The 71,169-nt window shown below is 42.3% G+C and overlaps 7 protein-coding genes across 7 annotated transcripts in view; 4 read left to right on the plus strand and 3 right to left on the minus strand.

The window, feature by feature from the left end:
• Positions 1 to 18,006: 18,006 nt before the first annotated feature.
• On the plus strand, positions 18,007 to 24,294 carry lcmt2 (leucine carboxyl methyltransferase 2; the record flags this gene model as incomplete). Its single annotated transcript, XM_080839698.1, is given in 11 exon segments — positions 18,007 to 18,138; positions 18,419 to 18,549; positions 18,644 to 18,763; positions 18,765 to 18,825; positions 21,560 to 21,667; positions 21,859 to 21,946; positions 22,218 to 22,439; positions 22,785 to 22,921; positions 23,547 to 23,734; positions 23,836 to 23,971; positions 24,097 to 24,294. Coding segments are annotated over 11 exon segments (1,521 nt in total).
• Positions 24,295 to 24,592: 298 nt separating this feature from the next.
• On the minus strand, positions 24,593 to 26,177 carry LOC308365202 (gamma-crystallin S-like; the record flags this gene model as incomplete). The annotated part of the gene is made up of 2 exons (XM_080838557.1): positions 24,593 to 24,865; positions 26,079 to 26,177. 2 exons carry the CDS (start codon positions 26,175 to 26,177, stop codon positions 24,593 to 24,595), a joined length of 372 nt encoding a protein of 123 aa, XP_080694683.1.
• Positions 26,178 to 28,856: 2,679 nt separating this feature from the next.
• On the minus strand, positions 28,857 to 33,258 carry tbccd1 (TBCC domain containing 1; the record flags this gene model as incomplete). The annotated part of the gene is made up of 7 exons (XM_080838528.1): positions 28,857 to 29,091; positions 29,561 to 30,064; positions 30,368 to 30,554; positions 30,871 to 31,237; positions 31,435 to 31,590; positions 31,996 to 32,327; positions 33,198 to 33,258. The coding sequence occupies 7 exons, from the start codon at positions 33,256 to 33,258 to the stop codon at positions 28,857 to 28,859; spliced, it is 1,842 nt and encodes a 613-aa protein (XP_080694654.1).
• Positions 33,259 to 33,810: 552 nt separating this feature from the next.
• Positions 33,811 to 38,760, plus strand: dnajb11 (DnaJ heat shock protein family (Hsp40) member B11). Its single transcript, XM_080838532.1, has 10 exons — positions 33,811 to 33,930; positions 34,447 to 34,603; positions 35,283 to 35,380; positions 35,774 to 35,906; positions 35,986 to 36,128; positions 36,216 to 36,298; positions 36,501 to 36,558; positions 36,688 to 36,799; positions 36,984 to 37,143; positions 37,707 to 38,760. The coding sequence occupies exons 1-10, from the start codon at positions 33,857 to 33,859 to the stop codon at positions 37,769 to 37,771; spliced, it is 1,083 nt and encodes a 360-aa protein (XP_080694658.1). The 5' UTR covers positions 33,811 to 33,856; the 3' UTR covers positions 37,772 to 38,760.
• A 1,389-nt stretch (positions 38,761 to 40,149) lies between these two features.
• mob4 (MOB family member 4, phocein) lies at positions 40,150 to 44,964 on the plus strand. Its single transcript, XM_080838536.1, has 8 exons — positions 40,150 to 40,219; positions 41,950 to 42,012; positions 42,603 to 42,703; positions 42,937 to 42,979; positions 43,135 to 43,221; positions 43,406 to 43,485; positions 43,988 to 44,099; positions 44,371 to 44,964. Exons 1-8 carry the CDS (start codon positions 40,160 to 40,162, stop codon positions 44,503 to 44,505), a joined length of 681 nt encoding a protein of 226 aa, XP_080694662.1. The 5' UTR covers positions 40,150 to 40,159; the 3' UTR covers positions 44,506 to 44,964.
• A 370-nt stretch (positions 44,965 to 45,334) lies between these two features.
• rftn2 (raftlin family member 2) lies at positions 45,335 to 58,816 on the minus strand. Its single transcript, XM_080838531.1, has 9 exons — positions 58,241 to 58,816; positions 53,763 to 53,943; positions 51,109 to 51,217; positions 50,648 to 50,822; positions 49,166 to 49,384; positions 47,877 to 47,983; positions 47,683 to 47,786; positions 47,432 to 47,510; positions 45,335 to 47,134 (listed from the first exon to the last, which is right to left on the minus strand). The coding sequence occupies exons 1-9, from the start codon at positions 58,377 to 58,379 to the stop codon at positions 46,934 to 46,936; spliced, it is 1,314 nt and encodes a 437-aa protein (XP_080694657.1). The 5' UTR covers positions 58,380 to 58,816; the 3' UTR covers positions 45,335 to 46,933.
• Positions 58,817 to 68,660: 9,844 nt separating this feature from the next.
• Positions 68,661 to 71,169, plus strand: part of plcl1 (phospholipase C like 1) — a 58,909-nt gene continuing 56,400 nt past the window's right edge. Inside the window, exon 1 of the mRNA XM_080838523.1 lies at positions 68,661 to 69,492. Coding sequence (XP_080694649.1) covers positions 69,331 to 69,492 — 162 coding nt within the window. The 5' untranslated portion in view covers positions 68,661 to 69,330. The remainder of the gene's footprint in view (positions 69,493 to 71,169) is intronic.

Below are 71,169 nucleotides of genomic sequence, written 5' to 3' on the forward strand. Positions count from 1 at the left end.
ATAAATACAAATATGCTATCAATGTAAATAACAATCACTAAATATTAATCTAAGTTATATAATGTCTAAGTTTAACCAACAATATGAAAATGGCACTAACACCATCAATGCTAAATAAGCTGGTTGGAACATCAGTGATGATGAAATTTTGCCAAGGTAACAAAAGTTTAAAGAAGGTGCTTCTTGTGGTCCCCTCTTTGACCACCATCTTATTTAGTTTAACTGGGCATGGATATTTAGAAACTAACATAAAATGTTACTTAGCAATTATCCAGCAATTCCTGGAATTTTTAAACAAATCTGTCAAGTCAAAATATCAGCTGCTAAACAGAGGAAGTTCATGGCAGACCTTCTAGAAGGCTCTCAAGGTGGAAAATGACTCCAATAAAAGACTTATGTTACGGTCTGGTTACATCTATACAAAATGATAAAGGTTGGTAAAAATCACTGAACAAGTATAAACAAAATAGTTTTGAAAGTGAGTGGCAAAACATTTCAATCTATCTCAGTCAAAATATCAGCTGCTAAACAGAGGAACAATGCAATTGCGCACTCTAGCGGGGTAATTCAAGTAGGCCTACTGCATTTTTAAATTCAACCCGTCATGAGTAACGGACTTGAGAGAACCATAGCTGACTTTTACACAAGAGACAGTGCGACAAGAAAACATTCATCATCTGAAAACTGGAACAGCCTACCATATCCTCTCCGCGTGATGATCCTACCTTATATATTTCTGTGCGTCTGGATGCAATTTACACTAATTCACACAATGTACAGAAGAGAGGTTGAAGGACCATTTAGTGCGCGACAGAAACCCCAACAAATTATTATTATGCCCGAGAGAGCATGTAACTACGCGAGAGATGGAGTGGTTGTTAGTGCTATAGTTTGAAATTATATTTCTATTTTATTCAAATACAACTTTACAATTATTCAACTGAAGGAAAAGTAGTTAATTTGTTGTTTAATTTTCATACATAACCAAAGTGTGTATTCATAAATAAATGGTTAATAATAGACCAAGGGCAAGGCCCACTATCTTGATAACCTAATATTGATTAGGTATCTAATAATGAACCTACATGTTACTATATGTTCATTAGGTAGTCAATCTTTATAACTATCTATTATTGATTAGGTATCTAATAATTAACCTGCATGTTCTACTACTATATGTTCATTAAGTAGTCGATCTTTATAACTACCTATTATTGATTAGGTATCTAATAATTAACCTACATGTTCTACTACTATATGTTCATTAAGTAGTCAATTATTAACCATTCATAATTAACTAGTTTTTTTTTAAATTTTACCTTCTATCTATTGAATACCTTCAAAGAATATAAAATGAAGACTTTAAAACCAGTCCGTTATTTAAGAGATACGTATATTTATTTCTTTATTTTGAAAAGTCTCCTCAGCATTTGTCTGATGGGGAAGCAACCGGTCGACTCTTCCTCCTCCTGCGCAGCAGGGCCATCCAGGGTGGTGGTGGGGGCCTCAGCAGGGCCATCCAGGGTGGTGGCGGGGGGACCGGCAGGGCCATCCAGGGTGGCAGCGGGGGCCGTCCGGTTCCTACGGCCAAACCTCCAGAACCGGTTCTTACGGCCAAACCTCCAGAACCTCCAGCTGGTAGCGTTGGTTCTGCTCTGGGGATTAACCAGCTGGGCAATGGAGGTCTCAGAGGGCACAGTGACGAACGCATGGTCACCGTGGTTCAGGGTTAGGTCCGGAGTGACTAGGTGGTCACTAGGTCCAGGGGCGGGTTGAAACACGGCAGCAGTCTTGACAATACCATTGAGCAACTCCTCAGGAGACACCAGAGGGGCATTCAGTCTCTTCCCCTCCATGGCCAGGGCAAGTGAGGAGATGGTGGCAAGGAGATGAGCACCAAGTGTGAGCTCAATCTGCTCATGCAGGGCTGTCAAATCAAAGGAGGTGGCGGCAGGGAGCTCAGCAGCAAGTGCAAGCTCAACCTGCTCAGCCAGGGATGTCACCTCAGCGGCGATGGCGGCAGGGAGCTCAGCACCAAGTGCGAGCTCAACCTGCTCAGAGGAGCTGGCGGCACTGACTGGGACCTCAGGAGCAAGGTCGTCCTGGACGACTGCCTGGGATGTCACCTCAGAGAAGATGGCGGCAGGGAGCTCAGCAACAAGTGCGAGCTCAACCTGCTCAGCCTCCTCTGGGCTGACCTCTTCAAGCATGAGGTTGTCATCCAGGGAATCATCAGGGTTGGTTAGGAGTGAAGTAGGGGTCATCTCATCTGGGCTGGGCTCAGGGAGGGGACTGGGTTCCTGGACCTCGTCCCAACAGAGGCGTGGGCTGGGAGACTTTCCCTCGGGAAGCGGAGACGTATCACCCGTACTGCAATCCATGTTGATCCATCTTGACAAGAAATGAGGGACAGGACGCCTCGCAGCTCTATTTATAGGCTACACGTGACGTCACGACTAAACTTTGTAAAAGCTACGTGACTATGCATTGTTGCGTCATTAACGGCCTGTAGTGCGCCCTAAAAGCATAATCATTTGGCTATGCAGATTACAAGAAATGGTTCATGTTTGAACCTCTAAGGCTAGTCTATAATCATGAATCCCAAATATAAAATGGTAATACAGCCTGTGTTTGTTAAAAATGCGTCTAAAAATCGTACAAAACACTGATTAAACAAGTAAAGCACCGATGTTGTTTTTTGCAGTTAATATGGAAGGCTGATAATAATGATCGCATAGGCCTATCATCGACAGAAATTGATGTTTTCTAAACGTCAGTTGAATATTGTTGCAGAAATAGCATAAAATAACATAAATGTGACAAGGGATACGACGGGCCTATTTCGAAACATTAAAAAGTAGGCTATTGTTTTCAACTAATCACCAGCGATTTGCGTGCGGTATCAGGAGAGCGCTGAAATGTGGCAGATTGTTCTTCACTCATGTTCATCTGACACACACCATACGAGCCAATAGCCGTTTCTAGCAATGGTACAGGCCTCGTTTATAATATTATTGATACTATTGAACTAAAGCCCATCATCCGCGGCATGCCGTCAAATGGCAGCCTTCCGTATGGTGACGAGGCCCAGACGTGTAGGCTATCTCTATGAGTGAAAGGGAGCTAATTTGCATGTATAATAGGAATACAGCTGCATTCAAGTCAATACGGACAACATCAGTAAAAAAGCCGCACTCAAATCGCCAGTAATTAGTTCAAAATAGAGTTGACTCCTTTTTTTACGTCTTGCGAAATGCTGTCAAAACACTGACTGGTCTTCATTTGATAGCCTATTATTTGATATATGCGATTAAAAAATGTATACTTATAGATACACCTATTTAACAATGGAAACGAATAGATGCCTAATTCAGAATAGAAAATAATAGTTACAATATTAACAACAGGTAGTAATAAAGATAGTGGCCATTGTTCTGTTATTAATTAATTAATTATTATTCAACACTGGGCTTACTATATGGAAATCAGAGAGTTAATTCATTAATTTGGTTAATAATTCATTTTTAATAAACTAAAAAGAACAATGATAATAATAATAACAGTACGATATCTAATAATACTAACAGTAACATATGACCTTTTTAAATTAGCCTATTATAATAATGAATAAGCCTATACACTCATAGCAGATAGCTTTAGCATAACACATTGCTTTATTTCCATTACATGACTTATTACATATTGAAGTAAACTGGTGATACATATTTTCAAAGAAGATAGCTATATTTTACTCTAATAACATCAACATTAACACCTAGACCCATGAATAACTGAAGTCTGTCATACTACCACAATCTTGAGAACTTGAGATGTCCCTCTGGTTTATCAGTGCAATCCTTTTCTTCACAGGTGTATCTGTAAGCCAGAAGACAGCAGAGGCTATGTGGACTACTACTTACAGCTCTGACAATGAAAACAAGTATGATAGTTTTGTTGCCATGGTGACCAGACTGATCACCATGAAAGGTACGAGATGGAAGACGTGCAGGTGTCACACACTAGTGCTGTGTTTTATTGAAGGTTGAACCCTGAAAGAAAAGGTCATTTATGCTCCGGTTTGTTTTTCTCCAGGGCGGTTCGATGCTAAGCTCTTGTCCGGTTTACCTTGTGACTGCAAGATAGCTGGGTTTACCTTTGACGAGGTTAGGGCCCACATTTCCATTATAGAAAGGAAACAATGCATAAGGAGAACTAAGAAGGAAAAACATGTATGAAAAAAACCTCTATCTCCTTGTCTCTTTTCAGTTCATCTTCAATTCAGTCCTGTGAGCCCTCATATTCGCAGTGGAGAGGACAAGCCGTTCTGTGGTCAGGGATCAATAATTTAGCTGCTCTCCGGGGGATCAGATCTTCAAAGTTAAGAAGACAGCATGAGTCCCTGTTTTCTTTGGCATTTGCTCTATGGACAACTACTCGAATTCTGTCTGTGAGAAGGGGTGTGGTCATCTCTACATTTCCTTCATTTCTGTCCCTGTGTGTGTGTGTGTGTGTGTGTGTGTGTGTGTGTGTGTGTGTGTGTGTGTGAGTGTGTGTGTGAGTGTGTGCGTGAGTGTGAGTGTGAGTGTGAGTGTGAGTGTGAGTGTGAGTGTGAGAGAGAATCTGGAGCGCACACGCGCGGAGGAGCAAAGGAGCAGAGAGAGAGACCTTCTACTGAAAATCACCCTAGAAATTAGCCAAGCATGCATGTTTCAAATATTCACCAAAAATCCACTTTTCATCTTACAGTCAACTTTTTTTCAGATTTGTGTACTTAACATTCTCAAGTGTCTTCACATGAACTTGTGATTGAATCAGAGTATCACTTTTTGACCTGTTGATGTGTAAAGCATTATTTTAGCGTTAACAATGTATCCAATTTGCTTTATATCAATCATTTTTCAAGATATGAAGTTGCCTTTGCACATGGGAACATGTTGTAGTGTTTTCAAGTGACATATCAAGTTTGGTGTTGATTTGTCAAAGATTTGCCAAGATATGACTTCACTTCCTGTTTGGCAACTTTTCTGCTGAATTTGAGTGGCTGTACCGAACAAACGGTTGTGAGGATCAAAATTCTAAATCGTAACTTTTGTGAGGCTAGGTCTGAAGATCACCTCTGGTGATTTTGATGAAGATTTGCCAAAAATTGTAGGAGGAGTAGGCTTTCAAAGGTTTTTGATAAAACCGGAAATAGCGGAAAATCTATATAACCGGAAATTGACGCCAAGGGGTGGGTTTAATTCGTCTTGATCCAGGGAATCCAATGGTACCTAATTTTTGAAAATCGGTCATACCAAAAGTTGCGTGTGTTACAAAAGTCCAACTTTGACCTGTTGGTGGCGCAGGAGTGGTCTAATGAGAGCCATGAAAATTGGTGTGAATGAAGAAGGGACTGAAGGGACTGTCCTTAATGAGTGTGCCAAATTTCGCAAAAAGATACCATATGGTTCTAGGGGCTGCCATTGACTCCCATGGAACAAGAATAACAGATACAATAGGTTACCTCCTACCGGAGGAAACCTAAATATGGCAGACAAAGCAGTAGCCTAGAAATGCTAAGCCCCCTAAACACTTCATCGAATGCATCATGCTGCATCATGCTACATGTTATTAAAAATTAGTTCACGAAAATGAAGAAAAAGCGCAATCTTCCTCACAATTTCCATTCATCTTGGTAATAACCTGGCAGTCCAAGGCCATTCATACTCCCATGAGTTAATCCATGTCCACCAAATCCAAAAATATTACTACAAAATGGCTTTCAGAAGATAACCTTGGTGATAGAAATTATTGCCAAAAGGTTTTAAATGAATGTCTTTGAAACAAATCTATTTACTTTGTGAACACATTTTGACAGTGACAGTTATGTAGGCTACTGACAGCTGAGTAGGCTACTTAGCTATACATTACAGCCATCAGTAGCGCTATTACATGTAATAAATACATTTCACATTGATTTACATTTGTTGCTTGCTTTTAAAGTGGAAAATGGAGAGAGAACCACAATGCCCCATTAATATAGTGCAATATTAGCCTATGATAATGTCCCTGACTATGCCCTCTGCTGCTGTGCAGACAAAAAAAACACACAGTTTGACTGTGTCTGTCTGTTCCCACTGCCATGGTCACCTATGGCCAAATCAAAATTCAGCAACCAGTATGCTTGTGAGAATGGCTAATCTTAATGGAATTTTGTAGGCTCATTAAGCAAGCACTCATAGTACTAATCCATTTGCTGGCTAAAATGTAGCTGAGGCCACATAGAGTGTCGCAGTCAAGATTGCCACATTACCTACATGATTCCTGTTGTCATTGTGGGTAAAGATGTACACCCTCATAGGGCCATATCTCTTTTGACAGGTAGTTTGTTACACTACATAGCCTACAGTATACAGACAACAGATTAGGATATGAAGTTTAGTTGTCTGACCGATCTCTAGGCATTAATCATCACACTAATGTCAGCTAGCTGGAGACACAGGCTCCTCTTTCCACTGTCATCATTACTATTATTATTGTGTCAGTGTCACTAATAGATTGAATTGTTTTTAGGCAATATGTTTTAATTGTATCTTAGAAATCAAGGGTCAGGAGACAGCAGTTTAAATGCATGAATTTACTTCAAAATATATCATTAAAATGATGTAAAGCTTGTTGACCACCTGCCTTATCAGATCTAGAGTCCTCTGTAGAAGACATGCCCTTCTCCTTTAGGCTGTATTGCAAAGTCCATCTCCATTTCCTGCCTGAAATTCATGAAAGCTCTTGAGCTTGTTGGCCTCTTTGGAATAGGTGAACAAGCTAGACTTCTCTTTCATAGAAACGGACAGCCTTATTGAGATCCTTGAGCAGAAAAATCTAGCAAAAATGCAGGCGTGTAAGTTATGCTTGATTTTTTTTATGTCAACCCATCAATGCTAAATAAGCTGGTTGGAACATCAGTGATGATGAAATTTTGCCAAGGTAACAAAAGTTTAAAGAAGGTGCTTCTTGTGGTCCCCTCTTTGACCACCATCTTATTTAGTTTAACTGGGCATGGATATTTAGAAACTAACATAAAATGTTACTTAGCAATTATCCAGCAATTCCTGGAATTTTTAAACAAATCTGTCAAGTCAAAATATCAGCTGCTAAACCAAGGAAGTTCATGGCAGACCTTCTAGAAGGCTCTCAAGGTGGAAAATGACTCCAATAAAAGACTTATGTTACGGTCTGGTTACATCTATACAAAATGATAAAGGTTGGTAAAAATCACTGAACAAGTATAAACAAAATAGTTTTGAAAGTGAGTGGCAAAACATTTCAATCTATCTAAGTCAAAATATCAGCTGCTAAACAGAGGAACAATGCAATTGCGCACTCTAGCGGGGTAATTCAAGTAGGCCTACTGCATTTTTAAATTCAACCCGTCATGAGTAACGGACTTGAGAGAACCATAGCTGACTTTTACACAAGAGACAGTGCGACAAGAAAACATTCATCATCTGAAAACTGGAACAGCCTACCATATCCTCTCCGCGTGATGATCCTACCTTATATATTTCTGTGCGTCTGGATGCAATTTACACTAATTCACACAATGTACAGAAGAGAGGTTGAAGGACCATTTAGTGCGCGACAGAAACCCCAACAAATTATTATTATGCCCGAGAGAGCATGTAACTACGCGAGAGATGGAGTGGTTGTTAGTGCTATAGTTTGAAATTATGTTTCTATTTTATTCAAATAAAACTTTACAATTATTCAACTGAAGGAAAAGTAGTTAATTTGTTGTTTAATTTTCATACATAACCAAAGTGTGTATTCATAAATAAATGGTTAATAATAGACCAAGGGCAAGGCCCACTATCTTGATAACCTAATATTGATTAGGTATCTAATAATGAACCTACATGTTACTATATGTTCATTAGGTAGTCAATCTTTATAACTATCTATTATTGATTAGGTATCTAATAATTAACCTGCATGTTCTACTACTATATGTTCATTAAGTAGTCGATCTTTATAACTACCTATTATTGATTAGGTATCTAATAATTAACCTACATGTTCTACTACTATATGTTCATTAAGTAGTCAATTATTAACCATTCATAATTAACTAGTTTTTTTTTTAATTTTACCTTCTATCTATTGAATACCTTCAAAGAATATAAAATGAAGACTTTAAAACCAGTCCGTTATTTAAGAGATACGTATATTTATTTCTTTATTTTGAAAAGTCTCCTCAGCATTTGTCTGATGGGGAAGCAACCGTCGACTCTTCCTCCTCCTGCGCAGCAGGGCCATCCAGGGTGGTGGGGGGGGCCTCAGCAGGGCCATCCAGGGTGGTGGCGGGGGGACCGGCAGGGCCATCCAGGGTGGCAGCGGGGGCCGTCCGGTTCCTACGGCCAAACCTCCAGAACCGGTTCTTACGGCCAAACCTCCAGAACCTCCAGCTGGTAGCGTTGGTTCTGCTCTGGGGATTAACCAGCTGGGCAATGGAGGTCTCAGAGGGCACAGTGACGAACGCATGGTCACCGTGGTTCAGGGTTAGGTCCGGAGTGACTAGGTGGTCACTAGGTCCAGGGGCGGGTTGAAACACGGCAGCAGTCTTGACAATACCATTGAGCAACTCCTCAGGAGACACCAGAGGGGCATTCAGTCTCTTCCCCTCCATGGCCAGGGCAAGTGAGGAGATGGTGGCAAGGAGATGAGCACCAAGTGTGAGCTCAATCTGCTCATGCAGGGCTGTCAAATCAAAGGAGGTGGCGGCAGGGAGCTCAGCAGCAAGTGCAAGCTCAACCTGCTCAGCCAGGGATGTCACCTCAGCGGCGATGGCGGCAGGGAGCTCAGCACCAAGTGCGAGCTCAACCTGCTCAGAGGAGCTGGCGGCACTGACTGGGACCTCAGGAGCAAGGTCGTCCTGGACGACTGCCTGGGATGTCACCTCAGAGAAGATGGCGGCAGGGAGCTCAGCAACAAGTGCGAGCTCAACCTGCTCAGCCTCCTCTGGGCTGACCTCTTCAAGCATGAGGTTGTCATCCAGGGAATCATCAGGGTTGGTTAGGAGTGAAGTAGGGGTCATCTCATCTGGGCTGGGCTCAGGGAGGGGACTGGGTTCCTGGACCTCGTCCCAACAGAGGCGTGGGCTGGGAGACTTTCCCTCGGGAAGCGGAGACGTATCACCCGTACTGCAATCCATGTTGATCCATCTTGACAAGAAATGAGGGACAGGACGCCTCGCAGCTCTATTTATAGGCTACACGTGACGTCACGACTAAACTTTGTAAAAGCTACGTGACTATGCATTGTTGCGTCATTAACGGCCTGTAGTGCGCCCTAAAAGCATAATCATTTGGCTATGCAGATTACAAGAAATGGTTCATGTTTGAACCTCTAAGGCTAGTCTATAATCATGAATCCCAAATATAAAATGGTAATACAGCCTGTGTTTGTTAAAAATGCGTCTAAAAATCGTACAAAACACTGATTAAACAAGTAAAGCACCGATGTTGTTTTTTGCAGTTAATATGGAAGGCTGATAATAGCCTAATGATCGCATAGGCCTATCATCGACAGAAATTGATGTTTTCTAAACGTCAGTTGAATATTGTTGCAGAAATAGCATAAAATAACATAAATGTGACAAGGGATACGACGGGCCTATTTCGAAACATTAAAAAGTAGGCTATTGTTTTCAACTAATCACCAGCGATTTGCGTGCGGTATCAGGAGAGCGCTGAAATGTGGCAGATTGTTCTTCACTCATGTTCATCTGACACACACCATACGAGCCAATAGCCGTTTCGAGCAATGGTACAGGCCTCGTTTATAATATTATTGATACTATTGAACTAAAGCCCATCATCCGCGGCATGCCGTCAAATGGCAGCCTTCCGTATGGTGACGAGGCCCAGACGTGTAGGCTATCTCTATGAGTGAAAGGGAGCTAATTTGCATGTATAATAGGAATACAGCTGCATTCAAGTCAATACGGACAACATCAGTAAAAAAGCCGCACTCAAATCGCCAGTAATTAGTTCAAAATAGAGTTGACTCCTTTTTTTACGTCTTGCGAAATGCTGTCAAAACACTGACTGGTCTTCATTTGATATTATTTGATATATGCGATTAAAAAATGTATACTTATAGATACACCTATTTAACAATGGAAACGAATAGATGCCTAATTCAGAATAGAAAATAATAGTTGCAATATTAACAACAGGTAGTAATAAAGATAGTGGCCATTGTTCTGTTATTAATTAATTCATTATTATTCAACACTGGGCTTACTATATGGAAATCAGAGAGTTAATTCATTAATTTGGTTAATAATTCATTTTTAATAAACTAAAAAGAACAATGATAATAATAATAACAGTACGATATCTAATAATACTAACAGTAACATATGACCTACATGTTACTATATGTTCATTAGGTAGTCAATCTTTATAACTATCTATTATTGATTAGGTATCTAATAATTAACCTGCATGTTCTACTACTATATGTTCATTAAGTAGTCGATCTTTATAACTACCTATTATTGATTAGGTATCTAATAATTAACCTATATGTTCTACTACTATATGTTCATTAAGTAGTCAATTATTAACCATTCATAATTAACTAGTTTTTTTTTTAATTTTACCTTCTATCTATTGAATACCTTCAAAGAATATAAAATGAAGACTTTAAAACCAGTCCGTTATTTAAGAGATACGTATATTTATTTCTTTATTTTGAAAAGTCTCCTCAGCATTTGTCTGATGGGGAAGCAACCGGTCGACTCTTCCTCCTCCTGCGCAGCAGGGCCATCCAGGGTGGTGGGGGGGGCCTCAGCAGGGCCATCCAGGGTGGTGGCGGGGGGACCGGCAGGGCCATCCAGGGTGGCAGCGGGGGCCGTCCGGTTCCTACGGCCAAACCTCCAGAACCGGTTCTTACGGCCAAACCTCCAGAACCTCCAGCTGGTAGCGTTGGTTCTGCTCTGGGGATTAACCAGCTGGGCAATGGAGGTCTCAGAGGGCACAGTGACGAACGCATGGTCACCGTGGTTCAGGGTTAGGTCCGGAGTGACTAGGTGGTCACTAGGTCCAGGGGCGGGTTGAAACACGGCAGCAGTCTTGACAATACCATTGAGCAACTCCTCAGGAGACACCAGAGGGGCATTCAGTCTCTTCCCCTCCATGGCCAGGGCAAGTGAGGAGATGGTGGCAAGGAGATGAGCACCAAGTGTGAGCTCAATCTGCTCATGCAGGGCTGTCAAATCAAAGGAGGTGGCGGCAGGGAGCTCAGCAGCAAGTGCAAGCTCAACCTGCTCAGCCAGGGATGTCACCTCAGCGGCGATGGCGGCAGGGAGCTCAGCACCAAGTGCGAGCTCAACCTGCTCAGAGGAGCTGGCGGCACTGACTGGGACCTCAGGAGCAAGGTCGTCCTGGACGACTGCCTGGGATGTCACCTCAGAGAAGATGGCGGCAGGGAGCTCAGCAACAAGTGCGAGCTCAACCTGCTCAGCCTCCTCTGGGCTGACCTCTTCAAGCATGAGGTTGTCATCCAGGGAATCATCAGGGTTGGTTAGGAGTGAAGTAGGGGTCATCTCATCTGGGCTGGGCTCAGGGAGGGGACTGGGTTCCTGGACCTCGTCCCAACAGAGGCGTGGGCTGGGAGACTTTCCCTCGGGAAGCGGAGACGTATCACCCGTACTGCAATCCATGTTGATCCATCTTGACAAGAAATGAGGGACAGGACGCCTCGCAGCTCTATTTATAGGCTACACGTGACGTCACGACTAAACTTTGTAAAAGCTACGTGACTATGCATTGTTGCGTCATTAACGGCCTGTAGTGCGCCCTAAAAGCATAATCATTTGGCTATGCAGATTACAAGAAATGGTTCATGTTTGAACCTCTAAGGCTAGTCTATAATCATGAATCCCAAATATAAAATGGTAATACAGCCTGTGTTTGTTAAAAATGCGTCTAAAAATCGTACAAAACACTGATTAAACAAGTAAAGCACCGATGTTGTTTTTTGCAGTTAATATGGAAGGCTGATAATAATGATCGCATAGGCCTATCATCGACAGAAATTGATGTTTTCTAAACGTCAGTTGAATATTGTTGCAGAAATAGCATAAAATAACATAAATGTGACAAGGGATACGACGGGCCTATTTCGAAACATTAAAAAGTAGGCTATTGTTTTCAACTAATCACCAGCGATTTGCGTGCGGTATCAGGAGAGCGCTGAAATGTGGCAGATTGTTCTTCACTCATGTTCATCTGACACACACCATACGAGCCAATAGCCGTTTCGAGCAATGGTACAGGCCTCGTTTATAATATTATTGATACTATTGAACTAAAGCCCATCATCCGCGGCATGCCGTCAAATGGCAGCCTTCCGTATGGTGACGAGGCCCAGACGTGTAGGCTATCTCTATGAGTGAAAGGGAGCTAATTTGCATGTATAATAGGAATACAGCTGCATTCAAGTCAATACGGACAACATCAGTAAAAAAGCCGCACTCAAATCGCCAGTAATTAGTTCAAAATAGAGTTGACTCCTTTTTTTACGTCTTGCGAAATGCTGTCAAAACACTGACTGGTCTTCATTTGATATTATTTGATATATGCGATTAAAAAATGTATACTTATAGATACACCTATTTAACAATGGAAACGAATAGATGCCTAATTCAGAATAGAAAATAATAGTTGCAATATTAACAACAGGTAGTAATAAAGATAGTGGCCATTGTTCTGTTATTAATTAATTCATTATTATTCAACACTGGGCTATATGGAAATCAGAGAGTTAATTCATTAATTTGGTTAATAATTCATTTTTAATAAACTAAAAAGATCAATGATAATAATAATAACAGTACGATATCTAATAATACTAACAGTAACATATGACCTTTTTAAATTAGCCTATTATAATAATGAATAAGCCTATACACTCATAGCAGATAGCTTTAGCATAACACATTGCTTTATTTCCATTACATGACTTATTACATATTGAAGTAAACTGGTGATACATATTTTCAAAGAAGATAGCTATATTTTACTCTAATAACATCAACATTAACACCTAGACCCATGAATAACTGAAGTCTGTCATACTCCCACAATCTTGAGAACTTGAGATGTCCCTCTGGTTTATCAGTGCAATCCTTTTCTTCACAGGTGTATCTGTAAGCCAGAAGACAGCAGAGGCTATGTGGACTACTACTTACAGCTCTGACAATGAAAACAAGTATGATAGTTTTGTTGCCATGGTGACCAGACTGATCACCATGAAAGGTACGAGATGGAAGACGTGCAGGTGTCACACACTAGTGCTGTGTTTTATTGAAGGTTGAACCCTGAAAGAAAAGGTCATTTATGCTCCGGTTTGTTTTTCTCCAGGGCGGTTCGATGCTAAGCTCTTGTCCGGTTTACCTTGTGACTGCAAGATAGCTGGGTTTACCTTTGACGAGGTTAGGGCCCACATTTCCATTATAGAAAGGAAACAATGCATAAGGAGAACTAAGAAGGAAAAACATGTATGAAAAAAACCTCTATCTCCTTGTCTCTTTTCAGTTCATCTTCAATTCAGTCCTGTGAGCCCTCATATTCGCAGTAGAGAGGACAAGCCGTTCTGTGGTCAGGGATCAATAATTTAGCTGCTCTCCGGGGGATCAGATCTTCAAAGTTAAGAAGACAGCATGAGTCCCTGTTTTCTTTGGCATTTGCTCTTTGGACAACTACTCGAATTCTGTCTGTGAGAAGGGGTGTGGTCATCCCTACATTTCCTTCATTTCTGTCCCTGTGTGTGTGTGTGTGTGTGTGTGTGTGTGTGTGTGTGTGTGTGTGTGTGTGTGTGAGTGTGTGTGTGAGTGTGAGTGTGAGTGTGAGTGTGAGTGTGAGTGTGAGAGAGAATCTGGAGCGCACACGCGCGGAGGAGCAAAGGAGCAGAGAGAGAGACCTTCTACTGAAAATCACCCTAGAAATTAGCCAAGCATGCATGTTTCAAATATTCACCAAAAATCCACTTTTCATCTTACAGTCAACTTTTTTTCAGATTTGTGTACTTAACATTCTCAAGTGTCTTCACATGAACTTGTGATTGAATCAGAGTATCACTTTTTGACCTGTTGATGTGTAAAGCATTATTTTAGCGTTAACAATGTATCCAATTTGCTTTATATCAATCATTTTTCAAGATATGAAGTTGCCTTTGCACATGGGAACATGTTGTAGTGTTTTCAAGTGACATATCAAGTTTGGTGTTGATTTGTCAAAGATTTGCCAAGATATGACTTCACTTCCTGTTTGGCAACTTTTCTGCTGAATTTGAGTGGCTGTACCGAACAAACGGTTGTGAGGATCAAAATTCTAAATCGTAACTTTTGTGAGGCTAGGTCTGAAGATCACCTCTGGTGATTTTGATGAAGATTTGCCAAAAATTGTAGGAGGAGTAGGCTTTCAAAGGTTTTTGATAAAACCGGAAATAGCGGAAAATCTATATAACCGGAAATTGACGCCAAGGGGTGGGTTTAATTCGTCTTGATCCAGGGAATCCAATGGTACCTAATTTTTGAAAATCGGTCATACCAAAAGTTGCGTGTGTTACAAAAGTCCAACTTTGACCTGTTGGTGGCGCAGGAGTGGTCTAATGAGAGCCATGAAAATTGGTGTGAATGAAGAAGGGACTGAAGGGACTGTCCTTAATGAGTGTGCCAAATTTCACAAAAAGATACCATATGGTTCTAGGGGCTGCCATTGACTCCCATGGAACAAGAATAACAGATACAATAGGTTACCTCCTACCGGAGGAAACCTAAATATGGCAGACAAAGCAGTAGCCTAGAAATGCTAAGCCCCCTAAACACTTCATCGAATGCATCATGCTGCATCATGCTACATGTTATTAAAAATTAGTTCACGAAAATGAAGAAAAAGCGCAATCTTCCTTGCAATTTCCATTCATCTTGGTAATAACCTGGCAGTCCAAGGCCATTCATACTCCCATGAGTTAATCCATGTCCACCAAATCCAAAAATATTACTACAAAATGGCTTTCAGAAGATAACCTTGGTGATAGAAATTATTGCCAAAAGGTTTTAAATGAATGTCTTTGAAACAAATCTATTTACTTTGTGAACACATTTTGACAGTGACAGTTATGTAGGCTACTGACAGCTGAGTAGGCTACTTAGCTATACATTACAGCCATCAGTAGCGCTATTAATAATAAATACATTTCACATTGATTTACATTTGTTGCTTGCTTTTAAAGTGGAAAATGGAGAGAGAACCACAATGCCCCATTAATATAGTGCAATATTAGCCTATGATAATGTCCCTGACTATGCCCTCTGCTGCTGTGCAGACAAAAAAAACACACAGTTTGACTGTGTCTGTCTGTTCCCACTGCCATGGTCACCTATGGCCAAATCAAAATTCAGCAACCAGTATGCTTGTGAGAACCTAGCACCTAGCACCATCCATTAGGGTAAATTCAATAACATATAATGTTCTCTATACAGCATTACCTGCTGTCTTGCCTGCCACACAAGACAAATCCCTCTTTGGAGATTCTTATCTGATTACAGCAGTCAGCTTTTCTTTGCCTTGGCCATAAACTGTATTGATAAGTTCTAATGCAACTGCATTAAGCTGGCTGAGCAGGAAATCTTAACTTACCGAGGAGGACATTGCAGTCTCAGGTGAAAGCAGAGAGACACTATGTCTGGAAATTGAAGCATTTAACTTTTTAGCATGTATCTTCCTCTCCTCAAGCCCCAGTTTTTGATGTTGTGCTGATGTTATGTTCATAGATAGTGAACGTTTGAGTTCTTTCTTCACTACTTGACTGATCTGGTCTTTAAATGATGTTGTAGTAAAATATTGAGTAACTTCATTAGCTATAGTGGGATAGAATTTGAGAAGTGACAGACTCTTTAGTGACATAATTTGGTGCCTTACTATGAGTCGCTACATGGGAGGTAGAATTCTGAAAACTGAGAAAAATGGTTAATGGAATTTTGTTTCCTTCAGTTAACCTTGTTGGCTCCATGGCTAAAGTGGGAAGTAGTAAAATCTTGCTGGCTGACCCCCAAAATTTACTTCGTAATTTGCATCCTAAAATAATCACTTTTTAAGTGGTCAGGACAGGTATAGCGTGAGAACTTTGGTGTCTGATGAAGATGCCATACAGAAAACGGATAAAAGGTAGGCCTATTACTTGCATCAGTTCTTTGGATATCAATAAAACGATTGTTTGGTATGCATATAAAAGTAAATCAGTATCTGATTACTCCTTACCTGTCCATTCAAATCAAAACCCTGCTTTGGCTGGTAGAGGAGCAAGGCATCAGATTCTTTCTGTAATGTTTAAGCTGTAAGAGATATTAAACAAATCATTTATAATTCAGTTACAATTACAGAGGCAGTTGTAGCTCAAACTGGACAGTCTTTGGGGCTGTGTGCTAATACTGACCAGTACCACTAAGGGGAGCTCCAGAGTCTGTTCCATGACCGAACAAATTAATTAAATTCCTTGATTAAACATAAGACATAGCATTAAATGATGACTCTGTAACATATTTATTTTCAGTTGAGTTGAGAAGACATTGTGAGTGCTAGCTCACTAGCTTTATTGATACAGGTCCGCGCTGGAGGAAACAGTCAGTGTCATTGAAAGTCAGATTCCCAGCATGCATTGTGCCTTAAGGAATTGTTTTAATACACCTTTTTTATACTTGCACACTGCTGTAACTTCCCACATTTTAGTTACGACTGCCTATGTATTAGAGTTAATAAACGTTTTGATAGCTCGTACATTATAATTAGTTGCAACCCTTAACGTGAACTATAGTGCTGACGGTCTCTGTCTGAACTCTCTCTTCAAGCGAGCAGAACACTCATGGTTCATTTCAGATCGCATAAATCTTTCGCCTTTTACTAAAGATTTCCGTGGAGTGGACCACTATGAGTTTATAGTAATTTTTTGACACCCTGCCTTACGGTGGGGTTCCTATTGGTGTGAAAAATAATGAGATAAGTTACGGAACTCTATGGTGGAGTATCGAGATCGGTGCTGCCGATACTAATAAGGGAGAGTGCATTGCCTGGCGTAGGTGGCCCGTGTTCACGTGTGGTTTAGTGTTCTATCTATGGAAAGTGTAATAGTACTTTGACCGTCACTCACACTGTTGGGATACCGTACTTTCCCGACTACGAAACGCACCGTCTTTATATCGCATTACAGTATTTTATGTCATTTTATAAAACATACCGTGTATTAACTGCAGTTTATTGAACGCTACATCATGTTGTCAAGTTGTGGTTCGAGCGCTACTAGCTATTTACAAGTTGTATGAAGTAGGGATGCTCATTTCAAGCAAATATAGCCAAGGATACTTACACCCCTTACCACACACACACACACACACACACACACTCGAATACTCCATTGCCACTCACTAAAAGTAATTTATGTATTAAGTGTTATGGCGTGGTGTGGGAATTGGCGCTAAACGTTGACAGTTTTTAAGACCAGCTCATATAAAAAACTGTATTGTATGTGCTACCAAAGGAACAATAAAGGTAAAAGTGGGAATACAAACCAAAATAAAAAAAAGCTTGAAATCCTTTTTTTAAATACAAAGAGCCTACTACTGTTGTTCAGCTGAAAAAGGTCATTTGAAGTCGTTTGGAAATCTGCATGAGTCATTCCACCTGCCTGAAATCAATAAATAAGTTTCGACTTTTATTATGAAAACAAATTGACACTTCCGTTATTATGGCTAGCTACATAGTGCTCAGCAGAACACGCCTTCATCACTGTCATCATGTAATTGCTGTTAATGCATGTGTTTGAATAATTCAGGTCATTGCCGTGTAATTCATGATTTGCATTGATATCTAGGATATCACACACACACACACACACACACACACACACACACACACACACACACACACACACACACACACACACACACTTTGCTCTCTATACTCAATGTCCCTTTTTCAGATGCTGTCATTGGGTGCAGGTTTTGACTCCCTGTACTTCAGACTACATGCTGAAGGAGCTTTGGAGGGAGTGATCGTGTTTGAAGTAGACTTCCCCAATGTGGCTCAGAGAAAGGCAGTCCTGAAGAGCTGATTGGAAGCCCCCCTGTCCCAGAACTCAGGTGAGCTAATCAACAGTTCTTCAGGTGATAAATCAAGATTACAAGCATAATTTGAGTGATTTAACAGATGAAAAGACGGAGAAAGGACACTGCCATTTTTAGGACACACTGTGTGGTGTACTGGTTGTACTCAGAGCTTATACTCTATATATATTGTGTTTAGAACTTCCAGAAATGAATGATTTCTCTGTGTATTTGTTAACTGTCTCAGGACCATTGTACGTATCTAATGGTCAGAACCACCTTTTGGGCATGGACATCCGTCAGGAGAAGGAGTTTGAGTTAGCCTTGTCAGAGGCAGGCTTTCAGTGGAGCTGCCCAACACTGTTACTGTCCGAGGTGGTGCTCACGTACATGGAAACGAAAGAGTAAGTGGCCAGAGTGACCGAACAGGTAATAAATGTGTGTATATATTTACATTGTCTCACAGTCACATTTAATCTTTGTGTTCTGATGTCCTAGGTCAGACAGTGTGATTGGCTGGGCAGCCAGGCTCCTCCCACAGTCGATGTTTGTTGCGTACGAGCAGATCCGCCCTCTAGACCCCTTTGGAAGAGTGATGCAGGGTCACTTCCTGAAGCTTTACTCTGCATGCACTTAAAAGCTATCCAGATTTGTCAGATAGGCAACGGTTCTTAAACAAGGTGGGACCATACATGACATTTAAAACTCAGTCTTTAGCTGTTGACGTTTCTCTTAAATTGATAGACACCTTGACAAACAGCACACCACAGAGAGCTTGTAGTAGGTTGGGATTGGATGTTTGCAACAGTTAGATAGTAGATTGATAGCAATAATAAATCTGCTAAAACGTCAATATCGTGTACGTGTGGAGAATGTTCTTCATTTTCGCTTCTTGTGTTTATGAGAGACTAAAGTCATTTTAGACTTTAAACTGTTTAGTAATGTAAAAATATGAATATTACTGGTAAAACACTTGTAACTTAAAATTCTTAACAGAAGTAGCTTGACATCCGTGTAGACACAGTCACTGTTGTTCTCTGAGTCTCACATAGCGCTTTCACAGTTTACTGCTCTTGGCTATGTTCCCATTACCAGGCTAAAGTTACTCAAATCTGAATTTTGCTTTAATGTGACACGGATCATATGTTTTCAGGGCTGTGTGGATACAGAAAGCAATCTTTTCAAATCTGATTTGAGTCACTTTTGTGTGGCCATTCGTCATGAAAGAGATTGATCAGATCAGAATTCATGTGGCTTTTTGCCTGTACGTCTCACAAATATGACATTTTTTGTTGTCGATCGACACAGATGACTCGTGCAGAAACATGTGGTGTTGGAGGACAGATGCGTTCACTTTACAGTTAGATTCAGGTTACTCGTAATTATGAATGTGAAACATCAAGATAGGAAAATCCGATCTGAGCAAAAACATTAGAATTGAGCAATGAGGCCTGTAATGTGAACGTAGCCAGAGGGACATCAGGCATTTGCCTATTATAAAAAACTGAAAGTATTTAGTACAGTATTAAACTGAATTTGCACTATTTCAAACACGCAACGGTCATGTACATCAAATACTCAAGCAATAATATAAAGACTACAAAATAGAGTACTATCCACTTCTTTACGTAATGGCAAATGCTCAGCCGCTACTTGTGTAGACAGGGGGATTGCATCAATCACTTAAATTAATCAACTCAAATTACAGTCTTTCTTAGGTCTCGCAGTCAAAGAGTCCCTGAAACATGTCACAATTACATTGCTTCCTGCAACAGGCATAACTTGGTCACAGGTCTTTCCAGGACACTCTGTCTGAATTTGGAACGCTTCTTACATTCCCTTTGTAATCTGGCGTAGTCATGATGAAACGATCGATCACCCATGAGCTTCATAGACCTGAAGGATCATCAATATCACCAACTGCAAAGTTCCTTTTCAGGTTGGACCAGCACTGCCGTTCTTGCAGCAGGGGTAAATATTTTGTAGTCAATCTGCCCCAAAAGAAATTGGACAGGTACTGAATTTGCCTCCGTCTCCTCCTATTCTCTTTCTCAAAGACACCTGGTGGTGTAGATTTAGTTTTCATCAATATAAGATGATTTGGAGTGAGCGCTTCAAGATCCTTTGGATCTTCTGACATCTTAGTCCAGGGTGTGCTGTTGAGTAAGGACTCTACTTTCACACAACACAACAAAAGTGTGTACAGGCCAATATCATCATCATCATCATCATCATCATCATCATCATTATCCAGAACTGTTAGCAGAGCACCAAGTATCTCCCTCACTGTCCGTATGGTAGGACACAACGGGTGGATTAACAATCCATTCAGTTTGTTTTTATCATCAGGTCTTTGACTTTTGAATTGACTCACATTATGTACATTATAGCTTCACCAAAAACTCTTTCTGCACCAATTAAATGTGTTCCGTGATCTGATCTGACAATATAAACCTGTCCTCTCCTACTGATGACCAGTGTTGAGAGAGTGCTGGTCCAAGCCAAAGACAAGCTCAAAGCCCCTTCACGATGGCAGTTAGTGGGAGGATGAATGAGGAGAGGGGGAATGAGTGCCACCTAGTGGGGACCAAGGTCATAGTGAGAGGCCTACACCCCTTATGTAACTGTTTAGTCCAAGGGCCTTAGTTAACAATCAGTCAGTATATATTGAGTTGTATTGATTTTTAGGATATAGTAGTATAAGGGTCATATGTTAGTTCCATCCCTCCACAATACATAATGACACAATTGTCCAATAATGATAATTCAGCACCTGAAAACTAAATATTTTTTTACTGCAGGGAGTTGAGCAAGGCACTCAACCCCAAGGCACTCTCCCGCCAGAAGTTATTTCAGTGACACATTAATTCCTACCTGGTATGGTGAAGGAAATGCCAATGAAGATCATTGAGCTAAAGAATGTGTCAGAGCTGGCCATCAAATCAGATTGGTGGACTTCACCGTTTATTAAAAGGGGTTCAACTGGCGTTTTCCATTAGTAAGCTGAAAAACTAGCATGTTCATCTTAGCATTAACAGACTGCAGAGACCGTTTCCCTGCAAATGTTCTTCTTCGTTCCATAAGTAAACACTGCCTGTGTTGATGTGGTTACCTTCTTTTCATTGTTCAATACTGTACGAAGACTTTGTTTCCTCATTGAAGCAACATGGGGTTCCATGACGAATAATATCAAACAGAATATGTGTTATTAGGCTACTAAACACGCAACACTCATGTACATCAATTACTAAAACAACAGTATAAATATAAAAAAATGACCCCCTGCTTTACATTATGGCCCTAACAGGCGTAGATACCTCCTAGATTCTAGGAGATTCTCCTAGGACCTAGAAGACCCATGTAGACCTATTACATACAAAGATAAGTAATGTCCTGTCCCTTCCACACACACAGGGCTGGGAGCAGTGTGTCTGTTTAGACATGAACCAGTTCTACCTGGGTCTGTTCCCCCAGCAGGAGAGACAGAGAGTGGAAAGATTGGAGCCATTTGATGAGTTTGAGGTCAGATGTTCCTTCACCTGTTCTTTCAGTCTTTACTACGTGACTCATTCAGCCCCTTAACTCATTCATCTCTCATCTCAACTCTCCAGAGAAGTATACCTCGTTGTTATTTTCATTTAAGAAAGTTTTAAAGATTAGTTTAGCCTTGGTGTTTCTTTATTGATTTTGTTTGTTCATCTCTCTCCCGTCAGGAATGGCACCAGAAGTGTGCTCACTATTTCATCCTCACTGCCTCCAAAGGCTCTCTTACCAGCCAGGCTCTCCTCAGCCCTCCCACAGGTACTGCAAACCTGCAAACCACACCATGAGCCCCCACATGTTTATAGGAAAGTGCTACAACACTCATCCTTTGATTTATTTCAAATCTTTATTGTCTTTATATGTAAAGCACATTGAGTTGCACATGTGTATGAAATGTGCTATATAAATAAAGTTGCCTTGCCTTTCATGTGTGCTTATCATTTCCTATCTGAAACACAGGTAACTGAGTTGCTGGAGCTGATAACAAAAATAGTATCTCTCTGAGACAACATGATTTGATCCTCCCCAGTGTCCCCTATTCCTCCTCTGAAGCCCCAGCTTGAGCCTGAGCCTCTGAGTGTTGGTCTCCTTTCGGGTGACCCTTGTGTGGAGGGCCTGGGGATGGCCTCAGCCCTGCTGGAGACTGACGTCCTCATGCTCACCGGAGGATTCGGGATGAGTGGCAGAGAGACCGCCGTCAGAGGCCAGGGTGGCTGGAGCTGGGCCAGCGTGGAGACCTCGGCAGACTGGGGTAACAAGTTCCTCTGCTACCAAATGAGCTTGGACATGGAATACATACAAAAGTTGCCCTTAATCAATTCTGTAGTTCACTCTTCAGCAGTAGTCTTGTCAGTTGTTTAACTAATCTATTTGTGTATATGTGTCATTCCATGTACATTCAACATATTTTAGAACATTTTCCTGACTGACCATCTTTAATTTGCTTCATACTGTATATTCGAAGCAAATCAAAGATAAGAGGTTCAGTCAGGAACATTTTCTAAAACCTGTTGATTACACATTGAATTCCATGGAATTATTCGATATCTACAGAGGAACTGTTTGTAGATATCATGATGGGTTTGTTGTCCACCAGGTGCTCGACTATACCACACAATGACAGCAGTCTCTGGATGGGGTGCACTGGTATTTGGGGGCAGGTCATCCCCATTGAAGCCTTTTGGTGATGTTCTCAAAGTGATCTACGGCCTCAGAGAGCACACAGAATCCACTGTGACATCTTTGTCAATGACTGTGTCAGTGAAAGAAGTGGAATGCAGTGGCTGTCATCTACAACCAAGATGGCGGCATACTGCTACTTTGCTGAAACATAATAGTAAGGGTAGTAACTTGGTACAGCAGTACTTCAGAAATTATTATTTTTTAAAGCACACATGCAAAGCGAGGGACTCTGGGTAGAGTGTTGAAGAGAGGTAAGATATTTGTTTGCATCTGGACTTGAGTGTAATTTTCGGGTTATCTTATTCTTCCAGGCCAAACTTTATTAGTTGTATGTGGAGGACGTGCAGAGGTGGAGCCAGTCTTAGGTGATGTCCACTTCCTGGATTTAGAGACCAAACACTGGACACAGGTCTGTGGCGGCAGTAACATTTTGGCTTGTAGACACTGAGCATTCGGTTGAAGTCTGACTACTTGGAAAGAACACAAATCAATTTCAACCAGCAAAGAATGTTTACATTTTCCCAATGTTTCAAAGAATTTTTAATAATAATAATAATAATAATATAACTAAGTACATATTGTGATTTTCAAAACTAATACTAGTGCCATCATTTGCAGAGTTTGCTAGCCAAAAAGGATTTCAGAGAATATTTCTAAGCTGGCTCTGTCCTTACAGATTTCAGTGGAGGGTGTCTTCCCTGAGCCTCGGCATTCGCACTCCTCTTGTGCCTATCAGGAAGGTATGGTCATATTCGGTGGTCTGGGAGGAAAAGGAATTCCTTTAGGAGATACCAATTTACTAAAAGCCACATCGAAAGGTTTCTGCTGGGAGACATTACAGGTGCAACCTGCTGTACCACCCAGGTGTGTCTAATAGGGATTATCAGTTCATGTCTCTTTTCCTCTCTCCTTTGTCTAAGACCAAAATTAAAAGTCTTACCCTCAATCCTGTCTCTGTAATTTAGGTATTCCCATTCTGCCTATGTGTTTGGTGAGAAGCTTGTTGTAGTTGGTGGAGTTTGGCTCCAGACGGAGAGTGTGCCAGGAGTGGCAGTAATCAACCTGAGCACAGGTGCCAGTATGGAGTACGACCTGGACACTGTGAGTTAGAGCTCTGTTTCTGAATATTAGACATAAACTTTCGGTAAAGTAGAGAAGAAATGTTTTTGATTGTTTTTTAAATTTTGTATTCTATCCCTTCCTTGTCTCTGTCTGTCTATCAATAGTCTTCCATTCCTTGGCCCCTCATGCTGCATTCCTTCTGCTCTGAGCTCCTTGACCCAGAGAGGTCAAAGGTCACTTTAAGTGGTGGAGGAGGGAACTGCTTTTCATTTAGGACGCACTTAAATCGCCATCCTGTGACTGTGGACCTGAGTCCAGCACTCGTAGAAATGACCACTTCACTCGTCGCAGAGCCACTATAGATCCTAGAGGAAGACATGGCAACCTTGCATTATATGTGATAGAGCCATATCTGACATCATCACCGGTGGAAGCTGCAGTAGGGAAATTCATCTTTGACAAAACCAAAAAACTGGCCAAACAAACAAACTTAAGTTGGTCTGACAATTTTAGTTTTATTCCAAATGAGCTAGGTCACAGTCTTAGGTACAGCATCCCTGAGCACACAGATATGTTGGGCACTCTGAGTGTGTTGAGCCAGTAGGTTCCCACTGCTCATAGTTTAGAGGGAAGTGCTGAGAAAGGGATGAGTGCGAATGGTCACTCGGCGAGGCGACGGAAAGACTGGACAGTGGCACAGACTGCACCCCAGTCGGCTGCCTTGCAGTATTCGCCTTTCTCCAGGAAGTACTGGCGCCCGCGGTAGTTGGGGTGCTCATAGAAGACCCAGAAACCCTCCATCACCTTGCAGGAGTGGACCTCCCGCAGGCGGAAGCGCTCAGGCACGGACGGGCAGTCTTCGGTGGCCTCGTAGGCCTGGCCGGCAAACTCGGGTTTGTCGTAGAACTGGATCTTATACTGGGCGCCGCTGGTCTGCAGGCGAGAGGTGAGGGAGGAGGAAGAAGGCAAGGATGGAGGGAGGGAGGGAGAGGAGGGATGGGTTGGAAACAGGAGGGTCTCAACAATTCTATGATTAGAGGAGGAGGAGAAGTGGTTTTAGGTGCAGTATCTAGCTGTTCTTGTTAAACAATAACACTGGTTTGAGACGCTTGTCGGGGATGAAATTATCCTGGCATATACCTGCCATTTCTGTATTATGTATACTTTTGAATGACACCAACATGAGACTTTTAAGAATGCCATTGTTGTAGTGTATAAAGACAATTTTACATGATTTTTTTGGAATACATTCCAAATACTGCACCTTCACCAAATACTGCACTATACTGTGCATACACTATATTGTATACACTATACTGTGTATGCATATGGGTGAGCCAATTTCAGCCAAAAAAATGTATGGGTGAGCCAATGTCAAGCTCATGCAAAGGACACCAAGCTTTAGCTTATGAAATTGTGTTGCCTTTTATTGTTAGTCAGGAACTATGGACCTAGAGGCCAAATACTTTTAACAAGGCAGAAACCTGTGCATTTATGTTTCCTTACAGTTGTTGTGTGAAATGTAAAAAATAAACAAGAACATTAACTATTTTACAGAATTCACATGATAAATCTGGAGGATTCTTTATTTCTCATCGTTTGTATTGGTTTACATTTGACTGTTTTCTAGTTTTTTTTCCCTGCTTTACAGCATTTCAGAATTCTATGAGGTTTTAATTTACTGTGTCGAGTTTGCCTAATGGTATTGCACCCCTAATATAACACATTCTTTTCTCAGTAAATTGTTTATTTATTACCACATTTATCTGTAGTTAGAGGTGGAAATGTTATCGAACGAAACTCAGAATTGACACTGTGTCCTTGCACTGGGCAGAACTGAGTGTTGTTATTGATGTACTGGCAGAGCCCTTGGGGTCTCTGCTGTATTGAACTTTGGCGGTTCATTCAGAGTTATTGCCCTGTTCAAATGCTCTACTTTCTCCTGCTTGCCACAACTACCTTCCTTTGTAATTAAATGCGAGCACATTGGCACCCTGGTTTAACTCTCAAAATTACATTGTTAGTAACTTAAACACAAAAGATATTAAGTGTTTGACTGACTACTATATATGACTCGGAACAGTTTCACCCAAAATATAAATTTGCAAGGTTATGCCTGTTGAGTGTCTGGGATGGAATGACTCACAAAATGGACCATCTTGCAGGAGCTTAGGCGGTCGTTGAGGCCCATCCAGCGAAGGTAGTCTGGGTACTCTCCCCGGGTCAGCACGTACTGGTAGCCCATGTAGTTGGGCCGTTCGTACACCACCCAGGCTCCACTCTCCACACGGATGGAGTTGCAGCGGTTCAGGTAGGCATGGAAGTCTGAGCAGTCACTGTCGCAATCATACCGGCGACCCTGGAAGTTCTTGTCCTCGTAAAAGATGATCTGGGAGGGACGCCAGAAATACAGTTGGCTACAACACACCACTGTGTACAGGCTTTGCCTGGATATACCTCCAAAAAGACTGCAACACTCGTTCTTGATTAGGCTGTGTATTGTGAAATTCTACTGCCTGCTGTCAATATTATAGGCTCTAAATGCTTTATTTGATTGAGGATGCACCCTTAGCATGGCACCAGCGTGCCAGCTGTCACCTGTTGAGGTTATGGGAATTAACCGTGGAATGGGCTAACACATCCATTTTCCTAAACAGACCTGCGTTGGCACATTCCTCCAGCTTTGCTGTACAGTAGTTTGCCATGTGCTGCTTTAGCCCTTTACAAATAACTGCCACCTCAGGACTACTTGCATATACTACTCCAGTATCCATGGTGTACACTGGTAAATTACCCATTTTAATATACATACAGCATACATATAATGGTACACTGAAGATGTAAACTCTTTGAAAAAAAAGCCCTGCACATTATCTGGTCCAAAGAGATGGCTTGAGAAGTTAAACACCAGTTGATTTCAGTCATACTGTGGTTAAGACTAAACTGTTAAAAATACCCATATTAACATTAACCTGATGTTCTCAAAACAAAGAAATTCTGAAATAACTCGCTTCGAATGGCATCCATGAGCCAGCTTAAACATGTCATCAACAAAAGTGTCAGTGAATCTGCTCTCCTTCTCAAGGAACTTGTGCCACAGGAAGCCCCGTCTCTCTGTACTCACCCTGCCCATTGTGGATGTTACACACTGCTTGGTGTTAGGTGGAGGTGGAGGTGTTGAAGTCTGGGTGAGTGTGTGTGGACACGCGCACCGGATCCTTTTATACGCCAGGCCACTGCGCTCCCAGAACCAAGGGCCTCGGGGAGGGCTGGCCAATCGCTTTGTCATGAAAATGAGATCCAAAAATTGAGTCAGTGATTCTAGTGCTATTCAGGTTTTCCAGAAAAGCGGAGCAGGATTACGGCATAATGGTAGCCTAGTGAGAGTTGCCCATTGACACCCCCCCCCCCCCCTTGCTGAAACACCCTACCTCTCGTAACCCCCAGCCCCCCCATGACACGCGCCAACCCTGCAACGCACCGCCACACTGTCCGCTCCCCAACCGCCGCCACAACCAACCACCCGCGTGTCCCCACCACCCAATGCCAAGAACCATGCCAACTGTAAGAGGGCAGATATACTGGTTCATTGCACTCCACCACTAGTTGGCTAAGGTGATTCCCTGGCTCAGCTATTTTCAAATGTTGTTACACCAAATAGATCAAATATTAGCAGTAAGAGAAATAATTCGTTATGTAGTCTTCGGATGCATCTCAATGACTAATCCTCCACTACATCCCATCCTGAAGCTACACGCAGACTGGCGAGACTGTTGAGCAGTTGGGGGACAGTGGTGGTGGATGATGGGAGTTCTGTGTTCAGGCTGTCTGCTGATAAGCTGTTGATACGTTTCTGTTCCTTCGTCTGAGAAAGACCCTCTTAACTGATCACAGTTAATGTTAGTATCTTAACATACAATCCACACAGATGTTGGATTTGACGAAGGATTTTTATTCTTGCATGTTCATGTACAAAAAAATAATTTAACCAAACTAAATATACAATATGTTCCTACAACCATGGTGATTGAAGAACAAGAGTCACTGCGGAGGTAATAGTGCAACTGCAAATGTAAGGCAAACATCATAGGGCTTGTCTACAGCATTAAGGACATGTACATTCAATCATGTACACACTGGCTTTGAGACATTAGAACAGAAAACTTCAAGTACACTACATCCTGAAAATAAGTGAACAAACTGCCGAACTGCTGAAAAGTGAAAAAGACAGGATGAATCTTTTGTACTTAACTACCCTTAGTCAACTTCCCCCCTAACTCAAATAGCTACCAAGTTTTCCCTTCTCTAGACCAAAATAAACAGTACCGTACCCAGAGGGATTTTTCACTATGTGAGGTGGCCATTTTGCTGTGCACATATAATAGCCAAAAAATAAAGAAAAAAGAAGAAAAGAAACAAAGTGTGAAGTACAGCAGTGATCCTAAGGACAGATGGCACATTATTATGAACACTCCCTTAAGGCCTTATATTTACCTCAATCACCTGAACTGCGTAACTGCATTGCAATCTACTTAATGCTGTCTGTGTTGTCTACTCCAGCAAAGAGAGATGGTAACCTAATCAGTGTGACTAGCAGAAACAGGGATGCTTTCAGACTTCAAGTGCTCTTTGCTGAGGGGTGGGCACTGGTTTATCTACACATGTATCTGTGCATGTGCAGATATCTGGAGAAAAGCAATGGTGGGGAGGTGCCATGGGAGGTGTGTGGAATAACAGAACGTGTGTTCATATCAAGTAGCCGAACTAGACACCTGTTCTCTTGGGGAAAAAAGAACACGGTATAGCTTGCAGGGTTCTGTTCCAGGCCACCCTGGAAACAGAGGGCTTGTTTTTAGGGTGTGCAGGGCCCTCTCTCGCCCTCTGCTCTTTGGCTGGCTCTGAGCTAGTAGTAGCAGCCGATCTCTCAGCTCACAGTTGTGGGCCGCTCGCCAGCTCCCTGCCTCAGCGGTCCATTCTGCTTGTTCTCGTTTGGCCACAGGTTTGGTCCACCGTAGTCACCATTAGCACGGCTGCCCCCAGGGGTATCGGGGGCAGCTGCCGGGGGGATGAGGCTGTCCAGCTCCTGCCGCTGACCGGTGGCCAGCAGCCACTCGTGGAACTTCTGCTCCACCAGCACCTGGAATTGACGCCGCTGCTCCCTGCAAAACACAGCAGCCAAAGGGCCATTAATGACTACATGTCCGACCCACTCTCATTCAGAGCTATAATGGTGTCAGCAGCTACTCAAAGAGACTTACTAGGCTGCCTTAGTTATAACCTTAACTAATGAAAAGCTAACACAAATGGCTAAAGGGTGGTTGACAGAATTTGAGATACAACAAATACAACAGTTTATTTTTTCCTCGGATGTAATTATCTATTAATATCAGTACACTGCGCATGAATATTTGTCACTAAGAATTACGGTGTAGCCTCCTGTAAAAGTTGGTCAGCCGCTACTCAAAGACACGTAGTAGGCTGCCTTATAACCTTAACTAATGAAAAGCTAACACAAACGCCTAAAGGGTGGTTGACAGAATTCAGAACACTGTGCATGAATATTTGTCACTAAGTTTTAAGGTGTAGCCTCCTGTAAAAGTGGGTCAGTGGGGTTAATGGCTGGCTCACTTGTTGAGGTGGGCCTCCTTCACCGTCCTCTGCCAGTCCTGTACCCGCTGCTCCCTGCCATCCACAGCCTTCTGGTAGGCGGGCGGCAGACCACCCGGCACCTCGCAGGTATCCCCCTCCATCTGGAAGGGCACTACCAAAGGGCAGAAGTCCGCCGGTGGCAGAATGCGGTAGCAGGCCTCGTCCAGGGTGCTCCCTTCGGCACCCAGCAGCAGAGGCTGGTCCCAGACGTTGGGCACCACGGCCAGGCCCACACTGGCCATGTGGTCCTCCAGGGAGGGGTAGTGGATGTGGAAGGGCCCCAGGGTGAGGCCCACGTTGCCGGGCAAAAGCACGGGCCGGGTCGGTGTAAGGACGTGGATGGTGCACTGCGAGGAGGAGCCAACCGCCAGACGGCCCGCCACACACACCAGACGCACATTCTCGCATCCCTGCATATGCACACTGCACTCAACTGGGCCCAGAACCACCGTGCTGTTCCGACACTTATCCAGACAAACAGACCTGTGGCACAGGACAGACATTGAAGGGTTAATAAAGACAAACCATCCCCATGCACGCCGTTGATGTTCACACATGCCAACAAATTTCCTTGTCATGTACACTCACACACTGATATATATGTAGAGAAGAAACACTCTTTTGGTGACAGAACTGAATCTTACCCAGAAAGGTTGTCACACTGGTGCTGAAACAACCTCTCATTACTCTACCATAATACCAATAGTACTTCCTCTCATCCAGAATAATAACCAAGTGTTTCACTGCATACACCAGTTTGAGTGCCATCAGATGCCGCTCCCTCACCTGAGAGGGGACAGCAGGTAGATGAAGGCTTCGCTGCAGCGGTGCAGCTTGACGTTTGACCCTGCCAACTTTTCGGAGTCCTTGGCCAGCGTCTGCTTGAAGACCTGAGACATCAGGACCACCCTGCTGCCAGGCGGTGCCATGTGTGTGTTTCTTGCCACCTTGGCCCTCTTGATGGCTCCCTCCACTGAAAAACAACCCACACACATATGCAGTTCTGTACAGTAAACACACAAGTTGGCATCTCCATTTCCTATTCACTAACATTCAGAAACATTTTCATGTTTTTTGCTCCAACCATGAAAGCATATTTGATCACTTTTATTTAATGACTTCACTCTTACAAACAGGGATGAATCTCCCCAAATATGTGCTGTGCTCTAACCCTTGTTAAAAAATACACTCACTTTGAAAACTCCCTCAGTGGTCGCACTACAACATGGGACATGGAGCCAAGTATGCATGTAAAACCCTTGTATCAAATAACCCCTCAAGGCCTGTACCTTGCTGTGCCCATGCCAGCTTCTTGCCGGAGCGCAGGCAGGCGGAGATACCGAACGGGTTGAGGGTGAGCGTCTGGCGCAGCCACTGCTGCAGATGCTGCAGGCCGAAGGAGCGGCTGAGCTTGGAGTAGCCGGCCAGGGCCTGCAGCGGGGGGCGCGAGAGCAGCCGGTGGAGTGGGTGGACGGAGCGGCCGCGGCTCATGGAGCCCTCCAGCAGCAGGCTGAGGCCGTGCAGCACCTCCAGGGAGAGCTGGCTGTCCCGCAGCACCTGTCCTGAGCTGCTCAGCTGCCCAGGCTCCAAAAGCAGCTCCAGCAGCTCCGACAGGTGCGACTGCACAAAGGTCAGGTGCGCCTGATCGTCCCAGTTCTGCAGGAAGGACAAGAGGACACATGAAGGAAGGAGAGATAAAGAGAGGGAATAAGAGAAAGGAAGAAAGAGGTATTGAGAAACTAGCATTATATAATCCTGACTGATTTATACCACTTTGTTGAAAAAACGTGAAACCTCCTAAGATGGAGCAGAATTGTACAGGCAAATGAAAAAAAAAACGGTTGTTTCTCCACCTTATTCTGGGAGCTGATCTTGGACTCTCGGTCTGAAGAGGGAGAGCGCGAGCGGTGGCTTGGCCACTCCTCACCAATCAGAGAAGTCCGCAGGGAAACACGGTTCATCTGCTGCATGTAGAGGAAGAGCAGGAACTGCAGGGTGTCCACAGACATCTTGAAGAGGAGGCGCACAATGTCAAAGAAAGGCAAAATGTTCAATAACAACACAAAGTCCAAAGATAAAGCCTTTGTCCAAAAGGAGACTACAGTAGGTTGTGGAGATACGTCTAGCAAAGTATCCTCAAATATGTTTATGATGACAGTTGAATTGATTTAAAAAAAAAAAATCCCTTAAAATTATACCTGCCTGATTTTGTAGAGAGATTGAATATAATGCTTAAATATAATGCTTTTGTTTGGCCAAAATGCAAAACCTGCACAATAGCCAACTTCAAAGACCTAAACATGCATTCTTCTACTGTAGGCTGTATGAGACTTCTGAGAATCTTTTTACAGACTGAACCTCTCTTTGCCCTGAGCATTTCTCTGCCCCTGTATTTCATCTTGACAGCAGCTCACCTTACTCCTCTGCCTGTCCAGTTCCTTGGGGGAGGAGCACTGGGACATAGCCTCCGCCCACTCCAGCCTCTCCTCAGGCGTGTGCAGTGCCAGGAGGTCAAAGGTCTCAAAGTAGAGCCAGGCCAGGTCCTCGGAGAGCTGCAGCTTGCCGCAGGCAATGTGCTTCCACATGAGCCAGCCCAGCCTGGGATAGCAGCCATCACGCGAGCGAACGTAGGATGCCATCTTGCGCAGGTAGTGCATGCTTAGCTTGTTAGAGGGAGCCACCTGGAGCGCTCCCAGGAGGAAGGGCTCCAGCCGCGGCCAGACACTGACATTTCCCAGCTCCATATCTGAGGATGTAAAAATGCTTCTGGTTAGCAGTGTTGTTAAGGTAGTGAAATCACGAGCAACCACCAGGTGACAGGTGGTTCTGTGTCCTTTTACGTCTTTTCTACCTGTTACTTAAAACAAATGATTGAGAATGCAGTACATGTTTACCCTGCAGATAGGCGTAACATTAGATTGGGGCAGCAAACTGGGTCATTCGCTAAGCTAATTAATTTATTACTTTTACACTCCTGACTAATAGAAGGAATGATACACACATACAAATAACATATGAACGATGCATACAAACAGATTCCTGGGGGGTTTATTTGAATCTGCATTCGCTGGTAGCACAATGTAACTTATCCATATTGAAGAACCCGTCTCAGAGATTGGAATAACATAATTTCGGCACCGAAAAATATTCACATCTGGAATCATTAACCCAATCAACTTTTAGTGACAGCAAGAATTGACAGGAAGTTGCTTGAATTACAAACTGGGGGCTGCCGACGAGGTAGGTCAGCTCGCTAGCTAACTAGTTAGTAACTCGAAAATGAGCCACCAACGTCGGTCCAGCCCTAAAACAATGTGATGGCAGGCACGCTATCTGACTACACCTAACGTTTAAGTTTACTACTGTCTAGCATATGTTACTAAACCTACTGTCAATCTGACAGCTAAGTTAGCCTGTTAGCACAGTCCCCTAACAATGGCAAAACTAACCTAAGCTCTGTTTCTCACGGGAAATGCAACGTCTAAATTCAGCCTGCGATGTATATTGATTGCATATCAAGTTATGGAAAGACAGATTGGCGACTCTAAACGAGAAAGCTAGCTCGCTAGCTAGAAAAAATTAGGACGCCATTGAATTCCCATGGCAACTTACAAACCTTCTAGAGATGGATCGCCCTGTGGATGGATGGAGCTGATAACGTTTTCATGGTTAGCCATCTTGCTAGCTATGGTACCTGCAACTTAACATTTAATGCGAATATTACCTCAATTTCAAGAAGTCGGCCCTTACCAGATCCACTGATGGCGTTACATCAACATTCTTGAGGTAGAGAGTGCTCATCACTCGGTCACGTCACAACTTGTTCAACAACGCCGACGGTATCAACGTTCACTGTTGACAAACTTTCTTCCCTTCCCAGTTGGCGCGCTGTTACTCAGATTCATCAAAAGATAACGTGCACGGGCACCTCCTTCGGGAACGCGCACCCAGTTGATTTGTATACCACTTAGACCATTTATTTTAATAGTTATAGAACCGTCAGTATAACCACCAATAATAGTAAAATGCCACTGACCTTCAATTACTTATATATGCGCATGTGTTTTTATTATACAAATTGACCACCAAAGTCCATTTTACTAGTTGATCGGCAAGCTGGTGTGCCGTTCTCTTTAAGAACTTTAAGGCGGTTCTTCCGGACACAAAGAAGGCGGTACTTTACCACAGAACAGGAAGAGGATACTGACAGACAAGAAGATTTGACATAGAAAGCCGGTCATTTCTGAGGAATTATTTTAGCGAAGCAGCGTATCCATGGAGGTCAGAGGAATGAAACTTTCAAGTGTGTGCTGTCTACTTTTGTATTTAACTGCTGCAGTCTTGGCAGGGTAAGTGGTCATTCCATTATTTCGTCTGGAGAACAGGTCTGATATGTATAAACTCGATCACCGGCTGGTACACATGTTCCATTGTGATTGGTCTACGTCGCCTAGACCCTTCTCCATGTGTTTTCATAAGACTACATTTAAATTCGTTCCATTTATAAATGTTAAGCTCTTTATTGGTGGATTCAATCTCACTAAAATACAGTAACGAATGTAACTTACATCGGAGTTTACACAATTGCTTTCAAAGATGGAACGCCACATTTCTTAATCACTATGTGTGGCTAGCTAACGTTACGTTACGTGGTGTTATGTGTCGCCAGTTGATTACCTTGTGACTGGTGCCATCGTATTATTATTTTAAAAAAAGGTATGTCGCTTTTGATATTTGTAGGCTGTGTTTTCCGAGGTACATAATCCAAAATGTCCCACAATTGTATAATGTAACAATGAATAGTTACGTTTAGACCCTTGAGGTACATGATGATTATGTTGTATTTCTTTCCCTATCTTTTATAGACGAGATTTTTACAAAATATTGGGTGTCACCAAGGCTGCATCTGTCAAAGACGTGAAAAAAGCCTATAGAAAACTGGCTTTACAGCTTCATCCAGACAGAAATCCTGATGATCCCGGTGCCGCAGACAAATTTGCAGATCTGGGTGCTGCTTATGAGGTATCGTTCTGATTATTCCTCTCTTTCTTTGGTACTTTATTTCGATTTATTGTATATTTAACGAGATAAGTTGTAGTCAGTTCTCATGTCCACTGACAGCTGTGCTGCATCATACATGTCATTTGCGTTTTACTGTATGGCGCTAATGGTGTGTAGCTTGCATAGTTTTGAATTGTAGTCAAAATGTGTTTGCTTTATTATTTATTAATGAGGACGGTTTATTGCTGAGTAACAATATTAAAGGGTAAGAGAGTGTCCATAGCTGTTAGAAGTGACTTACGCGTTTGATTGGAACAGAAGACAGTGTGGCTGATCCTGATTGGTTAGTTGCTTGACGCGCATGACCGCACGGCCTGGAGTACTCTTTGTTGATTGGCCTTCTCTATAACCTTAGATTGTTTTAAACCCATGTTGAAGGTACTAATAGTGTAACTTGAGTTACTAAAAGTGTAACTCAAGAACAAACTTCAAGAGCTTTGTGTTAAAAAGTTGAATTTACCTTCTGTTGGTTGCAAAACAATAACGTCTGTACCATTTGAACTTACAACAACTTTCTATTCATTGTGATGCTTAGGCTTTTTTGTTCTACTTCTTCTTCATAGTCGTTTTTTTTTACATGCACCATGAAAGGAGGAAGACAATTGGTAGAGATGACCAAATGTGTGTCTGCTGATTCCAGGTTCTGTCAGATGAAGAAAAGAGGAAACAGTATGATGCGTATGGAGAAGAGGGGCTGAAAGAGGGCCATCAAGGTTCCCATGGAGATATCTTCTCTAGGTCAGAAGGAAACCCTTTGTATAGCAGGCATTGTATGAATGCTTCACGCCAGGTGTACAATAGAAAGAAAACCTATCACTGCTGCTCAGTGGCACTCTCTCATAAATACCACAGATCTCTAACTTGCTTACTCTAAAGGTCAATTTGATGTGTCTTCTAAACAGTAACCAGTAATTTTCACATATGTTTTAGTTATGTTGAATAGATTTTGATGGAAGACCAATAAACATGATATCTTAATTACTTACATTATTCTTTCTTTTGTTGATGTTTACTTTCTCAAAATAAGTCATGTATTAGTGTTGTGTTTTACATATAACAAAATATTACTTTAGTAAATGATATAACATTAATATCTCTATTTGCTTTCATTCCATGATGCTATTTTTTCAGTTTCTTTGGTGATTTCGGGTTTATGTTTGGAGGACAAAGATCACAACAGGACCGGAATATTCCAAGGGGTAACGACATTATTCTAGACCTTGAGGTTACCCTTGAAGAAGTGTATTCTGGAAACTTTGTGGAGGTAAGAACAGTCGAAAACTTGGATACTCTTCAATGTGAGAGTGCACAGCTGTTACAAATGTCTGTAACTTTGTCCTTAGGTTGTGCGAAATAAACCAGTAGCCAAAGAGGCACCAGGGAAAAGAAAATGTAACTGTCGACAGGAAATGAGAACCACTCAACTGGGTCCAGGAAGGTTTCAGATGACTCAGGAAGTTGTTTGTGATGAGTGCCCCAATATTAAGTAGGTGTTCCTCTTGTTTTATTATTACTCTATGAATGACACTGGTAAAAAAGATGAGGTTGGTGATCTCTTCATTAATGTTCTCAGGCTTATAAATGAGGAAAGGACGTTGGAGGTAGAGATTGAACAAGGTGTAAGGGATGAAATGGAGTACCCTTTCATTGGTGAAGGTAAGACATTCATTCAGTTGTTTGTTCAACAGCTTTAATGCACATAGCAACCACCAGCTTTTTTTTTAAACTGAGCTGATAATCTGTAGACTACCACATTTGTATTTTGTGTGGAATTTTAGCAGTTGCCTTACACAAGTAAAGTTACATTTGAAATAAAAAGTGCAATAGTGTGAATGACTCACTTTCTGTTATGATGTAGGTGAACCCCACATTGATGGAGAACCAGGGGATCTACGTTTTCGAATCAAAGTTCTGAAGTAAGGACACTAGTCTGCATAAAGACAGGGACCTGACCGTGATGCAGAACCATAGTATAACCGCACTATTCTGTGATAAGCAGTATCTCTGAATGTATAATGTTTTCTAATATTGTTCTTCCCATATAGGCATTCAATGTTCGAGCGCAGAGGTGATGACTTGTACACCAATGTAACCATCTCTCTTGTGGAAGCGCTAGTTGGATTTGAGATGGAAATCACACACTTGGATGGCCATAAGGTATGCATGATATCTGGAGGACCATATTTTCTTTCTTTTTTTGGCTCAGTCTCCCTCAGATATGTAACATAAGGCACCTATGTAGTATACCTATGTATTTTTAGTCTCTCATAAAATGTTTTAAAGTGCGTATGAGTTTATGTGTTTTCATGGTGTTTAACACTGGGACCTCTGGTATTTCAAGGTCCACATTGTGAGAGACAAGATCACCAAGCCTGGGGCTCGAATCTGGAAGAAAGGAGAGGGACTGCCCAACTATGACAACAGCATCATTCGCGGCTCACTCATTGTGACCTTTGACGTAGAGTTTCCACGGGATCAGCTTGATGACAATCAGAAAGAAGGTGAGAAGGCAGTAAGATGCCATAGTTGTGTGTCTGTGTGAGAACCTCAGAATTGCACATACATTGGAAAAGACATAACATGTAAAAAAGTTAGCAGCCAGGCACAAATACAAACTTCAGGTTGTGAGTATATGTATATATACTCTAGCTAAGCTATGATCTTATGTATGCATTCATCCATGCAAGTTAATAAATACAATCCCATGCAAGTTCATTAATAAAATCCCATTAAAGTTAATACATACAATCCCATAAAAGTTAATAAATACAATCCAATTAAAGTGGATTACTGCTATTGCTCACTGTTTTGCATGGGATGGAAAACCACCATATATGCTTTTAGGATGTGGAAGATTGTCTTGGTGTCAGTCTGATAAAATATAATATTACACGTTTTAGTCACAGGAGTGACCACTGTATATGATTCACCGTGTCTGTTTGATCACCTATGCCTATTCAAACAAAGAAGAAGTGAAAGGACTAAGATTAGCCAGATTCTCATGGCTCAAACATTTCTAGTATTGCTTACATTACATTTGTGTTTTACTTTTCTCTTCCTACAGGAGTGCGGCATATTTTAAAACAAGCACCTGTTCAGAAGGTTTACAATGGACTACAAGGATACTAAAACCTTAGCAGACAGCATCTGGACTGATTGTCTTGCTCTCTCCTCCAAACACACACACCGAAACGCACACACACAGTGAAACACACGCACACACACACACACACCGAAACACACACCGAGGATAAAGTGTCGGGAGTGTATTTATTATTTGGGTCTCAGGATGGATGAACTTAATGTGTCTTTTTAATTTTTTACTTTGAAAGATTTTTTGTTTTGTTTTCATACCACATGTAATAAGAATATTTTTTTTCTTCTTTCTTTTATATTTCCCATTTTATTTTGTGATGTTCAAATCATCTGTTCTTTGCATCTCGCAATGTCAACATCAATACACAAAGTCCATTTGTAAATAATGTATGCAAGTCCCTCTGTAGATATTGAGACTTTTCATCTCAAAGATGTATACTTGTCATATTGTTTCTTTAAAGCCTTCAGTCCTTGCACTCTGTCTGGGAATTTTATGCAGGTGTGTTTTCTTGGGACTGAACATTTTGTATGAGGACCTTATGGACTTTTCTCCTCTTCCATTTTTTGAATGTAAAGTTATTTAGAAGGATTGGACCTCCACACAGTAAATTGTTGCTGGTGTATTTCCACTTATTTCACATTCACAGTTTTTGTTAGAGTTGACTGGCCATGTTTTTTTGAGTTCTTGAGTTTTGACCCATCAAAGACCTCTTTTGATCCATTTGCTGCTGTCAGTGGTAGGTGACTTCAGGCCCTGTAACAACCCTTATAGACTGAATAAGGATCATCGCTCTGTTTTGAAAGCTGCCATCTTGTGCACCTGTACTAGTTGTGGCTCGTCATGACTGAATAAGGATCCTCACTCTGTTTTGAAAACTGCAATCTTGTGCACCTGTACTAGTTGTGGCTGGTCATGACTGAATAAGGATCATCACTCTGTTTTGAAAACGCCATCTTGTGCACCTGTACTAGTTGTGGCTGGTTATCCCTCTCCCTGGTCCGTAGAAAAAGGGACTCCTTCACCAGGGATCAACACACCAACATTTTTTTTAAAGAATATTTTAGTGGGAAGGGGGAAGGTGATTTTCAAATGAGAAATTCAATTAAAGGTTTTTAGTAACGTTTGACTGGATAGTGCTGGTGATCACTTGTTTTTCTGGTTTTGAACAACACAAGCACAGTGTTCTATTGTTTTTTGTGTATTGCTGTTTTGCACCGTAATCTGCAGTATACAGTTGCTACTGTATCTTTAAAACATTTCTCTGCACTACAAAATAACAGAATACCCATGCCTCAGAGCACTTGTATACTTACAGTTGAGGTTAACAGGACAAGATGTAGCACCACAAATACAATGTTGCGAATACATGGCTTTATACCTGTTTTGAAGTTGCAAGCTTCACACTGTCTTGCCTGTCTTCAGATATCTCAGGTATATTACATTGTCTTCACAAAGGTGGTCATTGATGGTGTTCATCACTTTTAAGGGTAATTGTGTTTTGTTGTAGCTTGCAGTGAGGATTTCTGGTTCCCAGTACACAATGTTGTGAAAACTTCAACCAGGCAATTTCAAATGTAGGAATGGAGACAGAGATATACTTGTTCAAAGGTTCTTAGGTTCTAAATTGAGTGGCATTTAAGTTAAAGTGTGTATGTCCATTACTCATACCGGAGTGTGTAGGATCACTATAGTATCACAGGAGATGAACTCAGTTCGTTAGGAGGCACTGGCATTGATATAGTCTAATTTAGGCATAATGTATCGTATAGTTTGGAATAACTAATGAGACTCTAATGGAAGAGGCAGAGTAATGTAAATATATGACTACATCCTAGTGGTGGGTTCTGCACATAACCTTCAAGCTATGCTTCATGAGACCCTTGCAAAGTATCTTCACAGTGACAGTTGCAGTGCTCACATTCGTGTCAACTACTATTAGACAAGGAAGAGTTGGATAACAGACCCTTGGGCATATGTGTCTTATGATATATATATATATATATAAAATACAGTAGCCTACTGTGCAAAAGTTTTCTTCGATATTAGTGTGTGTATCTATTTTGAACGAAGTTTCAAACGTGCCTACACACTGTGCCATGGACAGTATTTTGATAATTACTATTAGCGTATTTATTACAACTCAATTCATTTGTTCTGGTTTAATGTAGGCCTATTTAACAGTGTGCATTTCCGATTGCCACATGACTTTGCCACTGTGACACATGACCTGAACAACGTAATGTCGGTATGTGCCCCGTGAGCTTTATGAATTTCAGTGATGTCTCCGAGTGTCCTTTCTACTCAAAACTTTGCATGGCACTAGTAGAGGAGTGGAATGAACTCATCTTTGGCTACTCCATCAGTACCATCGCCGCTTGTAGAAAGCGTCATCGACAGTCGCATCCGGGAATTCTGTCGAGATGGTCATGGCGGAGGGTACTGCTGTTCTGAGGAGGAATCGGCCAGGCACTAAGGCGAAGGTATTTTATCATTGTCTGAATTCAATAAAGACCCAGAACAAACTATCCAATGCTGTTAGTTGAACCCCAGGTCTGGTTTAAGAAAATTGTGACAGCGGCCAACCAACATTAGCACCCAGTAGAAGTCGCTTACAGCCAGCTAGCGCTAGCCCTTTGACGTTAACGACAGCTAAGTTAAGTTAGCTTGCAAAAGCAGGAAATGTCGAAATTTTGACTGGACTGTGTATGTTAAATAATATGTCGATAGTTTTCAGTCAGCCTGCGTACAAGCTAATTTGGGAACATTGTTTACATGACTGAGTTTAGGAACATCAACCAACCTAGTGTAAATCTGACTGCTTGCTAACCAGTGCCAGCCTAGCCAGCTTTCTGGTCAACAGTGGAAATAGCAAACATTGGCTCGCTGGCTGAGTTATATTGCTCGTTTTGAAAAGCAAGGACTAAATAGTCCAACGCTGGTTCTGTCTTAAGGGTTAACGTTAACTACTACTTGGGTCATCTTCTAACACTAACTTTAGTTTATTCGAGGAACAAATACCGTTATGCTAACAGTGGAGCATTGGTTAGACACAAGTTGACAACAATGTGGCGCAGTGCATTCAGGGAGTGAACCTTGTGAAGTCTGACATCTACTCAGTCAGATGACTTCATCGATGGAATAGCGGTTTTCTGCTTTATATGGGTATGTCTTTGATGTTGCAAAGCATTCGATGTGGTTTGTCGAAATCCACAATGCTGGTTAAGATTAGTTAACTGAAGAAAGACAGTCACTCGAGCTAGCTAAATCATAACTGATACACCGACTACGGTACCGATTCACGTACGTTTCACGTAAGCTTCGTTCCCAGTGAGATTAAGGTAAAGTTTAGGTGTGAATCCATTTGTAATGCATGGGTTTGAGTGTACACATTCACTACCTCTCAGTGTGAATAACTCTTGATGGAAGGGTGTTCTCTAGTAGATTATCACTGTGATCTGATTTACAATGCTGCTGCTACCAAATGTTGTATGTACATAGTCATGTCTGTCAAAGTGGCCTAGAGATATATGGTTTTGAGGGTCAATTGGCGCCTATATGTCTGGCTAGAGCTTCTTACTAAGAAAGGGTCCAGATATAGTGGAGAGAGTCGTTGCACCTAGTGTGACCTTCGGTGTAAGAATATGTCGCAACTGTTGGGTGTGTTATTTACGCCTGCTTTAGTGGTATAATTTAGGGGCTTCTTGAACATTCTGTGCAGAGACACCACAAAAACATTTCAGGGCCATCATAAAGACATCTTGAGATGATGGGAAGAGAAGACTCTTGAGATCTATCTTAGAAGCTCTGCTTTATTTTAAATCATTACATGTCTTCCTACTCTAGTGTCATCTGATGTGAAGTCTTCTTTTGAGATCTATCTTAGAAGCTCTGTTTTATTTTAAATCATTTAACGTCTTCCTACTCTAGTCTCATCTGATGTGAAGTCTTCTTTTGAGATCTATCTTAGTAGCTCTGTTTTATTTTAAATCATTAAATGTCTTCCTACTCTAGTGTCTTCTGATGTGAAGTCTTCTTTTGAGATCTATCTTAGTAGCTCTGTTTTATTTTAAATCATTAAATGTCTTCCTACTCTAGTGTCTTCTGATGTCAAGTCTTCTTTTCAGGGAAACGGTTATCTTTTATTCAGTTTAGAAAAACAATGCCATCGAAAAAAACTCCAAATCCATCACTCGTTTCCTTCCTTTGGCAGGATTTTTACAACTGGCCCGATGAGTCCTTTGAGGAGATGGACAGCACGTTAGCTGTCCAGCAGGTAACAAAAGCCATGTTCTCAGTCTTAAAGCTTCTCATGTAAAGATGAAAGACGATCCTCACAGCATGAGGATAGAAACTGTAAGAGCAAGTTACACATGTCTGATGGATTACTCATTCATAATAGCAGTGTTTCTTTAAGCAGCTACATGCCATCACAGCAGATACCACAACATGTATGATTCATGGGAAGCAGAACTTGATAGAACATGAAGCTGTATGTGTACCTGACCGATAAACCCATGTCCATCACCTGTATCTATTGTCACTAGTTCTGATACTGGAAATTAAACCACAAACCTTCAGTCAGTCTGCTCCATTTTTTTTACCTTTGGTAGAGTCTCAACAGCCTTTACCGCATGACTAACCAGTTTATGGCAATGGCAAAAGCTGTCTATGCATCGAATCAAAGCAAGGCCACTGATTATCATCAGAGCAGGTCCTAAGTGGCTTTTATATTCAATGCATCTGCAGACTGCAGGTAATTGGTAGTTTGAAGAAGGAAATGGTTTTGGGAGTATTGCTGTGTTGTGATGTCCTGTGCAGGTCTGTGTATTTCATTTGTTTTTGTTGATTTGTTTTTGCACTCAGTACATCCAGCAGAACATCCGCTCTGACTGCTCCAATATTGACAAGATCCTAGAGCCACCGGAAGGCCAAGATGAGGGTGTTTGGAAATATGAGCACTTAAGGTAAGAGCTGACTACAGCCACTCTGTGTGAAGGCCAGGGCTTACTCAACTGAATTGAATGGGTTTGGGCTCATTCACAAACTCACAAAAATGTGTGTTCTATTTTATTTTTTTAAGGCAAGGCAGGGTTTAAACTAAATATTCCTCGTTCCATATTATCATAAATGTGTTTTTGTAGTACATCGTGCTTGTTATGGAAGCAATTAATAAGTACTTCCTGTATTTTATTTACAGGCAGTTTTGTTTGGAGCTAAATGGACTGGCTGTCAAACTACAGGTATCTGTCCTCATTTTGATGTTTAGCATCCTTGCTCTTGTCTCAGCTGGGTTTGTTTTCGATGCTAGTGCTAAGGTTTTGAGACTTTCTTTGAAACGTTTAAGGGTGTATGTATATAATGACTTCACTCTGAGGTTATCATCTTGCCTGAACAGGGTGAGTGTCACCCAGACACATGTACCCAGATGACCGCAACAGAGCAGTGGATCTTCCTCTGTGCAGCACACAAGACACCAAAAGAGGTGAGCAGCCAGACCAGTCCACCTCCATGGAACGCCTGGGTCCCCGTGCTGTGTGCACTCTTTATTACACCGTAACAATTCAAGTGAAATTGTCTGAGAAAAATATGAGGTCTGTCAAGTTCCTTTGCCTCCTTGTCTGTTTGGGCGCAATCTCGCCGTTAACATGTTCCTTTGCTCCTTACAGTGTCCAGCCATCGACTACACAAGGCACACCCTGGATGGAGCAGCCTGCCTTCTGAACAGCAACAAGTATTTCCCTAGCCGGTGAGTAAGTAAACTCTGCAGTTAGTTGACTAGACTCGCAGATCAGAAGGGCTCAATGGTGAATGTGGCAGTTTGTAATTTCACGAATGGACTGGATTAATAGTTAAATGTTTTATAAAAAGCAGCAGATGTATATCTCTGAGCTCTGTGTACAACAGCGTAAATGTTCCCCCTGAGCATTGGTACTAATTGGACTTAGCTGCAAAAGGATTAAAATAAAAATATTATTCACTTCATGAAACCATTCATCTACCCTGAAATACTAAAAATAACCAGCCAAACAAAAATTATTTAAATGTAGTTGTGTTCTGGTGTCAGAGTGGGGAGGTATAGGGTTCTACTTTGGTATCATACTGTGTGCCACGAGAGCACTCTGTGCTTATTCACAAGAAACCAGTAGTTAATTTGGAACTTATTTTCCAATTTTGAGTTTTTTTTTTTTACAAGCACAAAGCAGACATGTTTTGATGTAAACCTGGGTTGTGTCTGCTTCTCTCCACAGTGTCAGCATTAAAGAGTCGTCCGTAGCCAAACTGGGATCAGTCTGCCGTCGCATCTACAGGATTTTCTCCCACGCCTACTTCCACCATCGGCAGATATTTGACAAATACGAGGTAAAAGCCATTTCCAATGCATAGAGGCAATGCTCTTTTGTTTGTCAGGAGCAGTTTCCCATTCAGACAGAAGGTGGCAGTGTTGAGCCAACTCTGGTCTAGACAGATCCAGTGCTGACAGCTGTGGGAGTACTCCTTGCAACCTCACAAATGATCACCACTTATGTAACGTCTATTAATAAACCTACGTTTCTGATGTGTGTACTGCGAGTGTGTAGGAGCCAGTGGCACCACCTGAACCTCACAACTTCCTTCTCCTCCCCCCCGCCAGAACGAGACCTTCCTGTGCCACCGCTTCACGCGCTTCGTCATGAAGTACAACCTGATGTCCAAGGACAACCTGATCGTGCCCATCCTGGAGGAGGAGGTGCAGAACTCTGCCGCCACAGGGGAGAGCGAGGCCTGAGACGGAGGACACGGCGGCGATGGTGGCAGCTGCAGCAGTGTGTTCTGCAGCTATGCCCAGTGCCCCTCCCTCCCATCCCAACCCATCCTCCCAACGCCCATCCATCCTCAAAAAAGGAATAATCTTTTTTGATTTGTTGTTTTCTGAGCAGCTTAGACTTGACACATGCATACTCTGGTGTGCCCCTTGTATATATGACCACCCCCGTCCCCTCCACCCTCTTGGCTTTTATTCTAACAATCATGTCTGTCGTGGGTGTTTCAGCTTTAAGGTTCTCTCTCTCTCTCTCTTACGTTTGAGCGTGGTTGTATCCCACCCCCCGTACCCCCTGCACCGTCATTATTAAGTTATTTAATGGGGAAAGGCACATGGCCTTATCCACAATTTTTGTTTTTATTTTTCTTAAATGATGAACTAAAGTTTGATATTTTCATGTCTTAATTAAAAAAAAAAACTTGTACCCAGAAATTGGGTTGTGTTATCATTACCGTATAAGTACACACAAAAGCGTGTAAAAATACACACTCTTTGAATAGCTTAACTGAATAAGCACTTACTGATCAATCCATGTTTTATCACAGGATTTTAGTGCTGCAGAAGATGCATCCGGGTGCTCTTGCATAAAGGCGTAGATTTACTTTCATCAAGGCTGTCCATCGTTAGGCTTTCCTTACTATGATGTCTGTATTAACGAAGAATCACTGACTTATTCCATCATGACAAAAGCAAAACATGTTTTCTTATAAAGGACACTGGAACTCCAATGGGAAATCGCTATTTTAATGATATAAACACCAACAGAATTTACAATGTTGAAATTGAAATACTGCAGCAGGTTGGTAATACTGTCATTAATGGCATTCACCATCTTAAAAAATCTGTCAATTATAAAATAAGACAATATTTTCATGGGTTACTTTTAATATACAGCAGCATGAGGTTCTGGTATAAGCATTTGAAAAAAAAAAAAGGTCACAAGCAACACTTAGAGAACTTAGATTTGTCTGAATGTCCAGAACTATACTCAACTAAAGGTAAAGGTGATTTAAAATAGTTTAAACCATCGACATAGCCCTCTTTTATCATTTAGATCTTTAAAGTGTAAAAGGACAAAAAAAAACAATGCACACAAATGGATAACTCATAAGAGCTATTCTGTACATCTTATGTGTCATTTGTGATAAGTAAAGAACTCTTAGCATGGTCTGATATGTCAAATCTCCTGAAAATAAACTGAAATGAAAAAATCAGCAGCTGCTGTCACTATTAAAATGAACAGTTTATACTGGTACCTTCCATTTTCAAGATGATTGTCAGAACAAACATGAAACGAAGCTGACAGAGACAACCTGTTGGAAAAGGAGCACCATTTATTTTATCTGGCAAGTGTGGGTTTGCCAGTGCAAACGTTTAAGGGTTTGCGACAGTTACAGCAGTTCTAGTCCTGGTCACACCAGCCATTTACACATCCGAGTATGAAAAGATAACAAACGCACACACACACCTACTTGCAGGAAGTGTGAACTGTGAACCCCCGGTCGAAACTCAAGTGTTTCCAAAAGAAGATAGTGGTGTTCAGTGTTATAACTGAGGTCTGGACAATCTCAGTACGGTCAGAAGCACCTTAGGATTTACACACCTGATAAATGTTTACATCCTGCCGATGACCGCTAACAGGATATGAAAAAAGTTAGTTTTTCCTTTGTTTTGCTCTGTGTGTGTGAGTGAGTGAGTGAGTGCCAGAGCAAGGTTGTGTTGTGACCTTAAGTTATATTGTTGAACAGAACAAATCAAAGTTTTGGTGGAAAATGTAAATTAAAAGACACAGGTGACAAGAACAAGAAGTTTGTGGGGGTGAGATTATGAAGTTAGGGGGAACGGTTTGAAATATTTAGATCCATCCCATCCCAAGTTGAGTCTGTGTCTAATATTTCCCTGTGTCTTTCCCCTAGGCTTCCAGTGGACACCTGGTGCTTGGTTACGGTGTGAGTGAGAAAATGTGAGAATTTAGACTGGGTGAAGCTGTCAAAATAAACAGTTGGGTACTTTTGTATTTTTTCCCTTTCCTTTTCAGTTAAGCCGGCCTGTCCTACAAAAATAAAATAAAAACACTGAGATGACCATGATGATGTATAAATACTTCTACTGGTAAGTATGGCTTCATAATAAAAAGTGCTAGAAGTGATTCTAAAATATGCTCTTTGTTAGGAAGGGTTAGGGGCCCTCATATTTTACAAATCCCAATTTCTTTTCTTTTTTTCGACTGCACATTGGCTTGCAAAACATGGCCAAAATGAGCAGCCTACAAGTGTCCTCCTTCCTCCACCCAGTCAGTCTTTAAGGTCAGAGGTCATCGAACAAGCAACAATGTGGGTAAAAATCAGCCCGTAAGGGCCAGGAGACTGGGTTTTGACGAATGGGGGGTTTGTTACATGCATGTGACCTCAGCCGCTCCGTCGTCCTGTTCGAAGCCGCCCTCCTCCAGGTGGGAGAGGGCGCTGGAGTAGCCGCCCCCAAACACAGGAAACCCCCCGATGCCCCCTGAACATGGCGACAGCTCTTCAGTCTGAGGGCTACCCACACCGCGACTCACAGACCGATTGGACACCTCACTCCGTGAGGATGCAGCCTGAGAGAGACCAAGGAAGAGTAGCAGAGATAGAGGAAGAGCAGGAGGAGGAAGGAAGGAAAGACGGGGGGGCGGGAGAGATAGCGATAGATTCATAAGATATGAGCATCCTCTTCTGGTACTAGTGCCAAGTTCAGTTTGGGGATGTTTATGTCAAAACAGCGTAATTTCCTTCACAAAGATAGCTGGTGATTATAATGGCAGCCAACCTGAGGCTCATAAGTTATGGATGTTTTGTAGATGAAATCACATGCTGTGGATAAGCACCTATTCAGCCATCAGTGTAAAGACTCTTACCTGGTTCTGTTGCTGTACCGAAGGATTCCTAACTGGTCTTTGAAGGAACACAACTTGCTTTGTGGCCAAATTCCCATCGCTATAGCAACACAGAGGAGTTGATGAAAATATCAGATAGGTAGTTTTCCTAACACTCAACGGGAATATGTAAAGACTATTATGTTAGTGGTGTTTTGATTTGAACAGATTAAGACTAGGGTCCAGTATCTATGTATTTGTGTGTGCCTTTGGTAGGTGTGTGTGTCACCTACCTGTCATGGCGGATAATAGGTGTAGGCAGCACACATGTGAGCAGCCAGCCAAACTCTGACAGTGTGTGAAGCAGTGGCCCATAGTCGGTTTTCACATTCGAGGCCTGGTTGGACCAGAGGAAAGACTTCTAACACATATCTATCACATTCAAAGCATTAGACAAAACCCGAGGCACCAATTCAGGTCAGCTCACCTCAATCACAGTCCACTGCTCCACCACAATGGTGTCATTGGCAGGAGGGGCCATGCTGCGTTCCTCATACACGAACAGCCCTTCTAAAGACCTGGGAACAGGCTCACCTATGGGGTGAAACACAGCAGATAACTCTACATGCTTGGTGATGACAACAGAAATGATCCCGTACTTCAATGTGTAAAGCAACAATACGTAGGTTTAAACCCAGGTCCTGACAGAATTGTGTGTGTGTGAGTGTGTGTGTGTGTGTGTGTGTGTGAGTGTGTGTGTGAGTATGTGTGTGTGTGTGTTAGTGAGAGAGAGTGGAAGATTCAGGAATTCAATCAAGCAGCCGCCAGAATTTCTCTTCCTGACCTAATAAAGCTGACAATGAACTACTTTCTGACAGTTAGACAAATGTGTGTGTGTGTGTGTGTGTGTGTGTGTGTGTGTGTGTGTGTGTGTGTGTGAACGCGTACGCATGTGACGGGAGCTGTTTTTTTAGGGTGGAAAGTGTTAGAGCATGTTCTTCCATGTTCTACATTTACAGGCCCCAGATGTCTGTGAGTGTGTCTGATTTAGCTCCTGCCATGCTGTGGTGAAACAGGAAGTGAGGTCGCAAGGTTGGGAGGCAAGCTCTAAATATAGCCCTGTGAGGGAAGATGAGGAGGGAGAGAGGAAGTCAACCATCGGGAGAGAAGGATTGGAGGGTTAAAAAAAAAAGAGCGAGAAAATGGAGGGAGGTGAAGAAGGAGTGCAAAATATGGAGCGATTTCAGTGATCTTTGATAACAATGTGGAGATCAGGGGAGGACAAAAAAGATAAAGAGGCAGATGTGGATCCACAAGAGATGTACTAGGACAAAGTGCTCTTAATCCCTTTCTCTCTTATTTCTGTTAAGCTCATCCTTTGCTTTGAAAGATGAGAGGAAGCTAGCCTTCTGTTTACAAAAGTGTTTGAAGCATACCTGTTCCAGAGCAAAAAACAGGGCTAGTAGAAGTCCATGTATGTGGCTAAACACTGCCCTACTGATCTGCTTAAATTGGGTTTGTGGTGAATCAACCAGTGAGAGACAATAAAGAACATGGGTTTGCAATGTATGTTTTGAGGGGATAGAGATATATGACATAGAGTATATGACTCATTAGGGTAACAAACCAAGAATAAAAAACAGATTGACGGCATATGTTGAGTGCTAACTTTGAGCCACTGAAAATATGATATTAAACATTAATTCACAAATACTCTCTTACTTCTGTGTTTAGACAAAACACAGACTGGATTTCCAGTTTCGGAGATTTAATCACCTTTGGGCGTGTCCCAATACACAAACGAGTCGACCAATGACCAGCCCTTGCGATAGTAGGCGGCAGTCAGCTCCAGCCAATCAGCTTCCAAGGCGCTGACCACCTGTCCCTTCCTGGCTACACGCATGGAGAGTGCCCCCTGGTGGTAAACGCACCCCTGGGCATCCAGGGGGGTACATCCAGCAGCCCAGGAGTGGAACAGCACCATAAGCCTCAAATCTGGATTGGAGAAAAACAGTTAGAGGGATGCAAATAAACCTCAAACCTCAAACATCTCAGAGAATCAACAATGAATCTGACCTCTAAAACTAAGGCTTTTGAAACACCTTCTTAAACATTGACTCTTTTTACTTCCTGTCAGCTATCAAGTAAGTACATGCCCTGAGAAGCACCACTGCCAGAGTTCCAAAATGTTTTATGGTTCTCCCTTGCTATCAACCATTATCAGCGCAGCCTGTTGGAAGAATTTGTATATGTTTGTGTGTCAGTCTTCGAGCGTACACCACAGCCGGAAGTGTGTATTCAGGGCAGAGGTAATTGCCTTTAGACTGAGAAGAGACACTGGTGATCTCTTAGCCATTTGTTTTCAGCTTCCCCTAACTGCTGCCAGGATCCCATACTGCAACAGATTTCTCCAGTAGCACCATGACTAATGAACATAATGTACCGTCAAAGCGCTCCATCACGAGCAGACACATTTCTTTGCTTGTGTATTATTGAACCTCTACGCAGACACGTACACACACAGGCCAACAACTCTCCACAGCAGAGCAGTTACTGGGGTTGGTTATACCTCTGGTTCACTAGGGCACTACATGTCCTTCAAGGGCTCCAGTGAACTGAGAGAGAGCCCAGAGGCAACAGCTACTGACTACAGCTCACATTAGTAGCACACAAATCAAGGGTTAAATTGAGCTAACCTGACACTTTGGGAGGGGGGGCAGGAAGAGATTATGGGGGAGATAAAGAGGACAAGGAAAAGAGAGACAGAGCCTAGAGACCCTGTTGTTGCTGCTGCTGCTGTTGTTGTTATTGAATAGGGTTTAACAGCTGAAAATAGTGTCTTTGTTACCAACTCCATCAACAAATGGTTAGTGAGGAAATGACAATCCAATTTAAATGGTAGGCATGAAGGACACTGCCCTGGCGTAAAGAAGGACTTGCATTGTAAAGCACATAAGAAGAATATCATAATCATCAAAGTCAAACGTATATGATATGAATCACCATTTTCCCATGTTCCCATTTATCATGTTGCCTTTCCAAGACAGTTTCAGAATAGTCTGGTCGAGAGTGCATGATTGTGCATCTGCATGTACAGCACACGCCCTGAAAGAGCCTTGGAAAATTCTGAAAGTTTGTTTGAAAACAACCACTGCACCAACAATCTTAATAGCAAAGCTCAGACCAGTTATTAAAGGAATGTGTCTATTGTGGATGAACCAAGATATTTGAGTCATGCGCAATTGTCCACCATCTCACCTGGACTGCATCCTCCATTCTCCAGGTCCCTCTCCCCAGGTGGGGTGCGTGGAGGGGTCCTGGGCGGGGAGCGGCATCCCCTTGTGGGGCTGGACACCCGGCTACCGCTGCCCCCTCCAGCCTGCTGAATCACGGAGGCAACAAATCGCACCCCTCCTCTCGCACTACTGTTCACCTGGAGAACAGAGCATTTCGTAGCAGCTTAAAAGCAAGTCCTATGGCTGCTAAAATGGAGGAGGTATACAAACAGTCTTAACACAGGTAAATCCTTGGTACTGAACCTTTAGGTAAAACGAGATGGTAAATCTGAGTAAGATGGCTACCGTCAGTCTGAGGTGAGGAAAAAATTAAGAAAAGGCTATGGAAGCCAATAAGGCATTCCCTCCTCCACACACACAGAGAGAGACACATAAACATACATAAACACACACGTAAAAACAAGTTTGGTTTAAAGCACTAACCCGGTCGATGAGAGCTCTGACGGTGTCACCGGTCAGGTGGTCTCCGGGCAGAGGCCACTCCTCTACCCTTAGCACGGGCACACTGTGGCACATGGGCACCGCATGCTTACTGCAGCACAGACACACACACACACACACACACACACACACACACACACACACACACACACACACACACACACACACACACACACACACACACATATGGTCAGTGTTTACACATGTACAAAACCACAAACAAAGCAAATGTCAAAACATTGTTTAAACGATGATGTATTCCTGAAAGCTGAATTGGCAGTGTGAAAACCATTGAGGGGTCATCAACAGGTAAGCAGAATTTGCGTTATGTTTCCAGCACCTGAGTACTTTATCCTCAAAAAAAAAACATTGGTGGCTACCCTCAATGTACGTGAAAAATACATGACAAGTCCACTACTACATCCAATTGGAACAAGTGACATTTGCGCTAGTCACATGGAAATCTTACATGGACCAAATAGGGCTGAACGATTTGGGAAAATAATCTAATTGCGTTTTTCCCCCAAAATATTGCGATTGCGATTCGATATGCGATTTATTTCAATGTTATCCTCTTTTTTTCTACAACAAAACGTACTGAATGATTTAAATATGACACAATATTAGATACATTTAGTGTGAAATATTCTTTCCCACATTTTACATTTGTATTTAACTGCTCATTACAGAAACAAATCGGTGGCTTTGCCACTGTGCATTTAAGTTATTTAAACAAAGTCAAGTATAAACATAAGGCATGCACTTTTTAAATTGGCGTTATGCAGTAATTGTACTTCAGGGTTAGGGTTAGGATAAGCAGTTTTACCTTAAAATAACAGCTTTGAAAATTGGGGCGCTACAATGACTTTTAATATGGAGAATCGCCTCTGTGCCATTGCCATACCAGGGTCCGTTGGCAAATGACTGCGTTATGTAGGTTTGCCTGAAGCCGCCTGGTTTTTACTGTCTACCGAACTAGTAAGTAGCTTATTTGTCGTCTTGTGTTGCACTTGCTTGATGTTTGACTGTGTTAGGACAGTTGTTGACTAACTAGTTGGTCATAGTGTCAAAGTAAGCACATTTCAAGAGATTTCGCTAGTTTGAGCCACTAGCATCTCATTATTGATTAGCAAGTGATCCGTTATGCTGCTTTAATCACTGTGTGCAAAATTTTCCATCTTAATCGCGGTTTTTATTTAAGTTGCGGTTTGAAAATCGCGTCTCATCATATCGCGATTAAACCGCAAATGCAATTAATCATTCAGCCCTAGGACGAAACTAATAAAACTAATACCTAATGAAAACATCACAGTGGACCCCCTCGAAAACGAGATGTTACATTTCAAGGGGTTAATCCAGAATCTCCCCCCAAAAAAGGCTTACATAACATCATAGCATACTTCAATATCACTCTCTTAGTGGTGTGTTAAAAAACACAAGTGATCTGAAGACATCATAATATGAATGCATGGGAAATGTAATCATATTAATCAAACTCATTATTTAGAGAAACTTCTGGTCGTAAAAAAAGGGGTCAGAAAAAATTATGTTTATATGCTGAACTTGCTTTGCGATGTTTACTTGCTGGATGGGTCACAAGTCATCTGTGGACCCTGTGGGACAAGGGCCCCCATCCAGCTGGAGAGTTCATACTCAATTTGATCTGGCAGGCCAGTCTGCAGACATTTCTCATGAAAATTTCAGATGGCTTTGCATGACAAGAGTTAAGGCTTTTTTCCCCCAAGCATAACAGGAAGTGTGTATGTGCGCACTAGCTGGGGCTGCACTCGATGTGGGAAACGCTGCCAGGAATTCCCTTGTTAATAATATAATGGTAGTAACAGCATCAGAGAGGGAATGGAAACTCCAATGAGTGGCCTGCAACATCTTTGGATTCTCAAACCTCATTGGCTCCTTTCCTGTTGTCAAGAGCGAGACTTGTCCAATCAGGACCCCTGATTTTCAGCCTCACTATCTCCCCCACCCCTCTTTTCACCAAACTGTCTAAGCCCACCATGCAGTTCCATTAAATACGCAAGACCCCCTCATGCATGATTTAATATTTACTCGAAGGTGGGCTAGTCTGGGTCCAGGGGAGTATGGTGTGTAGAGGAGGGGGGGACCCTATTTGACCCCTGTCTGCTCCATAAAGGTCCATCATCTCACACCAATTCTTGACCTACACCTTTCAGAAGTTCCAGGAATCAAGTGAATATGAAACTCAAGGCTGAATATCCTTCTTATTAATATTTAATTTTTTCAAAAGTGGGCTTCCAGGATGTAATAACCCCCACAACTAAAGAAAGACATGTCTACCATGACGGAGGAAGATGACATAAGGACAACTTAAGCAATGAAGACCTGAGGACAACATGAATGACGGTGACCTGCGGACCACGTAGCATTGATGACCCGAAAGATAATTTAACCAATGATGACCTGGAGGCAACATTGCTAGTTTTGACCTGATGACAACATTGCCAAGGATGACCTGTGGGCAATATTGAGAACAATGAGCAGAGGAAAGTACAGACTATGACCAGAGGACATTACTAACAATGATGGCCTGAAGACAGCATGATCCAAGATGACCTGAGGACAACATGGCTTAGTGGACTGTGGGGGTTTGTCCATACCTTGGTCTGGGGCGAGTCAGGATGGCTCTGTAGAGCAGGCTGAGGGGGAGAGCCCTGGTGCGGCCAACGGAGAGGATGATGGGGTGGAGGGCAGCCAGCACATAGCCCTGGGTGTAGTAGGGCAGCAGGGCCTGGGGCAGCTCACACAGGGAGGACACGTACTGCACTGTGGGTCGACTGCCTGCAAATAAGAAGAATATATTGGTTGTTGAAAGGCCTCTCTTATTCCAGAGGTGAAAGAAATGAGATTAGATTACCTTTGAAAACCTTTGGGTCTATCTATGGAAACGAGTATATTCCAAGTACTATCAGTATCGCAGAAAGTACAATTAAAATACTGTATTATGATGAAGATAACTTTAGACACCTTAAGAGAAGCTGCTGTCTCTTAGATTTGTTTTGTGTCACTACGTAGTGACCCTACAGTGGGAGTGGTGATTTTGTTTCAGTGGGATGTGTTAGTGTGGTGTGGGACTGGTTTAATGCATGTCTCACTCACGTCTTATCCCTTTTAAAAGGACCCCCCCACCCCATCCCCGTCCCCCAACAGCACTTCCTGTGGTCACAAAGAGCTGCTGTTCATACAGAGCCCCCCACCCCACCCCCAAAAAACACATACACACTAGACACAACATTCCTCAAAGCACAATAAAATCACACACGCACACTCACACAAATAGTCCCTCTCAAGCACAAATCTAGAAAACTGGACATGTTTACACACTCAGAGAAAAACCTTACACATTCCTGCGCAAGCGGCCCTCACAACCCCCCTCCCAGAAGCAAGTTCCCACAGTCTGCCACTGCTTACACATAAACAGTTTGCTGCACAGCACACTTTCATGTGAATCTGGCAGTGAGAGTGACTGGGAATTAGCGCAGGGAGAAAAAAACAGCACAAAACACATTTTGGCAAGTAGCAATCCCAGGGGTAGTCTGGGGGTGGGGTGGGGTGGTTGTCTGTAAGACATGCAAGTCATGGGTATCTGAGACGCTTGAGTCGGGAGAGCCAGGGTGTGACACCCAACAAGTGCGCAACACCACACCTGAGCCAGGGATCCGTCTCTGGGGCGGCTGCCCCACGACCCCTGGGGGAGTCTGGGAGTGAGTGACAGCCCTGGTGGCAGTGGCATTCACATTCACACAGGCTCAGACGTGACACGGGCCACTGAGAGGCCTGTGCTTTTGTCCGACACAAGCTCACCCCCCCCCCCCCCCCCTGGCACCCCTCCTCCCTCCGTTAGCTCACACACTGAGCCCTCTGTTCTCAACTACGTGTGAGAGAAAAAAGAAAGAGGGGTTAAGAGAGAGAGAGAGAGAGAGAGAGAGAAAGGAGAACTAGAGGGGTAAAGAGAGTGAAAGGAAGGAGAGAGTGCAAGGAAAGATCGCTAGCACGAGAGAAGGGAAAACGAGAAAATTGAAAGAGTGACCACAACACATTGAGCAAAAGGAAAAGAAGGAAAGGAAAGAAAGATGGAGGAGAAAGGACAGGTTCAGAATGATCTGTGGGGAGAGGTCAATAAAGGGAGACCAACAGGAGTGAGGAAGAGCATGAGGCAACTGATGGAGAGAGAGAGGGAATGTTGAAATGTGAGGACAGTAGGGAGGGGGGCAACAGGCTTCTGGGGGAGAGGGGGGAAAAAGGGGGGTATGAGGGAGAGAGTGAGCGAGGAAAATAGGGAAAGGGAAAGAATTTATGGGGTGGATTTTATGAGGCAAAGACTTTGCAGGAAAGAAACAAGATTCATTTCAAAGCTTTGGAGAGTGGAAAAGAGGAACATATGAAAGAACGCACATTTTCGTTGTTTAAGAGGGAAACCAGAGATAAAAAGAAAGAAAATCTCGACCCGCATCTCAAAGCAAGTCACATGGCTTATGACCGCGACTGTGCAAACTATGAAACTGGCATGCCATGACATAAGTTAAACAGAGCTGTGTCTTGTCTATGCACATGTCTTTTTATCCTATCTGAACTTCCTTTAAAGGTCTCAGAATTGAGTGAAATGGATTGAACATTGACCAAATCACCATGCCTAGCTGTGGTGACCTTCTATTCTCCTCCAAATTTAATATAAAAATCATCGCCTTAATCTGAGTTAATCCACCATTTCTAGGGGTCCTAGATTAACAGGGAGAGAGATTATGCTAGATTGTGAGGCTGTGAACTCGAATGCCCCCTATGTGGTCTGAGAGGATTTCTCCCTAACCAGATAGGTGGGCCACAATCACAACAGTTGACCCACTTTGAGGTAGCCAAAGCAACGATGCCATGTCGTACAACAAAAGTAAAATGGAAAAACTAGTGAGAGAGTACCGAGAGTACTTCCAATTCTTTAGTTTCTGGATTTGAGAGAATAGCTCAGATTGATCTTTTGTGTTGACGCAGTGGCTACTGACAACATTTAAGCAGTCTGGTAATCTCTGTAAAGGCTGGTGGACTACGTGAAAGAGAGGTAGTCTCTGAGGAGAAATAATACGCACCCATTCCACCTCTCCCTCTCATTCACTCCACCTTCCATATTTCAAAGTGAAGCCCAAGGCCTGGTTTCATTTCAACACTGGAGGTTTGGGGCCCAGCTAATTGGTTGTCGGAAGCATTAGCCATTAGCTTCTTTGATCTTTTACCTCTAGACTCTATTTCCTATTGATGACATCCACCAGTGCTGCATGGGTGGCTCAGGAACAGTTTGTCCGAAAAGAGGCACTCTAGCTTCAAGATGGAGATTGGTCTAAGATGCTGACCCAGGATCAAGCATCCACAGTCTGCAGCTAAGACTTTGACATTTTGGGCAAAGGGAAAGCAGAGAAACTCATCCAAGGTGGGTGATTAAGGCCAATCTGCCTATAATCTGCCATCTTGGCTGGCCAACACTCGCGAAAAAATATAGTTTTCCAGAACCAAGGCTTGAGATGTATACTATACTGCTTACTGCCTGACAGTCTTGGCCTATAAATGTCGTAACATAAGTATAAGAGTCACAACAACCTACATATCCAACTATTTTTGCTGTGCAACCTGACATACAGCAACCAAGCAGAACAAATAGAGCTAGCACTGATGATTTCACTGTCAGCATAATGGTCTTTCTATTATGAATCTATCTGTACTGAACTAGGAGCATGGCAGACTCCCCTCAGGCATCAGAGCAAGCTGATCAGACATGTGCAGCCCAGGTGCTCTTATGGAATGGGGAACAGACTACACTGGCAAGGCTGTTGATTCATGCCCTGAGAACCATGTGCTCTGGAATCTCTCTCTCTCTCTCTCTCTCTCTCTCTCTCTCTCTCTCTCTCTCTCTCACTCTCATTTGGCTTGTGTGTTCACCTTTGTTTACCACTACAAAATGACATGATGGGATGGGTCTAAGATGATTAACTGTGCAACAATCTCTTTTGTCTAAAAAGGTTGCAAAAAACATCACATTCTGCAAAATTATTGTAAATTGAATGAATTTTCCTTCTAAGCGGCATTTTGACTTTGCCCAATGATTCATCGATGCTGAACAAAGCTACTTTTATATGAGAATTAGAGTTATTGGAGATAAAGTGAGAATCTATTTTGGACATCAATCACCTCTATGGATCAATGCGGTCATCATAATACTAAAAAACATTCAATGTAAAATTAGGCTTTAATACCACCCCCAACAATGGTAGTATATTGTCAGTGACTACGAATGATCAAGACAACAGGACAGCAGAGACAGCACTAGAAAAAAAAACTTTCAACCTTTTTCAGTCTAGTTGCATAACATACATCACAAGCATCGTTCAAGAACATTAGATTTAAGTGTCACTGGAAAAGAGATGTGTGTCGTCCACCAAAATCTCAGCTAAACAAATCAACGTCATGGGGTTTACCACTGTTCCTACAGCTACTGTAAAAAAGAAGTACAGTCAAAAGGCACTACATCAGTCCGAAACTACATGAAAGTGTCATCTCACTTTATCCATAATTGTAAAAGCACGCTGAGCAACTCTAGGTGTGTATTCTGTCAATGACAGGCTCATACTGGCTGACCCAATGAGAATGAGCTGCTTTATTTCTGCATAAAAAAAAAAAATATCATAATTTATTTTCGAAATAGGTCAATCCCATTTATGACCACTACGAGTATGGTCTATTGGGTAAACGAACACTAGGTTCTGTCTTTCAAACCAAGACTAAATAAATAGAACGAGAAAGTGAGTCTGGGGTTGATGGAGCAGAAAAGACATCTCGTGTAGTACCAAGGCGTCCTCAAGTCTGCCTTTCGTTTCCATGTGGACACTCACATAAAGCAAGGAAGCGAGGGAAAAACCTCCCTGACCCATTTACAGTCTGCTGAGATAGGAAAGACTGTCAATACAAAGAGGGAACGATCCACTAAATTGTGAATGAAAATGTGTGCGTGTGTTAAGACTAACTAAAAACAGCTACTAAAAACAGTGTCAGAAACTTTGTGTGTGAGCTTAACATGTGTTTATAGGCTACATACCTTCTAAACTGAAGTCCAGCAAAACATAGTCGTAAACGGTGTCAGTTTTAGTCTCCACTTGCGGTCGTTTTAAAGTGGAGTAAATTTTCCCTGGGCTGCTATCCTCCGGATCTTCAAGTTTCCGTAAGCCGCATCCCATTGTGGCAGTAGATCCAGCTCACAGAAGGCCGAACACGGGGAAGACCCGTTCCGCCACACATTCACACACTTCACTGATGTTAGGGGCTAACGGTATAGTTTCTCCATCCCTGGCTATGGTGACTTAATCCGTGGGGGTAGTGGCACGACACCAGACAGCTGCCACAACTTTGACGGAGGCAGAAGCTGTTCCTACTAAGCATCAAACCAATTCGGAAAAACGAACGCCAATTTCTGAGCGGGTGAAAAAAGAAAGGGCGACCCACGCAAAACAGAGGACGTGTCGCTTCAAAACGTGCAAACTTACTGCTGAATTTAACAATGCATTTTTTTCTGTAGCATGTTAAGAGAACTACGAGCCCATTTCTTCCGTGAGTTGTGATGAGTAATCTACAGGAGGTTAAAAAAGAATATGAATCCTGTTTCAACAGAGGGAACCTAAACCTCCGAATGTTGAAAAGAAGCCGAATTCGGGCTGTTGTCTAGGAGGAGAAAGCGTGGCGCTCACAGTGGGAGTGAAATGGGAGGGACGTGGGAGGGCAATTTAGGGAGAAAAACATTAGTGCCCATCGCCCTTGGTCTGTTTCTGAAATGCTATATACAGTAGCTGTGGGGTGCGGAACAGGTAGATTTTCCAGGAATTTGGGAAGTGGGTCAGAAATACTGATATTTCGACGTCCAATATTCTAAATATTGTAGAATCCAATAAATCTGTAAACATAATAGAAACGGAAAAAATAGTAAGCTTCTCCAAATCTTTAATGTCAAATAAAGTATGTAATACATACATTATTTTGGTATGTATTGGTAGATTATAAGTAGACCTATGTTGTGCCATTTCCTTTAAGTGTTCTTTATCCTGAAAATGTTATTACTGGCACAGGCTATCTAAGATGTGAAGTCAGGTGGTTATAGTGCACCTGAAACAGTGTAGCTGTTACATTGTAGCAATAACAGCCTGCAGTTCAAAGTGCTTTATGAGATAGGACCTGCATTTTCCACTTTAAGACAGATCAAAGGTTGTTAGCCGATAGGTTTATTCCTTAAATGCGCTGCGTGACACATCTGTGAAATTCTGGGATTAAATGTCTTCCTTTTTAAGGAAAGACAGTTGTGTTTCTGCCGGATCCATCCTCAGGAGGATGCAGTTTTCCTAGAGTTCAGCACAGTCATGAAAAATATTTAGTATAGGCTCTGGATCTGTGGGTCCCCCAGCTCTCTGTTGTAAATGCTTCTATCTTTAAATATATATTAAAACACATAACATGCAATTTATGTATATATATTATAATATATAATATATATGTACATATAATATATATACATTAAATGCCATTTTGTTTAATACTATGGACCTTTTGTTGGATATGTTTGTTGCTGATGCAATGGTACTTTGGGGGTTGTCATTTATACCGCCAGCTTTATTAATTGTCTGGGTCTGCTGGTTTGGATACAACATCATATGGCTGCACTGCTGGTCAACTATTAAAAACATCAGATTTAAGGTAGATTGGTGTATATTTTCACCATGGGCCAAAGTAATGCCCAGTTATTAAATCAGTCTGTCTGCATGTAAAACTTCTCACAGATCATATGGTTGTCAAATTGTAGCACTCCAGGTGTTTGCGCACTGGTTCATTAGAATGTTTCATATCTGTGAATGCATGTTAGGATAGCATTTTACATCATGCTTGTTACCAAAACATAACATATCAGAAGTGAAGTCTTCAAATATAATGACTATGAAAACCAATGAAGTGTCTTGACAGGAACTGCCTTCTATTAAAGCACATTTTTGGTTCAACCTATTTGTAACAGTGCCTTTTTCCTACATCACCCAATTAACTACATGAGCTCAGTGAGTTTGTAACCACACACGCACGCACGCACGCACGCACGCAAGCACGCAAGCACACACACACACACAGGCACACACACACACACACACATACACAGTAGTGTGCAGGCAGATGCACGTGTTGAGTGAGGAATGGTGAATGCAGACCCAGAGGCAGCTGAAGTGGATTTTGAGGGCCAGCTGCAAAAGCCTAAGTAGATCTGCCAGGTGTAAACCCATTCACTCTGCCTTTCCTGCTAGACATGCATCAGCCTCTCACTCAAGCACCAGTTTAAACTAACAGAAAACCTCCCCGGTTAAGACTGCTTTCCAAATCTGGGTAGACGGGCAAAGATAGCCACTTGAGTCACCATGTTTTTTTGGCTAGCGGCGAATGGAAATAGCCTTAAACGTTATTTTAGCCACCTCAAACAGACCATCAGAGCAAAGAAAAACTCAAACATCTGTTGGGTCACCACAAAAAGCTCCAGTTTCGTTTCTGTCGTGTTAATCACTCCCGAGGGAGTCTATTGATCACAGGGTTGTGTTACGTGCAACAAAGTGAGTACTTTTCAGGTTCTGGGGGGAAATTTGGAATGTAACAGAGGTATTTGTTTGTTTTTTTGTTTGTAGTCTACGGTAAATGTTTATGGTGAGTGTAAACCTCTGGAGCTGTTAGCTGCAGGGAGTAGTGGGTGATGCAGATGGGGTGTATTGGTTGATCTGGTGTCATGTGCCCTGCAGTGTTGTGGGTGTGTAGGGCGCGTTGCCAGGCCTAGCATTGGGGCAGTAAAGAGATTGCGGTGTATGTTGAGGTTGCATTTCAATAAAGCAGGTGGCACAGTTTAGTGGATTGGTGGTTTGAGGGCAGAGGTGCAATTCTTTTGCCGATATATCCAAGTATTGGTACAATATGACATGGTCTGAGGAGCGTGGTGCAGGTGCAACTTGTTCAAAGTGTATGATATGTGGCATAGTCATGATCAATGGGCACAAACACAAAAGAAAAAGAAGGGGAAGGAAGACGGCTGTATAATGGAGGTACTGGGAGGGAAGCTTTGGGGAAAAAACTATTTCCTACACCAAAAATCTTTCAGCATGTACATGTGTTTATCTATTAATAGCCTATAGTGCACAAGAGCAGAGAAGCATGGTTACAGGCCAGAAATCTGACATGGTTGCCGGAGAGAAGGCTCCGACTGTACCACCTGTCAACCACACAAAAGGAAAACAATAGCCACCTGCTGAGCCCTTGGAAACGCGTGACAGGAACCAGCCACAAACGTAGTCTTTAAAAACATACTCAAAATATAATACTGGTCTTGGGTGTTCAAAACAATGATGTTGTTGTTTTTTTGCTAAAACATTGTGAAAATGTCACTTGTGATCCTTGGCCCCCACCGGATACACCTCTGATGAAACCGAGATAACAGCTGGCTTTTGTCAAAACCAACTGAGACACTAAGTCATAAACTTTTTTGTAAGCCTATTGTTTACTTCTGTTCTTTGCATTTGTTGTAACACCTTCGCTGGCAAGGAGGGGAGCCCACAATGTTGGACCTGAACAGGAGGGTTAAAGGATTGATTTGCAGGAGGAGAAAGACTTGGCTTGTCTCCAGAGGGATTAAAGACTAGTGCCCTTCAAATAAATCCCACCACAGGGCTGTTATGCAAGGCTGCTAGGCCTGCTGGCACATGTCTATTGCCCTCCACTAACAGTTTTACTCTATGTGACAGTGCCATTTGACCTAACTTTCACTTTCAGCTCTGGAAAAACTGAGAAAATGGCTTCAACTGTCAAATTAGAAACTTCAGGTTGTATACAATTTCAGATCTTAAGGATCCATTTCTGTTTAAGTCATGCCAACAAATATTATGGCTTTTGAGAAGTATCACCTTTCATAAAATGATCACAGTAATTCTAGAGTAATTTTGGATGATTACCAATTAAATGTGTTTCACAACCTTGAGGTCTGTGGGTGGAAGTCCAGAACTACATTACCCTATCCATGGATGTTTCTATCAGTTCAATCTCACCGCAGCTTAGTAACACCACACCTTGGTAACGTCCATCATCATTTCCTCTAATTCTGTCATTGTCCTCCATATCCTCTGAGTAGCTGTCACTTTTTTTGACCTCCCAGCCAAAATAACAGGGAGAGACTGCAGCAGTGACAGGAAACCTCTGCCCCTCCACAGCCCCACCCACAGACACTGGGAAGGAACTCAAGGCCCTCTTTAAACAGGCCTTCTGCAGAGGAAAGCAAAGCACACAGACACACAACGACACAGACACACACAGACTTTGGGCTAAAATTATGTGGGCTTAAAGCTACCAGGTGACATCATAGCCACAAAGTGTCCCACACAAACGTACTATTCGTCCCACATTTGATCTGTTTGCATCTGGTCACACACACACACACACACACACACACACACACACACACACACACACACACACACACACACACACACACACACAGATGGAGATGGACACATATGTACATCTGCACAAAGACACACATAACCTGTGACAACTTTGGATAGGCCTAAGTTCCGGCCCTGAGTTTGATTTTTGGCAGTCAGTGTTATGTCTGTATGAAACCACATAAAGCCATTTTGAAAACAATATTCCCAAACGCATATAGTGTATCGGTGCCCAACTGAGATAATCTGTGTTGTACAGATGATGATATAGCTTTTCAGAAATGATGTCTACAATGCACCACTGTTTCCCACTGGTAGCAAAAATGCTCTAGCTGTATGCCTGGGAGAGCATAAAGTTGATTTCTACACATCTTAGCAATTCTATTCACCTCCCTTCACAGAGAACCTAAAGTCACTACAGTTGTACGATAAAGTGTCCATATTCAGCTATTACAGTTTTTATCCATTGCTTTGGGCAATTTCACGAAACAGAAATTACATTCTCAAAACAACACGTGCAAACCTCCAAACCACTGGGCACAGGTTCACAACATATTGGCATTTCTCATTCCTTTAATCAAATTGCAATTGTTTTAGAAACTCCTTGCAAATGACAAGTACCACTGCCTACAGTTTGCACACATTTCAAATGATTTAGCACATCTGTGCAAATGGTTGGGTACAATTGCCTTCAGTTAGCCCAATTATCAATTGAATACATCTTGCTGGTCTAAACTGACTGTTGCTTCTCAGTCAAGTGGTTGTTCTCTGCAAAACATGTTGGCATAATTTCCTTGAGTACATCATCACCTGCAAAATAGTTCACTCTACTGTCAAAATATTTCAGGCACATAATACCATGAAAAACATCATGGTATATCCAGTAATATGGATCTCTTGGATCATCAGCTTACAGTCATTTTCAGGTGCAACTAGAACTTTACTAATCAAGGGGGAGATTCACACATCCGATCACCAATCACACAGTAAGTTTAGTTAGCTGACAGGTCCTATCCAGGAGTATAAATGCTTCCATCAAATATCTAGAGCTTGACCAAGTTCAGTACAATTTATGAACATGGAAGCACCTGGCCAGGGAAACAACCAAGGGCAACTGCCTGTTAGAGGAAGAGGAGGAAGAAAAAGAGGAGCAACGGAGGATGTCCCAGGCCAGCGCGGGGGCAACATCACCATGTGTGATGCCATTTTAGAGAATAGTGTAGTCTCCCACATTCCCAGTCTTGGCCCATACAATACCCAGAAGCTCCAGGTTGTGATGTTAGTGTAGGCTATACATCATTTTAGTTTTGATGTGCTTGTATGACAGTATATTGTGCTGTACCCATTTTCTGTTACTGTAACCACGATGTATGACAATACTGTAACTGTAACAATTTCCATGGCAGTATGAGTGCAGTATGAGTGCTACCTTGTAGGCTATGCTTGAATTATTCTTTTTTCTGTTTGATACACAAAGTATTCTGGAAAGAGAACATCTACTGCAGTAAACATTCAGTGTCAAAGGACTGAGCCAAGATTGAAATGTGCACTTGAGGGATATTTCGATGGTCCACTGCCATACTGGCAAAACATCTAAACGTTTTGACCTGCAGTGCTTAAACAATGCCAAAGGGACTTTTCATTTTGGGGGCACTGACTATTAGTATGAGAAAAGGAATTAGTTTTAATTGATGAGTTGTCTGTTTTGGGAGATATATGACTTTTGCAGGTGTGCCATAGTGTTTTGATAAACCATCTTGGTTATTTTGGCAAATATATTTAAAGCTTGGAGAATGTCCTTTTCTTTTCGGGAAAGAACTTGGGGGCATTGACTATTTTTATGAGAAAATTATTTGGTTTTGAAGCTTGACTTAACTGTTTTGGGTGAGATATGACCTTTTGAAGGTGATCTATGTAGTTGTGCTGAACCATATAGGCTATTTTGCCAAATGCACTAAGAGCTTTGAGAATGTAATTTCGGTTTTGTGAAATTGCCCAAAGCAATGGATAAAAACTGTAATCGAAAGCCCCATGTCCCTTATTCTCTTGGCCTGCCTTTGGGTAGAGTAATTTCCAGAATAATGGCACCCTCTAGTGACAAGAAAATATTAATGACATAGTTCCACTTTAATTTGGTTACATGTAATGGAGCCAAAGAAACAAATGCCAAATCCTCTCACTTCACGCTATAGCCTAACATCAAACAATAAACAGTAAAAAGCCAAATGTTATGGTTTTTTGGTAATAACACTGCTTTAAAAAAAAAAGTTGCTACAGTTAATATTGATCATAATCTAAGAAAATCAAAGCATATTATTTCTACTCCTATCTGGGCCATGTTAGACTTGGCAGCTGGATGAAAACCACAGACTGACCCTGAATTGCAGTTATGTGTGCTGTGTTGACGGCTGGAGCAGGTGTGCATTCCAGTAGGGTCATCCTTACCCCGTAAAGAAGACTAAAATAATGAAAAAGAGAATCAAATGAAAAAGCAACAAAGAGGAAAGCATGGAATGGGAGAAAAGCATGGGAGAAAGAGAAACAAACAAACAAAAAGAAAGAAAATAGAAAACAGAAACCAGAGAAAGGTTTCAAAAGCCTTTACAGTAATCAGCTGCTACGTAGCAAGAGTTGGAGGCATGTATTGAGAGTTGGGGGCACATGGCGAGAGTTGGGGGCATGAAGTGAGAGTTGGAGGCACACGGCGAGAGTTGGGGGCATGTAGTGAGAGTTGGGGGCATGTAGTGAGAGTTGGGGGCATGTAGTGAGAGTTGGGGGCATGTAGTGAGAGTTGGGGGCATGTAGTGAGAGTTGGAGGCATGTAGTGAGAGTTGGGGGCATGTAATGAGAGTTGGGGGCATGTAGTGAGAGTTGGGGGCATGTAGTGAGAGTTGGGGGCACATGGTGAGAGTTGGGGGCATGTAATGAGAGTTGGGTGCATGTATTGAGAGTTGGGGGCACATGGTGAGAGTTGGGGGCATGTAATGAGAGTTGGAGGCATGTTCTGTTGTGAGAGTGACTCCCATTTCTTCCAGGCTGCCTTTATCAGCCAAGATCTGTATTTGTCACTGCCATGTACCGTGAGATAACGCAGTTAACCCCCCATGGATAGAGAAGTCGGGCTTTGGCCGAAATCGGGGTTATGCCATCATGTAACCGCACTGAATGGTTATGGGCTGGTCCAGCTGGACAGACTACCGCTGCTTCTTGATGTCCTCTGCTACACACATGGGAGGAAGGACACCAGGACATAGAGGTGAGGTGTATCAAGGACATCCACACCACCCTTACAAACTCACACATTCAGACAGACTGTATCTTGTCAGGGCAGCCATGCCTGACCACGCCACTGTGGTGCGGTTTCTGCAAACACTAAGGCAGGAGCTGCTTTGTTTGGTGATATTCAAAAACACCAGCAGGTGGGGTGGAGCTTAACTGCAACCTAAAAGAGAAACAAAGGAGTGGATAGAGTTTTGACAATGCAAGGAAACGTGGAAGAAGAAATAAGCCTCTGCTGGAAAATCATTAACACATGCAGTGAAGTATCCAATTAGATTTGCAGTCGTGCTGTCCCTGCACTAATAAGGCATGCACAAGCTCTGCAACGCATTGAAACATAACAAAACAAACAACAAAAAAAATCAAAAAACGTTGAAAACAAAAAACTGCACAGCCAGACAATGGTCCTCAAGGCCACAGCATTGTTTTGCTACTAAACTAACTACTTAACAGAAAGGCCACAAGAGGTCACTGTTCACAATAAACACACAAGCTGATGCCTCCCCCAGTTCTTCAGTGTGACAAAAGGGGTGTCAGGTTAGAGATGAACGGAGGAATTGAGCCTCCCTTGGGTGACTGCAGAAGGAAGGAAGCCACTGGAGCATCTCAAGTGTTGTTTTCCAAACAGCATCAGGTCTCAGCCTGATGTTAGCAGCAGCTGCTAATGACTATGTTAAGTCTGTTTTCTGTTTTTTTTGCAGACCTGTCATCATTTGTTTTGTTTTGAGTAACATTTGATACTAATCATTAATAAGCCAGTCTATTTTTTAGTTTTTGTGTTTAGGCTGTAAACACTGTCTGCCGGCATCATGACCATCATTGCACAAAGGTAAAATAGGTGGCAAATGCAATACAACTGTACATTTATATAAAATAAAGGAAGGCAAAATTCATTGTGTTGTTCATTTTATTATTTATCATTGTTGTGCAATAGGCATCAAGTGTCTAATGTTCATTGTTCCTTTTTTTAAATCTGAAAAATAAAATAAGATCTGTAATAGAAAAAAATATTGTAGTCTCACTTTGATTTTGTAGCCTGATGACAGATAGTGTTTCTATGTGCATCTTGTTCATCTAGTCTGTCCTGGTTACTGTTTTTGCACCCTTTAAAAAAGGTACATTTAAAATCCCTGTCACAAAACATTGAGATGCATAGAATACAGGCAGTTGTTTTTAATCTTTTGCGTTTCTTAGTTCCTCCACAAACACATTATTATGTCTCTGCACATTTTGAAACATGTTGCACATTTATTGCTTACAGGTTTTGCTTGTTATTCTAGCTGGCCAGCTAATTCTCTCCATCTTTTTAAATGTCAAAGAGTGCATGAGAAAGAGTGCAGACGTGTTTCTACTGTTGTTGACCAATGATGTTTTCCATTTGTGCATAGGGACAGGCTTGACCCAAAACTGCTCTGGGGAATGTTGTGGACTCAAGGCCAGCTACGTCTTGGCTGGGGGACCCTGGCACACCTACACACATCTCCAAAAAACACGATCAAGAGCATTGGTGTGATTGTAACACACACACTCTCTCTCTCTCTCAACTATACACACATAGAGAGAGAGAGCGAGGGGATAGAGAGATATACACTTGAACACATTGTCTCTTTTTCTTCACATCATTATGCTATTTTGCATGAGCTCTTCATTTTTGCCAGATGCCTAGCAAAAATTGATATCGGGAGTGAAACACTTCCATTTGTCCAACAGCAATATTTTTTTTTCATCTGTGGATGGAGGTATATAGTGTTTTGCAACCCACTTCCTGAGATGACAGCATAAACTTGAACTTGAATGGCAGCTTCCGTTTACATCTAACATTAAACTTTAGTCTCTTAGGCTTAGACTTACATGTCTAAGCTTTGTGTTAACCTTATCCTATTGTCTTTTCCTGGTAGCCTAAACCTATTTGAGATTTCTCAGGAACATTTGGAGTTGCAAGTAGACATTAGGTCCTTGCTGCATACTATCAAGTGGGTGTGAGAGGTAATCTGGTGATGCTAATGACCTGGCCTACCTCTCACAAAGCACTGATCTCTGGACCTCTGGAATACTCTCAACTGACATTGGGCCCACGTCAGACTTGAACCCATTCACAAACATTTGCAAAACACTTGAAAATCAAAAAGTAATGAATCACAAATACTATGCACATAACATGCTGCAAATATGGATTATTTCATCTGCCCCCTCTCAGGTGGGTCAAATTAGGGGGGTAGTTCAATAATTTGGTTAACCACCTCACAAATTCAACTCTCAAATTTCTGATAAATCAGTCAAATAATAAGATTCGATAAGCATACTAATAACTGAGCACAAAAAGCTCCAAAAGATTATAGGCATAGTCTTTAAACTCGCAAGACAGTGTTGACGCCATGTATGTTGACAGGATCGCTACCACATTGACAAAGTGCAAGACTTCATGTGAGAAGATCATCTCCGTTTTGAACATCTGGAAATCTTCCAAGAGACTGAAACATTCCACATTCCAAACCAGAACTCCTCCCTTTCAGAGGCAGTGTTTCTGAAACAGACTGTGTCGTGATACCGAGTGGTGTGTATTATTGTCCGATTGGCCCCAACATGTGTCTGTCACGATTATGGACTAGTGGGAGGAGTTATACCAGACGATTGGAAGGCGGCGGTAGTGACACTTGTGTTCCTCATTCTTGTCAAATGCCGCTCTGTAGTGGAGTTCAGCACTGAACTTTACCATCTCGAAACTAAAGAGTCATGTTGGATGAAGTATGATGCACCGACCCCTAAAAATTAAATTACAGAGGAGAAGATGACCGCTTTTCCGTAGTCTAGACAACCTAGACTGCTCAAACAATAATTTGAGCTCAGTTTACAAAGTTTAGGCGATTTCAGCAGACGTCAACTTTTCTCATGGAAATTAGAGCTTTTTTGGACATTTGAACATTTTAAAGATATTGGTTTGACACGCGCACACCTGGAAATATCCTACTTGTTGCATGAAAAGAACTCGTGGATAGAAGAAAACATCCTGGTAAAGAAGCTATTACTATGATTTCGAACTGGCTGCATGTCAGTGCGTGTAAGTGTTGTTTTGATTAGCCAACACAAAGTGCGTTCACTGAACAGGATGAATGCTTACCATTATGCGTAAATACCCTTTGGTGAACAAGAGAGACTCCGACAGACTTTAGGCTGTTTAAGCCATATAGTTAACATAACTGTAATCACTACCAGCTACTAGGAGTGACCCACCCCAAGACAGATGTGCAATTATTTGTCTGCTGCTGGCAAGTCTCATACTTCGTGCTTATGTTTCTATTAAATGGCTCGGATAGACGGGCGCCCATTGGAAACTTACTTTGAGGCTTTTTTCATTCAGTAAAATATACGACTTTCAGCTTTCTTGTGAATTTGCACCACATTTGTCATGTCGGACTGTTATGGAGACGGGGATGGAGCCCCCGAGTTCGTACCCGCCAGGGCATCCCGTGCAGGAAGACGAAGCGGGGTTATCGTACCGAACAACGACACGGAGAGCATGCTCCTGGAAGCGGTGAAGGCAGCTCCACGGAGAAGCAGCATCATCAAGGTATGCACATTGTTGCCCACGGGCACTGAAAACAGTCTTTTGTCGGCAAGACTAAACGTTGGCTTGGAGACAAAGTTAACTCAGACGGTAATCTTGCACAAAACGACCAGAAGGTACACGCAGCTTGGTTTTGAATAAGCTGACATTAATCTCTCAAAACGCTCCCCGTCATCATACGAATGGCCTGGTCTTTGCCCCCAGCATCCCTCCGTAAACGCAACAGGCAAACTTCATTGTAAAAGAAGTGGTCCGGAAACGACACTGAATTTGTTAGGGTAATGGAAGTATGGCACTACAGTTTGTTAGACTGTAACTAAGCAAGCTGACAAGCCCCAGGTGTATGCCTGGTAAATTTCATGCACTTCAATAAATCGACTTAAGAGACATTTTTGTTACCAGGCAGTTCCATTGGTGGGTTTAGTCCAACTTGATTCTTTGCAATTGTCAAGAGGTTGGTATTATCAGGGAAACGTGACATCATACATACTTATGGCATCTTATTCAGAATAGGGCACTTTTAAATGACAAATATATTACTCCTATTGTGAGATCAGTGCTCTTTTCTCTATTCCCCAGCCAATTTTAGAATGTAGTTTCACTGTAGCCTATATGCACTGTGTGTCAGCTAAATAATCACATGTAGCCTATGTGCATGTCCACAAAGCAATCACTGACACACTTGATAAATACCAATTAGATGTTATGTGGCTGGCAAGTGATCAACACATCACCACTTACAAGACCTTTACAATGGCCACTCCCATAGTGCAGAACATTCAGCCTCTCTCTGTCATTGAGATTATAGGCGTGGTACTTTTACAAGTATGTAAAGGCCACAATGAGGTCAGATCAATGCTTCCCATGTCAAATACAGTGTAGTACTGTGCACTAAACACATAAACGTGAATTGGTGTATCATGTTTGAAGATCTCAAGCGTGTAAATTGTATCCTAATGCAACCTCTTATTCTAGATTTCAGTAAAGGTTACTTGTCTAACACATTTATTTACTCTGTTGTGAGAAGTAGGAACATATTTGATTTCATTATGTTCGCAGCCTTTCAGGTCAGATATCTGATGCGCTCAGTGCATTGAGACGTAACTTGAGGGCATCAACATATTGCAAAAGGACCAGTGGTCACCTTTCCTGAATTATTAATGATGATGACAGGGTAAAGATGCTGGTGTTAGTGCTGATGATAGGGTCAAGAGATGCTGGCGTCTGCAGCCAATCCTAGTTGGGGGCTCCAAAACAAAGCCTCATTAAAATAAGTACATTTGCAGAGTGTTGGTGACTCTGATGACCCCGTTGGTTGAAAGCAGATCCCACGGTTAGAGCTTCCTGAAAGCTTGTACCGCTGAACTTTAGGCAGCTGATACATGTAGTTAAAAGTTACCCTAAACCCTCATGGAACACAGACTTGGGTTTCAGCCAGTTCTCTCAAATGTCTCGGTGCGTTGCGGTGAGAATCTACGTCTTGGCAATAGCACCAGTGCCCTCACGACCACTGCAACATTGGCACCTAAAAAAAAAAACATTAGTGTTGTGGCCTGAAAAGTCGTACATGTCACTGAAGTAAGAGCACCTCTGAAGGATCTGAAGATTCGCCCCTTTGTTCACTGTTGAACTCAAAGTGGACGGAGTGTAGTAATCTTGTCTCTATGTCAAGGGCAGCCT

This window comes from Sprattus sprattus, assembly GCF_963457725.1.
Source record: "Sprattus sprattus genome assembly, chromosome: 5".
NCBI lineage: Eukaryota > Metazoa > Chordata > Actinopteri > Clupeiformes > Clupeidae > Sprattus > Sprattus sprattus.

Coding starts and splice junctions, on each gene's coding strand:
- dnajb11 (XM_080838532.1), top strand. CDS start 33,857: ATGGAGGTCAGAGGAATGAAACTTTCAAGTGTGTGCTGTCTACTTTTG. Junction 35,381..35,773: donor CATGGAGATATCTTCTCTAG/GTCAGAAGGAAA, acceptor CTATTTTTTCAG/TTTCTTTGGTGATTTCGGGT. Junction 36,800..36,983: donor CACACTTGGATGGCCATAAG/GTATGCATGATA, acceptor TGGTATTTCAAG/GTCCACATTGTGAGAGACAA.
- mob4 (XM_080838536.1), top strand. CDS start 40,160: ATGGTCATGGCGGAGGGTACTGCTGTTCTGAGGAGGAATCGGCCAGGC. Junction 40,220..41,949: donor GGCCAGGCACTAAGGCGAAG/GTATTTTATCAT, acceptor TTCCTTTGGCAG/GATTTTTACAACTGGCCCGA. Junction 44,100..44,370: donor AGATATTTGACAAATACGAG/GTAAAAGCCATT, acceptor CCCCCCCGCCAG/AACGAGACCTTCCTGTGCCA.
- rftn2 (XM_080838531.1), bottom strand. CDS start 58,379: ATGGGATGCGGCTTACGGAAACTTGAAGATCCGGAGGATAGCAGCCCA. Junction 47,984..49,165: donor GTATTGGGACACGCCCAAAG/GTGATTAAATCT, acceptor TTCACCCCATAG/GTGAGCCTGTTCCCAGGTCT. Junction 47,511..47,682: donor CCTATTATCCGCCATGACAG/GTAGGTGACACA, acceptor GTGTTGCTATAG/CGATGGGAATTTGGCCACAA.